The following is a 72,089-nucleotide window of genomic DNA, read 5'->3' as shown; positions in this document are numbered from 1 at the left end:
AGATGAGGGTTTAAGAAGTTCAGGACCAAAAATAAAATCAAGGCACAAGTAAATACAGGAGAAATCTAACACTGAGGCAAAGTAATGTAGCTCAAGCAGGAACTTCTTAATGGTCTTTCTGTCCAAGCCGAAAGAAAATAAAAGCAAGCCCCAGGTAATCCAGACTATAAACCTGTGGTGAGGAAAAAGAAGATAAAAGTGTTTATATTTTATCTGATTGGAAGAGGGAGAGGTAACTAAAGGCAGATTCTCCCACTTGCTTGACTATCTGCAATTTCCACTTAAAAACTCTCAAATGCTAATGGAAAAATTATAATTCAATCTGCCTTCTGAGTTTATCAGTTCTCTCTGGAAGTGAATAGCATTTTTCATCATGGGGTCCTTTGGAATTTTCTTGGATCATTGTCTTGTTCAGGGTAATTAAATCTTACACAGTTGGTCATTATAATTGTATTGCCTGGTTCTGCTATCACAACAACTTTATTTTAGGAGGGATAGAGAGGTAATCAGGATTAAGTGACTTGACCAGAGTCACATAGTCCTCATTTTGTATCAGTTCATGTAAGTATTCCCAGGATTTTTGGAAACCATCTTGCGCATCATTTCTTATAGTGTTTCATTACATAGAACACAGAATATTGGAGTTGGGCAAGACTATATTTAGAATATAGGCTCTGATAAGTGGAAGGTGATCATCGAGTGTCCCAACTCCTTCATTTTAGAGATGAAAACTGAAATCTAGTGAGTGATTTGACCTAGATAAAACTCAAAATTAGCATCAGACTTAGGGCTCCTGATTTATCCAGCACCTTTTCCACAGCCTTTCCACTAATCACAGCACTTGTTTCTTTGTTCTTTCAGATGTAAAGGTACAAACATCTTTGGAAGATTATTACAGCAAAAATCTGGGCAGGTACACTGGGTATACAAGTTCCCAAGCCTGCTACACAAGGAGGCCCTGATGGTTCTAGTTAGTGCCATCATCTGAAACTACCTAAGTTCTCAGCTGATGGTGATTTAGAAAATATATCTCCTAAGGGAGAAAAAAAATGTATTGTGATGTAAAGCAGGATTAATGAAGACCAAATCAGAAACTTCCCTAGGGGAGATGAAATGGTCCGATCCTTCCCTGCAGTATACACACACACACCAAAAAAAACCTTCCAAAACCTTACATCTGGGGCATCCTATCTCTGAGGAATAGCCACCAATTAAAGCTGTTACATGATATAAACATATCTGTGCACTCTTGGTTCTATCGCCAAATAGTGTTAATTCAGACCATAGAGATAAGCAGCTCTTTTAAAAAAAAAAAAAAAGGAAAATAATTCAGTTTTGTTTTATTACTCTCAAATCTTGTCAGTAATTAAGACTAGGCCATCAGAATCCTGCCTAAGTAAAAATCCTTACAGGATCTACTTAAAGAACAAGCAGTTGTTTTATCATTAGCTTAACTCATTAGTTGTGTATATTAACTGATCTATATCTGGCCACTGGACCCAGATGACTCTAGAGGGGAAAGTGAGGCAGGTGACTTTGCCCAGCCCTCCCTCACTTAAATCCAACTCACTTGCTTGTCCCAGCATTACCTTCCTGATATCATGGTCCTCTTTGAGAACAAAGACAACACAGCCTTTCCACCAACACTGTGTATTTGTTTATGTATGCCCTGAATTCATCTGTGACCATGTTGTTTTCCCCACAGCTAGTAAAATGTAAATTCTATGAGGGTAAGGACTATCCAGTGTCCAGCACAGTTATTGGCACTTATTAAATGAAGAATTCGGGATCAAGAACAAAATAAATTTTGGTCTTGCTATGTTGAGCGTCATTAAATCAAACTTTCTGGGAGTACAGGAGGACAGGATTACTCGGGAGAACAGGCCCCAGTAGCTCTGTTCTTATTAGAACTTCATGACTTTCAGATAGGAAGAAAAAGAAACTATTGCTAGTTGTTAAACCAGTACTCATAATTTTCAACAATGGTTTTATGGCCAAGGTTCCTGAAAATAGGTTGAAAGTGGTAAAGACCTTAGAGATCATATATCATAGATTTAGAAATGGAAGGACCTTGAAAGGTCATTGAGTCCAACACCCACATTTGAGTTGACTTGCCCAAGATCATACAGGTAGAAATTATTAGAGATGGGATCAGATTTATCACAACAACTTTATTTTAGGAGTGGTGGGGAGGCAATCAGGATTAAATGACTTGACCAGAGTCACATAGCTAGTATAGTGTCTGAGTTGACACTAGGTCACCTGGCTATCTTTAACTCCTTTATTTTTTTTTAATCCCCAAAAGATTAAATGATAAACTCACATCTTCTCAACCCAAACCCATGTGGCCAGGCGTAGTTGGATATAAAATGAAGATAGAAAGAAAATTCAACATTCTTATAAAATTAGAATATCATCTCAAAGGACTTTAAGAAATTATTTAATCTCACTTCTTGTCCCTCATTAATTCTGTTCACCCTTCCTTCAAAATATTTAAACTGGCATACTTGCTGTTCCCCATATACAACACTCCATCTTCCACTACTAGTCTTAGTCCAGGTTGTCTATCGTGCCCAAAATCCTCTCTAGACACATTACTGCTTTGTAGAATCCTTAGCTTCCTTCAAAATAGTTTATGGGCTACTTTCTTAGAGGTGTTTCTTCTTGATTCTCCTAGTAGTCATCCCTCTTTCCAGAAAATTACTTTGTACTTATTTATCTATGCACATTCCTTTTGTCCCCATTGGAATGTAACTTCTCTAAAATCAGGGAAGATTTTATTTCTAACTTTGTAATACTTGGATAACACCTGGAATATAGGTACTTGATAAGTGCATGATGAATTGACTAGGGGCAGGATCTATTTAAACTGTGTAGAAAGTTTCACAACTTCCCAATGTTCATCAACCTTTTTTGTTGAAAGGTGTCTCAAAAGATGTGTGGAAAAAAAAAAACAACTTAAGAAATAAAAAGTCATGGTTTCACAGGAGAGTTTAATAAAGAAATTCAACTTGAAAAATGATCATTTGGCCATTTAACATTTTGTCCTCATTAATAGACCTGAAACATAAATCTCTGTAGGTGACACCTGGGTCTGATCTGTTTTTTTTGCCCCTTGTACTCATCAGTAGTAATGCAGCTGTCTCTACCTTTATGAATAATTCTCTCTTTTTTGACACAAAACCCAAGATGATGTCAGCAGAATGAGTTCTCAGTGTAGCCTACTGACTGACTGACAGGGAATATGTCCCCTCCTCTGTTGCCTTGGAAACATTTCCTTTTATGTCCTAAATATGGAAGACAAAAAAAAAAAAAAATGACAACAGGAATCCCACAAATAAAGACTCCATTGGTGCTTTACAGTGTTGAGAGCATTTTTATATCCCATTCCCCCAATCCCCACAAGAGCAGGCAAGACATTATATCTACTGCACTAAAGGGAAAACTGAATTTCCAAGAGAGAAATCAACAGAGCTGGGTCTAAAGCAAAACTGATCTCTTGGTATCAGACCAGATCTCATTTTCCTATGTCAGACCTGTCCCTATACACCTGTTCCTCCAATCTTCTCACTCCAAAGAAAGTCCCTAGAGCTCCCTCAAGTCAAACTTAGCTGAAATCACCCCATCTAAGCCAAAAGCAAAATTTCTCCGTCACCTTGAGAGATAGAATTTGGATGGGTATCAAAGTAGAGAGAGAAAGGGAGAGAAAAAGAAAAGCATCCCAAATGGGGAGAAAGGCATGAACAAAGGTGCTGAGCGGAAAAACCAGTCAGCTAATGTGTTTAAGGGAGCAACAGTGGGAGATAAGCGTTCTTACGCTTTATGCTTGAATGCCAGGATGAGGAGATCACAAGAATCTGAGTTGGAAAGGATTTTAGAGATCATCCAACCCAATCCTCTTATTTTACAGGGGAGAAAATGAAATGGCATATCCAAGGTCCCCCGAGAAGTTAAGTACAGGAACCCAAATCCTTTGATCTCAGATCTAGAATTCTTTCCACTTTCCCATGCTTAGATACTATTCGATGGGCAATAGTGGGACACAGGCTGCCACCAGGTTACCCATAGGAGGCCTATGTAATTCAGAGGAAAACCCTTCAATTTAGTGTCTGGGAATAAACAAAGCAAAGATTGAGTCTTGAAGCTGAGCCCGTTCACAACTAGCGACAGAAACATTTGCAGCTTGGACCACAGTGTTCAATTTCACAGTTGGAAGAGCTATTTCAACATACTCTGCAGATAGGCAGAGGATGCCATCTGGGCTGCCGACTTCTCCTTCCCACTGGTGCTGTACCACACGGTGACGGGTGTCAAGGGCCCCTCCAGGCTGCTGCTTGAATCTGGGCTTCCCTTGGCAGCAGATTCTACACCTCGGGTCCTTCTTCCAGACCAGCACTCCGGCCTCTGCAGCCATCACCTCGCCAAGAGGGAGCAGCTCCCCGCCCCTAGGATGTGAGTCTCAATGAACTGGCAGGGGCAGGGGCCCTGCAGTGAGTCTGCATGCCCTGATGCCGCTGTAGTCTCAGGGAGCTGATTGGTTACCAACAGCCTGATGTATAATCCACCAAAGACCACCAGCATCTGCCGGGCCATCACCTGGAATGAATCAGAAAGTACCGTAAGTGTTGCTTTGGCAGACACCGGAGCAGACATCCGAGGGGGAAGGCAAGCGCAGTTGAAAAACACGCTTTCCATCTCCCCAAACCAGGGATAATTTGGAACAGCGAGATTGGCCTGTGCCAGCAGGCTACACAGAAAGGATATGCCAAGCAAATTAGTACAGTTTTGGACTTCATTTTAAGAAAACCAGTCACATGAAAATCTAAGCTGGCAGAGAAGGAAAGCTGGGGGTGTGTGCATAATAATTCAGGATTCTTTGCTTTACAAAAGGTACCACAGACACATATAATGAAATTCAATTTATAAAAATTAAATTTTCACTCAACTTTTCATGAATATGCTGTCAGAGTCAAGTATATATGCAATATAGAAAGAGTTTTGGGGGAAATATTCCATTTTCTTAATAGAGCACATTATTTTTAGGAAATTTAATAAGCCTCAAGAAGAAAATAAGTAATCGCTTCAAGAAGGGTCTCTTATTAGTGACATCAAGGGATCTGGAGTTTTAATACAAAAAGGTTCAAAAATCTCAAATATTCTATGATTCGCTAATTCAAATGAATGAATTCCTCTCCATCTAAAATGCACTGGTGGATTCAGCACCTATTAGTAGAGTGGGGGAATGGGAAGTACACAATTATATATACAGATTGCAACAACCCAATAAGAAACAGTAAGAAACTAAATAAATAAAACATAAAACCAAAAAGGATATATGTAGCAAGAGAGGCACCAAGTGCTGTGAGAACAGAGAGGAAAAGAGTATTTTTGATTGTGAGACATCCAAGAAAGTATTTTTTTGGTGGCATCCAATCTATATCTAGGAGGTAAGGGAAATAAGGGGTGTGATATATTCCCACTATTGCAAAAATCCAAAATACACTTCTAATCTATTGTAGATCGATGATGTTACCTAGTGGAATGAAGGAAACTGTAGAATGCTATCAAGTATTGTTGACATTAGTGAATTGCACATAGAATTTCAGAATTTTATAGTGAGAAGGAATCTCAGAGGCCAGATATTTTAGACACATATACAATAAGGAATTCCCCTCTTTGTAAAAAAAAAATAAAAGATATAATGCCTTTCTTTTGTTGCAGGAGTGTGTGACCATGGGTATACAACATTACATAAACTGTCTGATATATTGGGTTTTTTATTTTTAATAATTCTTAGTAATGAGATGGCTTTCTGGGTAGTAGAGAGAATGGAGGATATATCTGAAACTAAAGATGATGTAAAAAAAAAAAAAACCCCAGAAAACCCTTGTATAATATACCTGAGAACTAATCAACCAGCTTTTGCTTAACTCCCTCCAGTAAGGAACACACTATCTACCTTCTGAAGCAGTTTACTTCATTTTGGGACATTGTAATTGATAGGAAATTTTTCCTTACCTTGAACTGAAATGAGAAGAATAGTATAGTGCACAGGACACTGGACTTAAGAGTCAAGAAGACCAATATTCATTTACTGGTTGAGTATGGCCCTGTGTGAGCCACTGAATCCACCTGGACCTTAGTTAACTCATCTGTAAAATGAGGGGTTGGGACTTAATGATCCTTAAGCATCTTTGAGCTCTACAAATTTACTTACATGGAATGTGTTGAACACATATAGTGCCTACTATGTGCCAGGCATTGTGCCAGGTGCTTTTTATAAATATTCTACCTTTTACACCTCCCAAGAGCCTAAATAAAACTGCTTATGACATTAAGAATTCAAGTTACCTTGTGTTCTCAAGGTCATGACTATCAGAGGTAAATAAAACACCCACCTGCCCTTCAAGGAGGGTCTGACTCCAAATGGCTGCTCTAGGAAATTATAATTACCTCTGGTGCAGCTTCTGGAATGAGGTGGCGAAGTTCCATGCGGGTGACCACTGCCTTCCGTGGCTCCATCCCCCCAGCGGGCAGCAGAGGAGCTTCCTCAGCCAACCTCTCATTCTCTTCTCCTTCTTCCTGGGCTGGGTTCACCACCATCTCCACGACCACTTGGTATTGGTTCAGGCAGTGTTTTAGTACTGACTGCACAGAAAGTCAGAGTGTGCCTGAGCCAATTCTTGAATTAGAGAGTCTTTAAAGAACCCCCCCATCACTTCTTTGCCCCATATCTGAGTGAGGCTGGCCTAAACCCTGCCTGTCCCTGTCTACACTACCTCCAGAAAACCTGAAAGTAGAAGGATTAGGCACATACTGACTGACTGACTGACTGGCTACCTGAGTTAGGAGCAGCATGGTTCAGTGGGCAGGCCACAAGGGATTGGGAATCCTAAGATTTGGCTGGCCTGGGCCTGCCCCCTGATATTATCTATTCTCACTTCCAGAAGCTGTACATTATTTCCACTAAATCTCTTTTCCATCACCCAGGCCAGTTAAGTGGTACAATAGCCTACAGTTAGGAAAGCTGCTCTTTCTGAGTTCAAATCTGACCTCAGACACTTCCTATCTGTGTGACTCTGGGCAAGGCCCTTAACTCTGTTTGCCTTGGTCATCAGTAAAAAAGTTAGAGAAGGAAATAATAAATCATTCCAATATCTTTGCCAAGAAAACCTCAAATAGAGGGGCAGTTAGGTGGCACAGTGGATAGAGCACCAGCCCTGAAGTCAGAAGGACCCGAGTTCAAATCTGACCTAAGACACTTAGACATTTCTTAGCTGTGTGACCCTGGGCAAGTCTCTTAACCCCAATGGCCTCAGCAAAAAAGAGAGAGAGAGAGAGAGAGAGAGAGAGAGAGAGAGAGAGTCAAAGAAGAGAACCCCAAATGGGGTCAAACAACAACATTAGTGAATTAGTGAAAAGATGTATCAGCAAAGGAAATCTAAAGTTAGAAATAATAGAATTCCTAATCTGGAATGGCTCTTAGAGACCACATAATTCAATCCTTCATTTTGAATATGAAGGAACTGATCCCTAAAGTAATTGAAGGACTTAACCTAAGGTAAGACATCAAGTTGGGACAGAACTGAAACTAAAACCCAGTCCATTTTTTGGTACTAGTTGTACATGAGTCAAACATATGACTGGACCACTCCCTCTGATGTGATATTTAAGGAAGGGGACTATATATTCAATGAGCAGATTCTCAGGCAACGCCCTAGCCTTTCAATGTGAAATGAGCACAAGGACTTGCTTTGATGAAATCCAAGGTCCCTTCCAGCCCTGAATCTACAATTCTCAATTTTAAGTCTTCAGATCAAAGATTTGGAATTGGAAGGGACTTTGATGTCATCTAGTCCAATGTCATCATTTTACAACTCAAAAAACGGAGGCCTAGAGAGGGAAAGGGAAATTACCCAGAGTCACTTGGGTACCGTTTAATGGCAAAGCTGGAATTAGAATGCAGGTACCCTCTCTAATTCTAGCAACCTTCCCATAATATACAGGTATTGCCTTGACAGGTAGGGATGGCCTCCAACGCCAGCTTGATGTAGTTTCTTCTCCCACAGTCCCAAAGCAGTCAGTCATTCAGACCATTCTATAGGTCATTTACCTCTTGGTTGGTCTTCAGTTCTCGGATACAATCTGATAACGATTGGAGGCAACTCTCTAAGTGGAAGTAAACAAACCAGAGCTGGAGAAGACAGAAGAAAAGAGAAGAAAGCATTAATTTGGCTCCCAGCCATCACACCCCACTCACCATCTTCTCTTTTCTGCTGTTCTCCCCTTACATTGTCTTCAATATTGAAAGCAGACCTTCTACATGAAGTCTTTCTGTTTCACTCTGCTCTGTGTGGCGGGAACATACCATTCTGTTCTGTCTCCGTGCAATGCTCTATAATTAACTCTAATTTTTCTGGCAAGTAGAAAACTTGCTTTTCATAAAACTGAAAAATGTCCAAACTGTTGGCACAGGGTTTTTATCTCCTGCCATTAAATCACTAGGTATCCTACTAATTAAAGAGGATGAGGAACATCAATTGATGCAAAAAAAATTTATTATAATTATAATTTTAAATAAGAATTTTCATCCTATCTCTATTTTGCCTTATGGATTAAAAAATATATACTGCATCAATGGGGCATAACTTGGTCCCTCAAGATAGTCTTAAATTTGGATTTTTCTAATGTTAAAAGATTTGAGATAATTTATCTAACTTTAAGATAATGTATTATCAAGCAGTACAAGGGAAAAGATCGTGGCAGAGTGAACAGACCACTACACTTGGAGCTGGAAGTCCTAGATTCAGAGTCTGTAGTTGACACTTACCAACCATGTAACCATGGCCTGATTTCAGTTACTCTCTCTTAGTCTCAGTCTCCTCATCTCTAAAATGATGAGGATAGATTTGATGACCCATGAAGTCCCTTCTAGTTCTAGATCCTTGATCCTATGAATTAAATTGAACCATTTCATTTTACAGATGAAGAAACCAAGTTCTCTAGCCAATAAACAATTCACCCAAATAGCAAAAGTATTAAACATCAGGACCAGCAGTCAAATCCAAACCCTATAATTACAAATCCAGGAATCTTTTCTTATCTCCAAACCTCATCTTTAGATGCACTTCAGAGAAAAGAAGCAGTTCCATATCCCTTCCCCATTCTCCAGGGTGCTCATCCTTTGGATGAGAAGCCCTTTCTCATCTTCTTGGACAGAGACCTGATCTTCTGGGATGATTCATTCAGAGAAGTGATACCTGCAGTACAGTCTGGCAGCCCTCCACTTCACTAGTCACTCCCAGGAGCATGTGATACGGCATCAAAGTTTCATTTGCAGCCGCCAGACGGAGGTCTGTGTTCGTGTTTGCCTGTAAATCCAACATCCAAGTGATATAGCAAGCCATTTTTGTTCTAGGGCAGCTCTCAAATAACACAAATATCCCCATTTAAACACTGGCTGTTTTTATGCAGATTCAGAGAGATTCCATGGACCAAAAAGCAACATCCAGATAAAAGAACCATAACAACCTAACACAACATAGAGAGATCAACAGGAAAAAGAATGCCTCCCTACCATTTTCTTTCTTACTTTTGTCCTATGCTGCCCATTCCCAGGTTGTCACCTTCTCACCCCAATCTATTCTCTCCACACTGTGGTCACAATAGTCATTCTTATACATAGGTCTACTTGTGTGATTCCCTATTGCCCCTGCAGAAGCATATTTAAAATCTTCTTTTTAAATTTCCCTAGGAATGTTAAGAAATAATACTTCTCAGGGCAGCTAGGTGATGCAGTGAATGCACCATCCTTGAAGTCAGGAGGACCTGAATTCAAACTTGACCTCAGACACTTAACACTTCCTAGCTGTGTGACCCTGGCAAGTCACTTAACCCCAATTGCCTCAAAAAAAAAAAAAAAAAAAGAAAGAAAGAAAGAAAGAAAGAAAGAAATAATACTTCTCTCTAAAGCCCTTACCAGATTTCTGGGAAAAGCCTCTAGGAAAAGTAGGTTATAGGTCAAGAACAAAATTAGGCTTTTCTTAGAGAAATAGAGAAAGGATGATATTAAACTTTTTAACAAAGGGTGAGCCTAGTCTTAACCTTATTGATCCATTACTGCCCCATCTACTAAAAATGATAGGAAGGAGAAGCTACCCCTTTCTACTAAGAAAGGATTAAAATATATGGAAGGAGGAGAGGTCCTGTGATTTAGCTCCAGGAGTGAAGGGAATGATTCATAAGATCATAGAAAAATAGGATTTTGTTAATCAAAAATTTTTGATTCTTAATACAGACTGTATATTTAAAATTTTTTATGTTCTTTTCTTCCCTTAAGATTATTATAATGTTATCTGAAATCTTCTTGGGGCAAAGAGTCATGAAAGAGGGAATGGAAAACTAGGTAGTTCAGGGAATACTGTCCTCTGAAATCCCTTTCTGTTCTGAGATGTTGCACCTCATTCTCTTGATTCCCTTACAGTACCAAGTACTCTGGACCCTGTGTGTGGGGTAGGATAGGTGGGGATTGAACCTATATAAATAGATTCACTAGTCACTCCCAGGAGCATAAAATAATTTATATAAATTTATATTATATTTATATAAATATAAATAGATTGTAAATAAATTATCAAATGATCAAGCTTTCTACTCATGTAGGTCAATACCTACTCTCCAATATATACTCATAAAAAGTTCCTTAGACACTGAAACATCACAGGACTTGATTTGAAACATTGATTCATATTCTTGTGTTGTTGTTCACTTGTGTCCAACTTTCCAACTCTTTATGACTCCTTGGACCAACTGTCCATTGGCTTTTCTTGGCAAAGATACTGGAGTGATTTACCATATTCTTTTTTTGGCAGGCAAGAGCTAAGTGATTTCTCAGAATCATATAGCTGCTAAGTGTGTGAGATTGGATTTGATCAGGTCTTCCTAATTCCAGGCCCAGTGTGTCTATCCACTGAACCACTGACCTTCCCTAAAGCTTAGTTTCCTCACACACAAATGAGAGAATTGAAGCTAGATGATCTCTGAAAGTCCTTCCCAGGTCTAAATTTACAATTTCATAATTCCAAGTAGGCCGTAAACTTCCCAACAGCAGAAATCAGAGCTTACCTAAACTTGGTATCTCTACAGCTTTTAACTGGATATTTAATTAATATTTTTGACTGTTCAATAACTATCCACTGATAAACTGTTTCCCTTTACCCAGAAGAGTCATAAAAGGATTTTATTTTACTTTAGGAATATAATAAACTAAGAAAAGAAACTAAAGAATAGGTTTTAAAGAGATAAATACTAAATAAATAAATTTAAAAGAGACAGAGTTTCAAATTCAGCCTGACAGATTCAATTCAATGCTTACAAAATAACTACCTACTGTGTTAGATGGGCTCTGACAGGGAGATGGAAAAGGAGAATAAAGATCCAACTAAAAATGTCTAGAGTTGTGTTTTCCACGCTCTTCAGAGAGGAAAAGCTATAAGTCATATTCATTTTACAGCAGTGTTTCTCTTACCTTCTTTTGGTGCCTATCAAAGATGAGAATGAGAATGACAGTAGCTAATACAGTGCCTAGGGTCACAAGAACCACAGCTGCCCAGTGTCTTCCCAAAGAAAACATCTGGCTGGTGGAATACAGATTAGCCCACATTGCTATGTAGAAAACCTGGAAAAACACAAAACACCATGTACTCAAGTACCAGAAAATAAATAAAGCAGAAAAAACATCATCACCTTCTTCATCACAGTTCCTCTTTACTTTAAAGCAATAGTTCTCTAAGGACTTGCCCCAGCACTTGTGTGCTATGAGTTGCATGGAGCTCACATTTACAATTATACCTCCCTAAGCAGGCCTGCTGGCTTTCCTGGAGTATATCTCGATTCAAAGCAAAAAATAATACTATTTAGTGAGCAAAGAAATAAATGAAATTGAGAACCAGATTATAAAGTTTGCAAAGTGCTTTCCATATTTAATCTTATGTTCATAATCTAATGACAATCCTAAGAAACAGGTAATCTGAGTATTATTATTCTCATTGCACAAGTAAGGAGACTGAAGCAGGTAAAGGTCAAAGATGGGGGCCCTTCAATCAAAATGCTACATCTTCATCCTCTATATCACACTGTCCCTTTTCCAGAAAAAATTAACCCTTGGAAGAAAACCAGTCACTATTTTTACTGGCACTGTTCTACTCTCCAAGAAAGAATAAAAAGTATAAAAACTAATCATAAAATGAAATTTACATCCAATGATGCACAAGAGGGGAGGGAGCCTACAAGCACATAAGCAGAGGGGTAAGTACCTGTTGATTCCAGCTCAGTGTCTCACACACCAAAAAGCAAGTCAACTGGGACACATCCAGAGGATTACTTTGGTACCATAAGAATGATATAATAAGAAAAGTGATAGATTTGGAATCACAGCAAATCTGGGTTCAAATCTCATCTTATCTTGGCCACTCATTTCTCTGTGAATTGGGGTAAAATCATTAATTTCTCAAGATTATACAAAATGAAGAGATAAGATATGGTCCCCAGTGCCACTAAATTTATGAATCTATTGGCTTAAAATCTCATTACAATTGGTGCCATTTCCAATAAAGTAGACCGCAACTCTTCTATCACTTAATGGATAATCTTGGAGAATTTTTCTGGCCAAGAATGCATCCCTCATGGGCCAACCTGATGATTAGTCTGCAAATTTGGCTGGGCTATTCCTCAACTGACAGTATGGCAGAGTGGAGAGAGCATTACAATTAAAATCAATAATAGTCGAGTGGTTCAAATTATGCCTCTGTACACTCTGGGGGAATCACCAAATTATCTGAATCTCATTTTCCTAATACTAAAAAGATAAGACTAGATTCAAAGACTTCTTACATCACTTTCAGCTCTAAATCTGTGTGCTAAAATTGCCCAAAATTTGCACTTTTCCATCTAGATAGGATTGGCCTGAGCTTAGACTCCATTAACATAGCATTCTAGAACCCAGGATCACCTCCTTGCAGTGACAAGGCACAAAAACTAAAACTTAAATTGGAGGCTGGAATACCAATGATTCAAGTCTACAAATCTTGAAGCTGCAGGGCTGGATAGATTAGTTCAATGGAATAAAAAAGTACCTTTAGAACAATGGAGTGTAGAAGGTAAAATAATTTATTATTATATACAAACTATACAAAATAAACATATATGTTGAAGATTTTTTTTTAAAGTGTATAAATGTAGAGTCTATAATAAAAAGAACATGAAAAAAACACAGAAAGAACAGAATTTGGAGTCAGGATCACATGAGCAGCTTCCCTATCTTCTCTCAACTACTCTTCCCACTCCAACTCCAAGGCCATTTTGCCTCAAGGTTTGCCTGCTTCAAGCTCTGAAGGCTGGATCTCTCCTATGTTAGAAAGCCCCCAGCTGAGGGCAAGCATCCCCCACTAGGAAAGAGTGGGTATCTTCCAAAGGATCTTATTCACTCATAGCCTCCAACACTTACTTCAACAGATATTATGGAAGCCCTATCGAATTCAATGATGTCTACTATAAATATGCCTCCTTTTAGCATGCAGTGATGGTCTTTTCACACAGGAAGAGTAAGTCTAGAGGCATTCATGGAATAAACAGAAATCCTTACCACAGCAATGGCCAACTGAAAAGGCCTGGAGTTATAGAAGATGAATCTTCTCACTTGGGGATCTAAAATGGCATTCTCAATCAAATTCTTGTACTCTTCTGTTGGCACCTGCTCAACAACCCAAAACAGAAACCATGTTTTAATTCAGCCTCAGACATAGCTCCTTCACCTCCTGTCTGGGAAATAGAGGACAATGCTTCCATTTATTTATCTAACTACTTAAAATCAAAGGGAACAGTGAACATTGGAAAGAATAAGGGTGGGCCAGGACCCTAAGGCTTATTTAAAATGTCAAGTTGATATAAAATGCTCAATGGAACTATATCACTACTGAATTTGACTTCAAAAAGAGGAGGGACAAAATAAGAATTTAGAGAAAACCTATTATATATTCAGTCTTTTATATATCATCAAACCAAGTTCGGGATTATTAAAATTTTTAGGTATCTTTGTTCAGTGTCTCAGGAACATCAGCACCTACCTTCTCCATCACTGATCCTGGGAGAGTGAAGCAACAATTCCCACCCTTCTCCTAGGGAGAATTCTCCACTAGAGTGACTAGTACCAGGGAACGTTGAAGGAACCCTGTCCTTGGTTTCACTCTAATATTGCATGCCTTTTTTAGTTAACCGGTCAATAAACAATTTATTAAGCGCCTACCATATGCTGGCCATCATGCTAAGATTTCTTACCAACAAAGTCCCAGGGACTGGGTTTTGAAATCTGTACCTACTGGTATATATGAAGGATAGATCTCTGCCCTGCTTTGCCAAAAGCAACCCCAAACTCACCATAATCAGCTACACTTAACCTTCTCTCCTTGCCTAGGAACAGTCTCATACATCAGCACCTCTTCTAGGAGTAAGACCTCATACTAACTCAGATCCAATCAGCAGCCCCACACACAATCCAGAAGCGTGCTACCTTCTCATTGTATTCTCTCCTGTGATCTTAAGAGGAGGCAAAGACAGTAGCACTGAATGGACTCTCTGGAACCCCCATTTTATTACTAAAAGAAACTTACTTCATCATAGAAGAGTTCTTCTCACACTCCTCATCATTCCTTGCTTTCACAGGACTCTGGCTTAACCTAGACACACAGCATCAGTACTTGGATACATTTTTTTCATCTCTATGTGCTAGTGAGGCAAACATGCTGGACTTGGAAATGAGAAAATTTGGGTTCAAATCCCACCTCAGATACTTAGTTGCTTTGTGACCAAATGCAAGTCACTTAATCTCTCCAGCCTCAGCTGATTCATTTGTAAAAGACAAATGAAGGAAAGGGACTCCATAACCTCTAAGGTTATCCAACATTAACCATGACCCAGCACAATGAGCCAAAGGAAGAGTCTGTACATTCCTTTCCTCCTTGACACTTCAGACTTTCCTCTGAAGTTGATTCCAAATGTCTGCATCACCCTCTCTAATTCCATCTTGCAATCTATTTATCCCTTTTCTCAGCATAGCTAGCTTATATTACAGTCTTTCTCTATACCCTAACCTCTGACTTCCTATGTGGAACTTCACTGTACAGGTCACATCTCTTTAACCAATTTGACCTCCTGATTCATTAACTTGCTCAATGTCTCATGACCTGAACTTTTATTCCAACTAAAACTTTGGACACCAAGATGGCCAAACTCTTTATATGTATATATGTTATATATATAATAGTTTATTTATGTATATATATAACTTATTTATTTTATTAAAGCTTATTTTCAAAACACATGTATGAATACTTTTCAACACTCATCCTTGCAAAACCTTGTGTTCCATATTTTCCCTTCCCTTCCCCCCACCTCCTCCCTTAGATGGCAAGTAATTCAATATATGTTAAACATATGCAATTCTTCTATACATATTTCCTCAATTATCATGCTACACAAGGCAAAAATCAGATCAAAAAAGGAAAAAAATGAGAAAGAAAACAAAATGCAAGCAAACAATAACAAAAACAATGAAAATGTCATGTTGTGATTCATATTCAGGTCCCACAGTGCTCTCTCTGGGTGCAGCTCTCTTTATCACAAGACCCACTGGACAGGATGATTTCGGAAAGGCCTGGAGAGATTTACATGAACTGATGCTGAGTGAGATGAGCAGGACCAGGAGATCATTATATACCTCAACAACAATACTATATGATGATCAATTCTGATGGACATGACCATCTTCAACAATGAGATGAACCAAATCAGTTCCAATAGAGCAGTAATGAACTGAACCAGCTACACCCAGGGAAAGAACTCTGGGAGATGACTATGAACCATTACATAGAATTCCCAATCCCTATGTTTTTGTCTGCCTGCATTTTTGATTTCCTTCACAGGCTAATAGTACACCATTTCAAAGTCCAATTCTTTTTGTACAGCAAAATAACTGTTAGGACATGTATACTTATATTGTATTTAATTTATATTTTAACATATTTAACATGTAGTGATCAACCTGCCATCTGGGGGAGGGGATGGGGGGGAAGGAGGGGAAAAATTGGAACAAAAGGTTTGGCAATTGTCAATGCTGTAAAATTACCCATGCATATAATTTGTAAATAAAAAGCTATAATAAAAAAAAAAAAAACCCAGTAATAGGGAAGTTTGGGAGGTGGGATATTTTTAGAGAACTGTTCTACTTCAATTGATCTTAAGATAGGAGTGTATAGAAAAAAGATATTAAAGAAAATACACCTCTAAAAAAAAAAAAACAAGACCCACTGGAACTGGCTGAATCAAGATAGTCATACTGTTGCTCTCACTATCACTCACAATTATTTTATCTTGATTCAGAAAGACCTAAATTTAAATCCTACCTCACTACTGCATAATCCTAGGCAAGTCATTTAATCTGTCTGCCTCAGTTTCCTCAACTGTAAAATTGGAATAATAATAGCATCAACTTCCCAGAGTTGTGAGAAACAAATGATATAATATTTGTAAATATTTTGTTTGTTCTTTTCTCTTCTACTTCCCTTTTGTCTACCTCCTCTACAATATAAGCAACTATATTCATTCAGGTCCTCATGACTGCTTACCTGGACCGTCCTAATTAAGCTCTTTGTATCTCTCTTTTGTCCACTTTCCAACACATCTTCCATGCAACTAAACTTCCTAAGACAAAGTTCTGACCATATCAAGTTAAAATGCTTCAGTCTATAAAATAACAATAACTAACATTTATATAGGGTTTATTATATATAAGGCAATGCGCTAAGTGCTTTACAATTATTGTCTTATTTGATTCCCACAACAATCCCAGAAGGTAAGTAAGGCAAACAAAAAGTTAAGTCTAAGGCCAGTTTTGAGTTCCTGACTCCAGACCTAGTCTATCCACTAAGCCAACTAGCTATCACTCTGTCTGGCATTTAAGGCCCTTTACAATCTGGTCCCAGCTTATGTTCTAATTCTTACTTCAAATTACTTCCCTTCACTCTAGATTTCAGCCAAACCAGCCTAATGCATATACCTATATTCAGTCTTCCATTTCCCACCTCAGTGCCTCTGCCCATGTCCCACCTCCTACCTCTCATGGCTGGAATCCCTCCCTCTCTTTATTCCAAATCTCAGAATCATTATCATCCTTTAGCACTAGCACCATCTTCTCTGGGAAGCCTTTCTTTCTTCTTCTTCTTTTTTTAATTATAGCTTTTTATTGACAAAACATAAGCATGGGTAATTTTTAAATATTGACCCTTGTAAAACCTTCTTTTCCAAATTTTTCCCTCTTTCCCCCCACTCCTTTCCTTAGATGGCAGGCAGTCCAATACATGTTAAATGTTAAAATATATGTTAAATCCAATATATGTATAGATATTTATATAGTTATCTTGCTGCACAAGAAAAAATGAATCTAGAAAGAAAAAAAAAAAAAACCTGAGAAAGAAAACAAAATGCAAGCAAACAACAACAGAAAGAGTGAAAATGCTATGTTGTAGTCTACACTCAGTTCCGACGGGCCTCTCTCTGGGTATATATGGCTTTCTTCATCACTGAAAAATTGGAAGTGGTTTGAATCATCTCATTGTTGAAGAGAGTCACGTCCATCAGAATTGATAATCCTATAGTCTTCTTGTTGCTATGTATGATGATCTCCAGTTTCTGCTCATTTCACTTAGCATCATTTCATATAAATCTCTCCAAGTTTCTCTGAAATTATCCTGTTGATCATTTCTTTTTTTTTTTTTAATAACTTTTTACTGATTGAACCCATGCCAGGGTAATTTTTTACAGCATTATCCCTTGCATTCACTTCTGTTCCGATTTTTCCCCTCCCTCCCTCCACCCCCTCCCCCAGATGGCAAGCAGTCCTTTACATGTTAAATAGGTTACAGTATATCCTAGATACAATATATGTGTGCAGAACCAAACAGATCTCTTGTTGCACAGGGAGAATTGGATTCAGAAGGTATAAATAACCTGGGAAGAAAAACAAAAATACAAGCAGTTTATATTCATTTCCCAGTGTTCTTTCTTTGGGTGTAGCTGCTTCTATCCATCTTTGATCAATTGAAACTGAATTAGCTCTCTTTATCAAAGAGATCCACTTCCATCAGAATATATCCTCAAACAGTATCGTTGTTGAGGTATATAATGAGCTCCTGGTTGTGCTCATTTCACTTAGCACTGTCGATCAGTTCTTAAAAAACAATAATATTCTATAATATTTATATACCATAGTTTATTCAGCCATTCTCCAATTGATGGCCAATCAGTTTCCAGTTTCTTGCCACTACCAAAAGGGCTGCCATAAACATTTTTGCACATGTGGATCCCTTTCCCTCCTTTAAGATCTCTTTGTGATATAGGTAGAAACACTGCTGGGTCAAAGGGTATGCACAGTTTGATAACTTTTTGAGCATAGTTCCAAACTGATCTCTAGAATGGTTGGATCTGTTCACAGTTCCACCAACAATGTATCAGTGTCCTAGTTTTTCCACATCCCCTTCAACATTCATCATTACCTTTTCCTGTCATCTTAGCCAATCTGAGAGGTGTGTAGTGGTATCTCAGAGTTGTCTTAATTTGCATTTCTCTGATCAATAATGATTTGGAGCACCTTTTCATAGGACTAGAAATAGTTTCAATTTCTTCATCTGAAAATTATCTGTTCATATCTAGGAAATCTTTCTTGATTTACTGGTGCTCTCCTCCCCATTAAATAATATTTTATTGACATCTATTTCCATGTGGTATCCTATCAGATATAGTATAGAATGTATACTACTTGAAGGCAGGGACCATGGTACATTGTATACTGGACCTAATAAGTGTTTAAGAAATGCTCAGAGAGGTGATTTAAGCCAATTTCAATAAACTTGTGATGGAGAAATCTATCTGCATCCAAAGAGAGGACTGTCAGAGATGATCATGGATCACAATATAAATTTTCATCTTCTTTTGTTGTAGTTTGCTTGACTTTTGTCTTTTTTCTCATTTCCCCCCCTGTTTGATCTGTTTTTTCTAATGCAGCATGACAAAAGTGGAAGGATGTAAAGAAGAATTATCCATGTTTAACCTATATTGGATTACTTGCTGTCTTGAAGAGAGATGAGGGAAGAGAGGGAGAAAAATTTGGGACACAAGATTTTGCAAGAGTGAATGTTGAAAACTATCTTTGCATATATTTTGAAAATAAAAGGCTATTATTTAATTTTTTAAAAATAGAAATGCTCATTGAATTGAACTGAATTCAGTTAAATGCAATTCAGAACATCAGGTGTGGGGGTTAGAAAAAGAACAAAGAACATAACAATAATCAGGCCAACTGGGAAAAAATTCTGTTCCCTAAAAAGGTTCATCTATCCTAGCTGAGGGTAGAAATGCAACAATTATTTACTAGTCATTTACATACTATTTAATCATTCATTCCACAAATATATATTGAGTATCCACTAAAACAGCTGAGGGTAGAAATGCAATAATTATTTACTAGTCATTTACATGCTATTTAATCATTCATTCCACAAATATTTATTGAGTATCCACTAAAACAGCTGTGATCATATAAAGAAGTGACCTCTCTCCAGGCCCCAGTTTTCTCATTTGTAAAATGAAATGTTCTCAGATGACATCTAAGATCTGGGGTCTATCCAAAAGAAGGTTTGGACTCACCTGGATCCCCCAGGTCTTCAGTTTCTCCTGGGACACTTCTAAGTTAAAGGAGGCTGCTTCAGTACTTAGGACCATAAGGAGCTGGCCATTGGTGGGTCCTGAAATCAGAAGAGAAAGGAGAATCTGAGTCAGTGATCATGGCACATTATGCACAGGCATGATTTGCCCACCCATGACTCATGGAATCTTTGTGGAAAGCAAACAACAGTTGATATCTGGAGAAAACTAAGAATTCTTCAAATAGGTTTAAATATCATAAGATTTAGAACTAGAAAGGACCTGGGAAGCTATTTTGTCTAACTCCTTCATTGTACAAGTGAAGAAACTGAGACTCAAGGATGTTAAGTGACTCACTGAACATCATCCAGAAAATACACTTCAGAGGTATCTAGGTGACACAGTAGATAGAGCACTAGCCCTGAAACTCAGGAGCACCTGAGTTCAAATGTGGTCTCAGACACTTAACACTTCCTAGCTTTATGACCCTGGGTAAGTCACTTAACCCCAAGTGCCTCAGCAGAAAGAAAGAAAAAGAAAGAGAAAGAAAGAAAGAAAGAAAGGAAGGAAGGAAGGAAGGAAGGAAGGAAGGAGGAAGGAAGGAAGGAAGGAAGGAAGAAAACACTCTTCAGAGTCACAATCAAGGGTCATTTGGCTTCAAATCCAGTGCTTTTTCTACATTACAGACCATTTACATCTACATTTTTTATATACTATAATTCAATTTGGAACTCAAAGTCCTGAAGGAGAGGGGAAAGAGAACAAACATTTATATCAAGCATTTACTATATATGTGCCAAGCATTATCTTATTTGATCCTTTCATCATTTTGAGAGGTAGGTGCTGTTATTGTCTCCATTTTACAGTTGAGGAAATTGAGGCAGAAAGAAGTCAAAATATTTCGCTGAGGTGACACATAACTGGTGTCTGAGGTTGGATTTGAATTCAGTTATTCCTGACTCCAGATTCAATTCTTGCCTACTGTGTTATCCTAGGCACCCTGAAATGCCTTTTGACTCATCAAATAAAAATGAAATTATATTTAATAGAGTTGTATGGCCAAGGTTCATTTTAAACTTTTCTGGATGAAGTGAAGTTTATTATTTGTTGGCAAAAAGATTCAAGAAATCTAGATAGAAGAATGAGGTTGGAGAAAGAGGAAAAGAACTTTACCATAAAGAGAATATTCTCATTTCCATTTTATTTACTTCTTTCCTGGAGGGCTGGGAAGTTTCAGAGTAGAGGGAAGGACTACTGGAGATACAGATAAAAGGAAGGACATAGGGAAAACTAGGCCTTGGGCTTCAAAGTAGAATTACTTTTTACAAAGTTTACACAGTCAATGATTTATAAATGAAAGCTGACCAACAAGTCAGCAGGTTTCAAATAGTCCATTGTGAAGAACAAGAAAAGCCTGAATGTCTTTTTTATAGTTAAGAAACACAAACACAACAGCACATTTTACACTGTGAACATTCTAACCAGAAATTCCAAAAAAGGAGTTTTATTGGAAGCAATATGTTACAATGGAAAGAGCAATTTAAAGCAAATCCTGATTCTTCCTGAATAACTTTAAGCAAATTACTTAACCTTTCTAAGTCTTACTTTTCTCATCTATAAGATAAAAGGGATGGAGTGGATGACCTCCAATATCCCTTTCTAGATGATTCTAGATGATGTTATGATTTCATGAAGTCTTACCACATCACTGCCCCATCCAGTGGAAGCTCTGAGGGAGAGTGAAATGGCCAAAAGATGCCAAGAAAAAAAAGGGGGAAAAGAAGCAATCTTTAGTTATGTTGTCCCTGTAATCACAAAAACTAGACTTTTTCTTTTAGTCCCTGAATAGAATTTAATGTGTAAAGTTCCCTCCGTGATCTGGATCCAATCTATCCTTCCAGCTTTATTTCTCATTGCTCCCAAACATGTCCAAAGATGCTCCAGTCAAAGTGGATTATTCTCTAGCCTCAGGCAGAATTCAAGTTTAGAAACAAATTTAATTCTCCCTCAGCATATAAATGTCACTAAGTCTTAACAATTTGACCTTCATAATTTTCTCACATGCATCCTCTTCTCTCATCTTACATGACCCCCATCTTACCTTGGGCCCTCATCACTTCTCCATGGGAGCAAGCTAGAGTACCAAGCTCAAATCTGACTCAAGTCAGAAAGACATTTTCTTAAGCTCAAACGTGGCCTCAAACTCTTACTAGCTGGATGACCCTGGGCAAGTTACTTAACGCTGCTCACCTCAGTTTCCACATCTGTAAAATGACTTGGAGAAGGAAAAGTCAAGCCACTACTGTATTTGCCATGAAAACCTCAAATAGACCACGAGGAGTTAGAGATGATTGAAATGACTGAACAGCCTCCTCACTGAGCTACTGACATAACCTCCTAGTTGGTTTCCATGCTTTGAGTCTCTTCATACATCCTCCCTACAACTGCCAGATTGATGGTGTCAATCCCCTTCTCAAAAAAAACTACAATAGCTCCCTTTTGTCCATGGGCTAAAATGCACATTCTTCAATTTGTATTTAAAAACCTTTACAATCTGGGTTCAGTCTAACTTTCTGAAGACATTATTCCTATACATACATTCTATGTTCCAGCCAACATGGCTATGTTCTGTTTCCCATACTCAGTGTTCCATCCCACCTCCATAGCTTTTCATTTCTCAGGCCTGGAATGTACTTCTCCCTCATATTCATTTTCCAGAATCCCTACCTTCTTACTAAGTCTAGGCCAAGTGCTGCCTCTGACATGAAGCTTTTCCTGATCATTCTCCAGCTACCAGTCTCAGACATCCCACCCCACTAAAACAAAATTGGCATTATTTACTTATATGAGTACATGGATGTTTATCTTCCTTGAAAGCAGAGGTTGTTTTGGTTTTGATTTGGTATTTGTACCCCCAGCACCTAGCGCAGTACACAATACATAGCAAATAATTAGTAAAATTTTGTTGATTCATTGATTGCATTTTCCAATTAATGTACTTTTGCTCTCTCACTATCTAGCTGGGTGACCTTAGATGACTCACTTCTCAATAAACTAAATTTCTTCCCTTGTAAAAGGATTAGTCCCAAGTTAGAACTAAAAACACCCGCATCCCTAGATAGAAATTTTTGGGGAAAGACAATATAGCTCACTGACTAATTTGGACACAATCCATCCATACACAAGCCCTTAGGCTGTCTGTCTGGAGGAGTAGCAAATGTTCTTTCCAGTTGCTGCTTTCTGTTTCCCCAAAAACCATGGCAGATTTTGAAAAAAGAATCATTTAAAAAAGCAGCTCAGATCAGGGCTCTCAGTCACATTCTAAGAAAAGGTTTTTGTACTAAATAAAACAAAAGCCTTCCATAAAGAACGAGATTATAAATAAATTAGAGGAACATAGGATAGTTTACCTCTCAAACTTGTGGAAGAGGAAGGAATTTGTGACCAAAGATGAACTAGAGACCATTACTGATCACAAAATAGAAAATTTTGATTACATCAAATTAAAAAGCCTTTGTAGAAACAAAACTAATGCAAACAAGATTAGAAGGGAAGCAACAAACTGGGAAAACATCTTCACAGTTAAAGATTCTGATAAAGGCCTCATTTCCAAAATATATAGAGAATTGACTCTAATTTATAAGAAATCAAGCCATTCTCCAACTGATAAGTGGTCAAAGGATATGAACAGACAATTTTCAGACGATGAAATTGAAACTATTTTTAGCCATATGAAAAGATGCTCCAAGTCATTATTAATCAGAGAAATGCAAACCAAGACAACTCTGAGATACCTCTACACACCTGTCAGTTTGGCTAGAATGACAGGGAAAGATACTGCGGAATACTGGAGGGGATGTGGGAAAACCGGGACACTGATACATTGTTGGTGGAATTGTGCCATTCTGGAGAGCAATTTGGAACTATGCTCAAAAGTTATCAAACTGTGCATACCTTTTGACCCAGCAGTGTTTCTACTGGGCTTATACCCCAAAGAGATATTAAAAAAGGGAAAGGGACCTGTATGTGCCAAAATGTTTGTGGTAGCCCTGTTTGTAGTGGCTAGAACCTGGAAAATGAATGGATGCCCATCAATTGGAGAATGGTTGGGTAAATTATGGTATAAGATTGTTATAGAATATTATTGTTCTGTAAGAAATGACCAGCAGGATGAATACAGAGAAGACTGGCGAGATTTACATGAACTGATGCTAAGTGAAATGAGCAGAACCAGGAGATCATTATATACTTCAACAATGATACTGTATGAGGATGTATTCTGATGAAAATGGATTTCTTTGACCAAGAGAAGATGTAACTCAATTTCAATTGATCAACAAGGGACAGAAGCAGCTACACCCAAAGAAAGAACACTGGGAAATGAACGTAAACTGTTTGCATTTTGGTTCTTCTTCCTGGGTTATTTTTACCTTCTGAATCCAATTCTTCCTGTGCAACAAGAGAACTATTCAGTTCTGCACATATGTATTGTATCTAGGATATACTGCAACATACTTAACATGTATAGGACTGCTTGCCATCTGGGGGAGGGGATGGAGGGAGAGAGGGGAAAAGTTGGAACAGAAGTGAATGCAAGGGATAATGCTGTAAAAAATTACTCAGGCATGGGCTCTGTCAATAAAAAGTTATAATTATTTTTAAAAAAGATAAAAAAAATAGAAAAGAAAACAAAAGTCTTCAACATATTAACTCTTTCCAAGTAAATATATATGTACTGCTGATCACTCATTAAAGCAGTTCTTTTTTGGCCAGGCATCCAAGTTAGCCCTCAACTGGCTATGCATTAAATCAGATTCACAACTTCTACTTAGGAATACTTTTTGAGTTCTACTTTAAAGTCCTGGCTTTGACACATTAGTCTCTTTCCAGGAATGAGAGTGACCTCAAAAAGACCTACTTGCAAAAACAGAACTTAGAAACTTGCCACAAGTCACTTCCTACAAGGACTGCTCTCTCCATCCCATGAAACAATTTGCTAAATCCCCAATACTAAAGACATACTTGGGAGCTATATCTACAATCCATAATTCAGCTTAGACCTCTCTGCAGCTTCCATTCACCCAGCTGAGTGATAATACTTATCAAGGAGGAACTGAACTCTAAAAAGCTTTTTTTATTACTATGTGTTCTTGGAGACCTTATGAATGGTCAGGAAATAATGATGATTCCTGGATGACATCGAAGTGCTGACAGAAGAGGGGCAGTCTTACCTCTTCTCTCCAAGCAGGCAGTATCCTCCTGTACAAGGGTGTTCCAGTCAGAAAAGGAAGTAAGGGAGGGTCCAGGTGCCCCAGCTGAGTCTTGTGGAAGGTCATAAGCCATGATGAAGAGAAATCTCAGACTAACCTTCTTCAAACTTTACACCATCTTCAGGAGAATGTGCCTCTCTTTCTTTGCCTATCCAAAAAACAGCCAACTCAGCTCATGTTACTTTTGGTCAAGGCTGGAAAGAAAAGCACGAAAAAAAATTAAAACTTCAGCAAGTATATTGTTTTTCTGTTCCAGGAATTTTTGTTTACTGAGCTTGATAAGAATGCTAATTTCCAAAAGCATTTAAAAACATGAAGAGATACATTTTAGAGGTCTGAGGTCTGAGTTAGACCTTCAGCAGCCACTGGCAGGTAGCTCCCATATCACAACATAAATATTTGTCTCTATGCAAAAATGTAGCACACTAAAGGTGGCATCAGTAATGCAATCTATTTACATAATTTCTGCTATATAGAAACTCGTATAATATTGAAAATTGTGTTATTTTTCTTTAAGACAGCTTTACTTTTTTTTTTTGCTTAATGACATTTTCTCCCTCGTGTCAAAGACTATCATTAATGACTTGATATAAGAAAAAGTGTTTTGAAGATATTTCAATTAGATATTTTTACAAGTAAATTTATTTGTATTTTAATCAACAACAACAACTTCAACAAAATAACTTCAGCATATGGAAAGACCAGGGACACTGTTTATTCTTCCCAGATTGAGGTCAACCTATGGTCTGGATATAAATCATTCACAATAATATATTTTATTTTGGGTTGTTGCCATTGAGTTTAGTCATTCTTATAACTCTGACAGAAATACTATTTTAATCTGGAATTGAAGGGAATTTAGGGGACAGTGAATTCAAAATTCTGCAAGGACACTGAATGGTTATTGGCAGTTACTCTTCAGTGATAACTGACCACTCCCCATCAGATAGTAAGCATTACACACACATACACATACACACACACACACACACACACACACACACACACACACACACACACATATTCATTTTTTTAAAAAATAATTATAGCTTTTTGTTGACAGAACCCATGCCTGGGTAATTTTTTACAACATTATCCCTTGAGCTAACTTCTGTTCTGACTTTTTCCCTCCCTTTCTCCACTCTCTCTCCTAGATGGCTAGTAGTCCTATACATGTTAAATATGTCACAGTCTATCTTAGATACAATATATGACACACATTCATTAAAAAAAATTTTTTTTTAACTTTTCAGTTTCCAATTCTCTTCCTTACTCCAGTCCCTCTCTTATCCACTGAAAAGGCAAGAAACATCATATCAATTATACATGTGAAGGAAGGAAGGAAAAAAAAAAGGAAGGAAGGAAGGAAGGAAAAAAGAAGGAAAGAAAAAGAAAAAAAGAAAAGAGTTAAGAAAGATGGAAAGGAGGGAAAGAAGGAGGAAGAAAGGAAGACGGCAAGAAGAAAGAAGCAAGCAAGAAAGGAAAGAATAAATTAGAATAAAATAAGTGAAAAAATATACTTCAATATGTAGTTAGAATTCATCAATTATCTCATTTTTAATGAGTTCTTTAGAATTATCTTGAATAGTTATATTGATGGGGAGAGCTAAGTCTTTCACAGTTGATCATCATTACAATATTGCTGTTACTCTTTACACTGTTCTCCTGGTTCTGTTTATTTCACTTTGCATCATTTCATATACATCTCACCAGATTTTTCTAAAAACCATCCCTGCTCATCATTTCTTATAGCACAAAAATATTCTATCACAATCACATATCAAAACTTATTCAGGCATCCCTCAATTATTGAGCATTTCTTCAATTTCCAATTTTTTGCCACCACAAAAAGAACTGTTATGAATATTTTTATACATATTCTTTTCCTTTTTCTTTGATTTCTTAGGGGGTACAGACCTAATAGTAGTTTTGCTAGACATTGTTTTATAGTCCTTTGGACATTGTCCAAATTACTCTCCAGAATGGCTGAACTAATTCACAACTCTATCAACCAAAGCACTTTCTTATTTTCCTTTGGACTTGCTTCTCTGTTAGGAAAAATACATTCTGAGAGCAAGGTTCTCTTATCCTGCAAATCAAACTTTGACCTAAAATTCCAGTCCTTTCCTCCAGAGAGTCTCTACATTGGGAGGAAAATCTAGTTGCCAGCCACGGTGAATTTGTTTTTTCCCAAAATGCTTCAGTTCATCCATCCAATGCCTTCTCCCTTAGCAAAGAGGTTTGAGAATAAATTATAAGCAAAGCAAACAGTAGCTTAGACCCAGGTGATTGCATTGTTTAGCCCATCTGTTAGCAGAGGCTATACCATTGTGAAATATCAAGGAAACAAGTGATTTCCTTTCACATTTAGAGATTATGATTAACAAAACAAGTAATTAAAGTGTTTCTAAAACACCCAATGGACCATGATCATGCCCTACTCAAAAATCTTCAATGGCTCATTATTGACTTCAGGGTAAAATGCAAAGTAATGAGTCTGACATTCAAAGATCTCCACAATATGCATCCCATCTTTCTGGTACTACTCCTAATGTGAGGCCAGTCATCTCATTATCTTTCATAAATTCTCTGTCCTAGCCAAATGAATGCTCTGACTGATCTCCAGATACATCTAAATTTTCTCTATGCTTTTGTACATATGTTTCCCCCATGTTGAAAGGAACATCCTCCCTCCTCAATTCTGCTTCATAGGACCCCTAGCTACATTAAAAAGAAGCTCGGGTACTACCTCCTAAAGAAGATATTTTGGACCTCTCAGTTATTAGCATCCTTTCCCTCTTGAAATTATTTTTGTTTATGCTTTCCATTTCCCTAGATATACACGTTTTATTCCTTCAGTCTAATGGAAGCTCTCTGAAGGCAAAAGTTATTCATTCTATTCTTTGTAACCTAGATTGACATAAATGTTTAATAAATGTTTGTCGGTTGCTTGAATAAAACACACATTTCCAAATTTTTCAGCCACAGAAAACTCATGAAGAAAGTTGACTAAAGCATGCTGGAGGGTGCACCAGTTTGCAATACTGAAGGTGACATTCTATGAATTATAGACTAGGCATTAGTTATGTGGCACTGTCCCCCACTAACTCTTGGTAGAAGGAGAGAAAAAGGGAAGAAGGGAGCAAGCATTTATTAAACACATAATATATGCCAGGCCCTGTGCTAAACCCTTTATAAATATTATCTCCTTTGAGTTTCACAATAACCTTGGGCAATAGGTATCACTCTTACCTCTACTTTAGAACTAGGGAAACTGAGACAGATAGAGATTAAGTCACTTCTCCAGTCACACAGCTAGTTAAGTGTCTGAGGCTGACTATGAGCTCAGCTCTTCCTGATTCTAGCTCTATTGCTCTAGGCACTGTGCCACTTAACTGCTTAATACAGGGAAAAATGGTTGGATAACACATCTGTGGGCCTTTGATTCCAATTCCATACACATCTCCCTAAACTCATTATTTTGAGAGTATCTCAGAGAGTTATTACTCTTAATAAGTAAAGGGTACTAAACTGGGAGACAGGAACTAATTCATACCATCCCAACTTTGCCACTTACTAGGTGACTGGGCAATTGACTTAGTTTTTCTGAGCCTCAGTTTCTTCCCTATAAAATTAAATGATCTTCCAGCTAAGATCCCTTCTGGCTCTCAATCTAGGACTTCATAATCCTCAACTTATGCTTCTGTCCTGCACAGAAAGAGTTCATCATATCACAAATACTTACTATACAGATTCAAAAATTGCAAGGTAAAAGGACAAACAAACTTTAAACCCATCCTACTCACCCATCCCCCCCAAATCACAGCATCTTAGAATTTTAGAGCTGGAAGGAACCTTGGAAATCATTTATTCCAAACTCTTCAAGTGATTGCTTAATTGCCAAATTGGATTTTCCTTTTCTCAGTGCTCATTCTTTTTGACCTCTCTACAGAATTGGACCCTTTCCTCCTGGATACTGCCTTTTCTCTGCGTTTTCATAACTCTGCTTCTCTTGTTAACCTCCCACTTGTCTGCTCCTCAGTCTCCTTTGCTAACTCATTCATGTCATGCCTTCTGTGCTAATAAAATGTTTAACTACTGATTCTTCAGGGGGAAAATGTACTCATGACACTTTTAAGTTTAATCTGTATGATTAACATTTTATTTATAACTCTTTTAGGTCCAGATGAGCAACAAAACAATAAATCAAGCCCTGATTTGTAGTGGTTGTTGATTTTGCTCACAATAAGCAAATGGGCTTAGAGCCAATTATGAGCTGGCTCCAGAAAACCTCTGATCCCAAGGTTTTGTGTCCTGAGGCTTTTCTTCTTTCTCTTCACACTCTCACATGATGACCTGATCATCATTCATGAATTTAATTATTATCTCTTCAAAGATGTCTCCCAGATTGAAATGTCATACCCTAGATTCTGTTCTGAGTTCTGTTCTGTATCATTCTGGTATAAGCCCATATCACCTCACACTTGGACTATTGCAATAACCTACATTCATGAATGCTAACTGGTCTCTCTGCCTCAAATCCCTGTAAGCCATCCTTCACACAATTGCCAAAGTGATCATTCTAGGTCTAATCATGTCACCCCTCTACTTCACAAACACTATTGGCTTCCTATTATTCTTCTAGTTGGCTTCTAAAGCCCTTCACAGTATGGTTTTACTATGCTCAAAAAATTAATAAAACTGTACATACCCTTTGACCCAGCAGTGCTACTACTGGCCTTATATCCCAAAGAGATTTTAAAGAAGGGAAAGGGATCTGTATGTGCAAAAATGTTTGTGGCAGCCCTTTCTGTAATGGCTAGAAACTGGAAAATGAATGGATGCTCATCAAGTGGAGAATGGCTGAATAAGTTACAGTATATGAATGTTATGGAATATTATTGTTTTGTAAGAAATGACCAGCAGGATGATTTCAGAAAGGCCTGGAGAGACTTACATGAACTGATGCTGAGTGAAATGAGCAGGACCAGGAGATCATTATATACCTCAACAATAATACTATATGATGATCAATTCTGATGGACATGGCTCTCTTCAACAATGAGATGAACCAAATCAGTTCCAATAGAGCAGTAATGAATAGAACCAGCTATACCCAGTAAAAGAACTCTGGGAAATGAGTGTCAACCACTACATAGCATTTCCAATCCCTCTATTTTTGTCCACTTGCATTTTTGATTTCCTTCTCAGGTTAATTTTACATTATTTCAAAGTCTGATTCTTCTTGTGCAGCAAAATAACTGTATGAATATGTATATATATATATTTTGTATTTGACATATACTTTAACATATTTAACATGTATTGATTTACCTGCCATCTGGGGGAAAGGATGGGGGAAGGAGGGGAAAAGTTGGAACAGAAAGTTTTACAAGGGTCAATGCTGAAAAATTACCCATGCATATATTTTGTAAATAAAAAGCTATAATAAAATAAAATAAAATATAGTGTCCAGACTAGCTCTCTGGAAGATCTTGGGACCAGCCCAAGTCCTTGATCTTTTAGTGAAGAAATGATGAAAACAGGAGAGCCACCATGAGGCTGGTCAAGTCTTCTCTTTCTCTATATACTCTGTTACAATTACATCATTACAGTATACTGAGTATAAACCTATAATGTCCTGTTTCAGCTTTCTAGAGGTCTTTGGACCAGTCTTGGTTTCAGCAAGGTAATCACCATGAGAAAAGGCAAAAACCATGAGTCCAAAAGTCTTTATTGTTTCCTTCACAGTCTGTCTCCTTGACTGGGGCTCAGCTAGCTTTCTGGAGGCCCTTCAGACAGCCCTTGGTCTCAGTGGGGGAAGCAGGACAGGCCAGTCAGTTCCAGCCACTATCTAGTCCTCTTGTCTTCTGTCTTCTCTGAGTCTATCTCCAAGTCTGTTAGATCCCTGCTCTAAGTCTGACTCTGACTCTGACCTCTTAAATACTCTTTAATACTCTTAAATACTTAAATAATTGTAAATCTTACAATTAAATCCATTCATCATACTGAGTATAAGCCAATCATTATATCACTAGGGAACCATTATTTGTTGTAAGATTAATTCAATCATACTGAACTAGAGAACTATTAATCACCATGCTAAACTAGATAACCACTGTATTATCAATTCCACTGAGTTAACACCTTGTTGTAGGATAAATCAATCATGCTGAGTTCCTGCCCTTACTGGCTAAACTGCTTCCCCTTTGTTCCTCTAACAAGGCACTCCGACTCCATCTTTATGACTTTGTATTGGTCATTTCTCATGCTCTGTCTCTTTACCTCAACTTCATAAAATCCTTTAAATCTCCCAAGACTCAAGCTTCTACATGAAGCTTTTCCTGATCTCAATTACTAAAGGCCCCTCAAAATGACCTTATACATATATTTTGTAATTTATTCTGCATGTTCTTATATATGAATATGCGTATACACATATACACATTATCTCCCTTTATGAAGTGTGAGGTATTTGAGAGCAAAGACTGCTTCATTCTTTGTATTTGTATTTCTCACTCTAAGGTACATAGTGGGCATTTAATAAGTATTAGCCAGGTGAAGAGGAGAGGAGAGGGGAAGTGAATGAACCTTTCATCAGAATTGGTTCAAAGAGAAAATAATAACATACATACTCAATATGGATACAAAAATCTGTCATATTCTGAAGAAAAGTAGGAGGGAAAGGGCATATGGGAAGAGAGCAGATGATAGAAGAGAGGACATACTGGGGAAGGAGTGGTCAGAAGCAAAACGCTTTTGAAGAAAGACAGGGTGAAAGGAGAGAGAATAAAATAAATGGGAGGAACAGTTAACAATAGTAATTGTGAAAAGAATTTCAAAGTAATTTCTCTGATGAAAGTCTCATTTCTCAAATGTATGGAGAACTTAATCAAATTTATAAAAAATAAGAGCCCTTCCCTACTTGATAAATGATCAAAAGATATGATCTATGTTCAAAGGGCTATAAAACCATGTATACCCTTTGACCTAACAATACCACTATAATAAATTTTTTAAAAAGGAAAATAAATTTTTTAAAAAGGAAAAGGATCTATATGTACAAAAATATTTATAACAGCTCTTTTCTCAGGGCAAAGAAATGGACATTGAGGAAATGCCCATCTAATGGAAAATGGCTGAATAAATTGTGGTATATGATTATGACAGAATACTTTTGTGCTATAAGAAATGATGATCAGGATGCTCTCAGAAAAACCTAGAAACTCTTCCATGAGCTCATGAAAAGTGAAATGTACTTTGTACAAAGTAATAGCAGTGTTGTAGGATGATCAGCTGGAAATGACTTTGCTAATCTCTGCAATACGATGATCTAAGATTACTCTAAAGGATCTAGGATGAAAAAACCTATCCTAACAACTGGAAAAATATCGATTGCTCATGGATAGACTGAGAAAATATAATAAAAATGATAATTCTTCCTAAATCGGTCTACTTGTTCAATATGATATCAATCAAGCTGCCAAAAAATTATTTTATAGAGTAGAAAAAATAATAACAAAGTTCATCTGGAAAAATAAAAGGTCAAGAATTTCAAGAGAATTAATGAAAAAAATATAAAGGATGGTGGTTTAGCAGTACCAAATCTAAAATTATATTATAAAACAGTAATCATCAAAACCATTTGGTAATGGCTAAGAAATAGAGTGGTAGATCAGTGGAATAGCCTAGATATACATGACACAATAATCAAAGCCTATAGTAATCTAGTGTCTGATAAACCCCCAAAATTCATCTTCTAGAATAAGAACTCACTATTTGACAAACATTTCTGGGAAAACTGGAAATTAATGTCAGAAACTTATCATAGACTTACATCTCTTACCCCTTACTAAAATAGGTTATGAGATGTAAGTCTATGATAAGTTTCTTATTAAAATAAGGACAAAATGGGACATGATTTGGGCATAAAGAATGATACCATAAGCAAATTAGGAGATCAAGGGATAATTTACTTATCAGATCTTTGGAGAAGGAAGGAATTTATGACCAAAGAAGAACTAGAAAACATTATGAAAAGCAAAATGGACAATTTTGATTACATTAAAATAAAAAGATTTTGCACAAACAAAACCAACACAAGATTAAAAGAGAAGTATAAAGCTGGGGAAAAAAAATCTTTACACCCACTGTTTCTGATAAAGGTTTCATTTCTAAATATATAAAGAACTGTGTCAAATTTATAAGATGCAAGTCATTCCCCAATTGATAAATGGTCAAAGGATATGTATAGACAATTTTCAGATCTGTAGTCATATGCAACAATTAAGCTGTGGTATATGAAAATAATGTAATACTGTCATTTTATAAAAAAAATGATGAACAAGCTTATTTTAGAAAGGTCTGGAAAGATTTACATGAACTGATACTGAGCAAAACAAGCAAAACCAGGAATACATTGTGCACACTATCAGCAAGAGTGTGGGATGATCAATTATGAAAGACTTGGTTCTTCTCAGTGGTTCAATGATCCAAAGCAATCTCAATAGACTTTGAACAGAAAATGTCATCTGCATCCAGAGAAAGAACTACGGAGATCAAATGTAAATCAACACATGCTATGTTCATTTCTTTTTTCTGTTTTTTTTTCCCTCTCCCATGGTTTTTCTTTTATTCTGATTTTTCTCTCCCAACATGATTCCTAAAGCAATATATATTAAAAATAAATTAATCATTAAAAAAATGTATCTATACTCAGAGAAAGAAGTGATTGTGTCTGAATATGTATTGAAGCATAATTTTTTAAACTTTATTTTTCTTTTGAGTTTTTTGGGGGGAAAGGAAAAAATCCATGCTTTGTTTAGCAAAACGACTTTTGTGAAATGTTTTGCATAACTTCATATGTGACTTCTCAGTGGGGAAGAAGGAGGGAAGGCGGGAGAACGTCTGGAACTCAAAGTTTTAAAAAATAAATACAAACATTATTTTACATGTAACTGAGGGAAAATAAAATATTAAATTTTTTTTAAAAGTGCTAGTCAATTAACAAAATTTATGCCAAAAGAAGGAAAATAACAGAAAAAGGGTCATTGGGACTCTAAAACATATCAATTCACACTGAACACTATACTGCATTGCTTTATACAGTGAATTTATACAAGGGGTAGCAGTAGTAATAGCAGCAGCAGCAGTTGTAGTAGTAGTAAGAGCATCAGTAATAGTAATAGCAGTGGTGGCAGTAGTTATAGTAATAGTAGTAGCTGTAGTCGTGTAGTACTAGTAACAGCATTAGTAACAATGGTAGTAATCGTAATATTAGCAGTAGTGGCAATAGTAATAGTAGTAGCTTCTAACATTTACATAGCACCTACTCTGTACCAAGCACTGTGCTAAACATTTAACAAATATTATCTCATTCTACCCTCATAACAACCTTGAGAGGTAAATACTATTATGAAATCCATTTTATATCTGGGGAAATAGTCAAAAACTTGCCCAGGATCACACAGCCATTAAGTATCCAAGACCAAATTTGAATGCAAAACCTGCATTCTATCTACTGTACCATCTAGCAACCCTAAATTACATATATAAATCTGGCTAGCCTTTGGCAAGTGTCCTTTGACATCATAACATGTCATTGTGTCAAATGATTATCAGGTAAAAGGATCCTTAGGGATCATCTAGTTCCAACTTGTGAAGCCCTGAAAGGTAAGCATTTTGCCCCCAGGCACATGGTAAAGCTAGGATCTGAAGCTAGCTCCTTCCACTCTAAACCTACCACTGTACCATGTTGTCTTTTGGTTCGCCTCATTATAGGGAAGTGACAGTGCTGGAATTGAAACACAAGACTTTTTTATGCTTGGATTCAAGGGAGAAGGATTAGGAATGACATTTTCACTTATATCTCTCAGACACATTTTGTGCATCTCCAATACACTTTGATCATGGTATAATGGAAAGAGAAAAAACCTGGATCTAAATCCTGGCTCCCAGGTTTAATAATTGTGTGACCCTGAATAAATGACTCTTCCTCCCTGAGTTTCTTTCTATGTAAAAGAAGGATAACCATGCCTACAGCTCTCTACTTACAGGGCTGTTAGAAGCTAGTACTTCATTAACTTTGTTGCACTATAGAAATGAATTATCATCATTATACACTGTTGGACATTACAGTTATCTGTGTGCTAATATTCTGTCCTGCTACAGGACTAGATTTCAGGAAGGCAGAGGCTGTATTACCCAAATTTTGTTGCATCCCTCACTCACTTTGAACAAAGTTCTGCACATAGTTTTATGTTTAATAAACCTCTGTTAAATGAATGAGTTAGGTGATATCAATAGATAGAGCACTGGGCCTAGAGTCAGGAAGACTCATTTTAATGTGGCCTTACTAGGTGTGTGATCCTGGGCAAGTCACTTCCCCCTGTTTGCCTCAGTTTTCTCAGCTGTAAAATGAGCTGCAGAAGGAAAGAGCAAACTGCTCCAGTAACTTGCCAAGATAATCCCAGATGGTGTCACAAAGAGTAGGACTTGACTGAACAACCACAAAATGAATGAATACTTTTATACAATATATGAGAGCCACCCTACTGGAAAGGATTGCGAGTGAAAAGTCAAACTGGATTAAGCCCACCTCTTCACTCACACATCTCACCAATTACTCAAAAAGAAGTGTTTAAAAAAAAAAAAAAAAAAAGGCCTGGGTGACAAAGACAAAATGTAAAAGGAGACTGGAACTAACAATGTCCAACACCAGACTTTCTATCTGAAACATGGAAGGAGAAAAAAAAAAAAAAAACAATACAGAAATCATCTAAACCAAACTCCCTCATTTAAACACTAAACAGTTCACCTATTTCTTCATCTGTAAAAATGAGAAGTTTGTGTTAGATGATTTTAAAGATCACTTTCAGTTCTAAATTCTTATTTCTCAGATATAGACCATTCTGCCCAGAGAGGGGTGTAACTTCAATACATGTTTCCTATGTATGTTTCACACAATTAAAAACCCTGAAGATTATGGAGATTATTCTTTCAAGGGGCTCCATCACTGCCCCAAAAGCCCCACTGGGATGATCATAACATTTACTCTCAGTCTCCTTCCACAGAGATGGCAACTGAATTCCCCTGGCTTATCAACTACAGCAGCAGAAAATTGCAAGAAAGATTCAAACCTTATATTCCAGAGTCATATCATAAAAAGCACATTTTATATTCTCAAAGCACAGAGGGGAGACTTAGAGAGCATCTTGTCCCAGGGCTTTCATTTTAAAGAGAAGGAACCTGAGGTCCCAGGGAGGCAGGGGTACCTCACCTAAGGTTAGACTGTAGCAGAGTCAGCTCAGATTATGTGTGTGTGCCCATCAAACCACCTGGAAACCCAACTAAAGCAGGAGATGAATGGGGAAGCTTGTGCAATGTCTTTAATCTCAGAAACTGAGTTTGAATCCTGACTACTGCTTGTGACATTGGGGAAACTGCTCCCTCTTTCTGAAACTCAGCTTCATTCTCCCTCCCTGTGAAGGGCCAAGCTGAATACCCTGGCTGGGATTCTGTGTTGTTCTGCTTATTCCAAAGCCCTGCCTTTGGTTAGCTGACCCTGGGAAATCTACAGAGGCCGTGGCTGGTAGCTTCACTCAAGTCTCTGCGTCTCTGGATCTCAGCCCCTTGGGGGTAGGAGGATGTCACAAGGCTGCCTTAAGTAGTTATCCCAAGGTGGGTCAGAACAAGCCCTTCCTCCCCGAACTTCCTACATCTGCTGCCTTGTCTCCTCCCCAACAGATGTGCGCTGGGAACCACAGCCCTCAGCAACCCTCGGCCAAAAGGCAGAGCCTCTTGCCTGTTCGAGAACATCCCATTTGCCCCTCCCGGTACCAGGGCACAGGCCCTTAGGACCCTGCAACCGGGAGAGGAGGTGCTCTAAGGAGTGCGGGGCCACGGGGAGGCTCTGCTCGGCGCAGGCCTCAGTGCCGGGAGCTGTCCCGGCGCTCCTGGCGCGCGAGCACACACTCACCCTAGAATCTGCCGCTGCAGTAACCCTCGGCGGCGCTGGAGAGGGCTTCCTCGGAGGCGGGAGGAGAAAGGGGAGGAGGACGAGGAAGAGGAGGAGGAGAGGGGAAGAGGAGGAAGAGGAGGAGGAAAGGCCACCGCAGGGAAGCCGAGGGCCGGTCCTGCTGAAGGTACAAACTCGTGCGCGCGCGCCCGCCCTACCTCGCCAACACAGCAGGAAAAGCTGACTTCCTATCAGCGCAGCGCTGGTCTCTAGTTACTGTTACCTTGCGAGTCATCCGGCATGTGACTCCCCTGCGTACTCCCCAAAGCATTGCTAGCACCGTCTCTTGCTTTTTCGATCCCAGAGGCCGGATTCACGGCCAGGTCATCTTGCTGCAACACAGGCACTCACTTGTGCAATCTCACGGGCATTGACCACGCGGGTCCCGCCCCCGACAAGGACACGATACAAAACACCTAAGTAGGATACTAGAAATCATGGGACTTCAAGATCCCTTCAAGGTCATGGAATCAAACCCCATTTACCCCTTCATTTCTCGGAAATGGACATTGAGGTACCAAGAATGACAGTGGCTTAATTCAAACAAATATTTAATAAAGCACTTATTAGGTACTGAGTCCACTGTGCAAAAGCACTACGTATACAAAGACAAATAAAAATAATAACTAGCATTCATAAGATGTTTTAATGTTTTACAAACCCTATGCCATTTTATCTTCAAAACACCCCTAGGAAGTAAGTGCTATCAATATTTCCATTTTACAGATGAGGAAATTGAGGTTAGATAACTTGCTCACTTCCCAATAATGACAAGAGTACTTCACAGGAAGTCTAGACCTGTGTCTTCACTTGACTCTTCCTCACTGCATAATCATTAACACCTTCACTATAGATAGGTCTTTTTCTTCATAATTATGAAACTCTCTCCAGCTCAACATTTCTATATTCTTAACCTTCTTCCAGAAAAGAGAGAGAAAGAGAGAGAGAGAGAGAGAGAGAGAGAGGAGAGAGAGAGAGAGAGAGAGAGAGAGAGAGAAAGAAAGAAAGAAAGAAAGAAAGAAAGAAAGAAAGAAAGAAAGAAAGAAAGAAAGAAAGAAAGAAAGAAAGAAAGAAAGAAAGAAGCTTAATAATAATAATTCTGATATTAGAGGAATAGTTCTTAGTGACTAAATTTCAGACATCAATTCCATTCAATTCAATAAATATTTACTGGGATCACTCATTAAATAATGACTGGAGCATGAAGAGGGGAGTAGAGGCATGAACTCCTGGGGTACAGACCTCTATAGTTCTCACATCACACTTTTATCCAAGAGTGTACTGGTAAATGTACAAATGAAATGTTTTTCAGTCTAATTTACATTATTAACATTTTCCCTATCACTTTATTAAATTCAGACAATCAACAAATAATGAATCAAGTCCTGATTTGTAGAGTTTGCTGATTTCCAAGAAGTAAAAGAAAATTTTACAATTGGCTCTCCTGAACTAGTTGTGGTTGGCTCCAGCAGCCTCTGTCTTATCCTCAAAAGGTTTCCACCTATTCTGTTTACATGACATATAGCTTTACTTTTCAGTTGCAGAGGTGAATAACAATCTTCAAGAAGATTAAGTAACTGTTAGGGACTGGAAATCGAGTAGTGATTCAAGAGATTTCACATATGATGCAAAAACATTTAGCCAGGATGAACAATAGGTTGAACAGAGAGATAAACCTACTTGTATCAAAATAGAAGAGGGGAGGGGGGAAGGGGGGGGAAGGAGCTACAATGTTAACATTTATGCAGCTATTTTTTTAAAAGACATATTTTGACATAATTATCCCTTCAAATCCCTTCTATCCAAATAATCTTACTCACCTCAATCTTGCCTTCTTCATAAAGGCTTATCTGATCTTTATTAATCTCCCTGTCCTCCAAACTTTTGCAAGGCATATACTGCACCAATACTGAGTTTATGACAATAGACTAATCTTCTCCTTAATCAGAACATCCTTAAGAGCCAGGGCAGACTACAAAACAGGCACTCAATATGTATTTATTAGGTAATTATATTACTTCCCATTGAGTGAAGGTGGTGTGGGGAAGAGCATGGAGGAGCAGAGAAGTGGATAACATTTGACTAAATCTGATGATTAGTTCCCTTATCAATGGACTTGGTGAAGATCACTTTGGTTGAAAAATTTTTTCATTCTAACCTGGTCCAAAACTCAGTCAGTTGTAGGGCTTTCCTACTGCAGTCTCCTATAAAGTGGGTATTCTGCAAAGATCTAAAATCTAGCTTCAGAATATAACCAGCCTCTATTACCAATAAACTAGTTAATGACTTTAACAGAGAGGCCTAATGAACATGAGCTGGACAAACTTTGGGAGATAGTGAAAGATAGAAGGGTATATGGTATGTCATGATCCATATGGTCATAATTGAACAAAAACAATAAAAGATAGGCCTAAGGCCTACATGAACTTTATTCTGAAATAGTCAGGCCCCAGAGAACAATAGGAGATGCAGTCTGAGAGGTGATTATACAGAGTGGATTCTCATGTTTTTGGCAGAATGAAAAAAAAATCTTATTAAGATTCCAGACCTATCAATTTCACACTCATTAAAAAAAAAAGAAAGTTGAATATTCTATAACTGATCTTATTACTGATCAAATAATCTTTTAACTATACATATCTATTTTTCTTTCTACTTTAAAATCCCGAAAAAACAGTAATAAATGATGAGGCACCCTTCCAAAAAATATCCTTAAATCAGGGTCAATTCATATTGACCTTCTTAGGTTTGTCCCCTGCAATCATTCTTCCTACTCCCCAAAACAAAAACAAAACAGGGAGACCTAGGAGCCCTGGTTCTGATTTCTAACAACCTAGAATTGGAAACATGGTTGTTGACATTTTTTTTTAAAGTTAAAGTAGCAGTTAACAACAGTAACCATGCTAATGTCTTACAGGTCTCCCCTCCACACAACCAGCTTTGTCAAATCCTTCTAACCAGTTGCCTTCCAGGATTTCAAAGGCTAAGTGAGGTCAGCTCACTGGAAAAAGAAAAAATAATACTCTTGAATATGCCAATTTCTATTAAACAGAAAGATTTAAAATAATAACATGCGAAATTTATCAAACAGTACTTTTATCAGCTATAGTGGAATGTTTCCAGTGTAATTATGGTTAATGCAATAATAACTAATACAAGGTCATATATGAGTAATGGCTAATACAAAAGTATGTGTAGTTTTCAGTTTTTATTAAATTCAGAAGCATAAATGCTAAAAAAATTACAAAAATTATTTAAATGATTATTTACAATTTTTAAAATATTGCTGCTACTGAGATTAAATAAATATAATTACTGACTTGTGCTATCCATTGTCATAATCGATTTGCAGATTTTGTCAGTTTTCATTAGCTGCTGCTCAGTTTCTAAAAGGTTTGAAGTTGTAATTCTAGCCTTAAGATCATCCAAAGATAGATTATGAGTTTAATGCATGTATAATAGTTTTGACAAGACCTCAGAAGAAAAAGCTTGATAGACTAGGTAACCAAAGTGGTCAAGCAATATTCATGAAACTTATCACACATTCAATGTATGATGGCAAGTTGCCCCATCATCATAGATTTAAAATTAAATATTTATAATGCAAAATTCATAAAATCAAATAAGTAAAAAAAAAAATTAAAATAATGTATTTTGTAAGTCTGCAGCATTTACGCTCCTGAAGGTACTAAAATTTAAAATTGCATCAAGACTCTGGGTGTATAATAGGACCTTGAACATTAAGGAGGACCTGAGTTCAAATTTGATCTCATTTAACACTTCCTAGATGTGTGACCCTGGGCAAGTCACTTAACCCCAAATGCCTCAGCTAAAAAAAAAAGGAAAAAATTAGATTTCTGATGTGTGAGGGTAGTAAGGTCCTTACTTTCCTCCTTCAGAGATCCTATGATATCATCACTTGGATTTGTGTAGGACCTTCTCCCATATCTGGAATGGACTGCTTTCATATCTCCAACTACTGAAAATTTTTCCTTTCTTCTTCCCTGAGCCCAACTTAGACGTCATCATTCCCTAATATCCCCAACTAGTATTCGTTCCTTCCCTTTTCAATCACTGTGTGGAACTTCAAGGCACTTATTACACTGATGTGGTGCAGCTTTCAGGAATCATATAATAGAAATCCCAATAGGAGTAGAGACCTCAGTACTTTTCAGGAAAAATAAAGGCCTCGAGAATGATGTAGTCACCTTAGGAATACAAGTATTAGGAGTGATATGGCAGACACTTGGAGACTGTGTGTGAAATAAAAGGAGTTGGGCCTGGTATCTTTACTCCACTAAGCTATTTTTTAAGGATGGCTGGTTTGTCATCCAAAAGTCTGGGCTACTATCTTGCACTTGGACTCAATGAGCACTTCTTAGTTTCATGAAAAAACAAAGGGGGTTGTTGCTAGTCCCCATTACCAAACCAACCACCAATCACTGAACTCCAATCTCATGTTACCATACCCACTCTATTCCTTATTCCACATTCCCAAGTCCCTCTAAATTTACCTGCTTGCTCCTTGTTCTTTACCATCTTTCCCTTTGGCATTTAGCCCTCTTTAATTGGCATTACAATTATAATAGTCTGCCTTTTGACTTAGACATCTCAGCCAAATCCTTTTGGGACACCTGTATTACCAGCCCAGAATACCACTATCTTGGGACTATCTTGAAGCCCAACATTCTTTCTTGAATATCATTTGTGTGTTTTATGTGCAGTCTATAAGCTACTTGAGAGTATGGACCATTATTGATTTCTCAAGTGCCCATTTGCTACAAATATTTGGTGACTTGTGTGATAAAATCCTTTGCTTTCACTGAAGGAGTTACCAGGGTTGAGAAGCAGGGGTTTCCAAGTTTATAGAAGCAACTGTTATAAATTTTATCATTCTTAACAACAAAAATATAATTTTAAATCCAGGTTCTCCAACTTCAAGTTAAAAGAAATAGCATCTTAGATAGAATTCCTGTAGTGTGTTGAATTTAGATTTGGCATGCAAAAAAAAGAATAAGATACATAGTGGGTATATTACAAAGGAATCATGATGAAACATATTCACTTCCTGATAAGAGATAAGTCTTAAAACATAAAATTACAAATGGAGACAAAATTTTTGGACATGGTTTTGACTAGAAATGTTTCAAGCTTTTCCCCCTCAGATTATTTTTGTTGGGAGGGAGAAAATAGTTACTTTTATTAAAATATGTGTATATATCATGCATATTCACTGTTTACATGTCTATGTATGTATAATATACACATTTGTGTATACATGTACATATATGTATGTCTTGCAATTGCCTAAATTTCCACCAGGATGACGCATTAGTACTTCAATTTTAAAATTTACAAATCTGAGCTTATCTTTTCCCAAAACCTTTCCTCACCAAATGCCAATAGCATCACCATTATCCAATTTTCTATACTTATAACCTGGGAGTTTAATTTTCTGTCATTAATTACCTGTTAATTCCACCAAAAAACACCCATCATGTCTTCTATTCCCAAAGTTGCAACCCTTGTTCTGTACTTCATCCCATTTCTACTCTATCATTACTCCCAATTTGTCTTTCAGGCCTCCTTTAATCCTAGATCTCTGCTCAAGTACTACTTTAATTATTAATTTTTGCTGGCATGAGAAAGTAACCATGGATTCTTGAAGCATTTCATCTGTTTGTCAAGTTCTCACAAATTCTACCAATTTGGAAAGAGTGATTTGGATCTAATAACAATATAGGTTGCCCACCACATAGCCTACTTGTGTCTGGAATTCATCATCTGGTAGTCAACCACCAAATAAATTATTATTTTGCCCATAACTCATAACTCACTAAATAAAAAGGAAACCTACCACTTAGCTCCAAATGAACTTAACAATGTAGAGACAGGCATTTTTAGAAATAGCTAATGTGGAATTTTCTTTAATTTGCACAATTGTGAGAGGCCAAATCAATTTTTTTTCAAAGCTTCCTTGAAAAATGTTTAACACTTGTGACATAAAAATGGAAAAAATAAATTGAGGCACAAACTGTTATCATCTGGTTTAAAATGCTTGCTACAAGTTTAAAACTTTAACCTTCCAATCATTTTCTCCCATTGAACTCTCTTCCAGCTTTCACCCAAATATTTTACACCTCCCAGAAAATTCAATGAACTTTTTATTTAGCATGGTACTTGCTTTCTACCTCCATATTCCTTGACTGATTTTTAAGATTCCTTCAGCTCTAGAATGGTGTCTTGAGTTACTACTAGGTTGATTTTTATTTCCCACGGATCCACTTAGGGATTTAAGCTCCTCTGATTTTTTTCTTTTCTCTACTAAGCCAAAACAACTTACTTCCCAAGCTACTCAAGAATATTATAGTATCTTAAATGAGAGGGCCTTTAAGGACCATTCAGCCTTTTGATGATGAAATGACTTGCCCAAGTTCATATAACTAGCTCCCTGACCATCCTTGGCATCCTGCCTGAACTAAAGAGAACAAAGCTTCTCCTTGGATAAAGGTGAACTGAAGACATGTCTATTCTTGTCAATGGAATAAAATATATAAGAAATACCCTGGAGTATACTTTCCCTTTACCTGACACAGAAAACTGTATATTTAAAGAAACTTTTCCCCCTATAATTGAAGAATATACCTTGATGATACCTCCTCCCTCTCCAAAAGACAAAAACTAGGCATAGATTCAGAAAGCCTTTATTAATCAATTACTATTTTTGTAGATGTCAGGCATCTTACAAAAAGAATGGTTAGCCAAAAGTATGGTAACCACTATTCAAATTAGATTGTTGAAAAGGATTAACCACTCATTCCCCATTTACCTTCTCTGAGCCTTAGTTCCCTCAACCAGGAATATTCATAATTCTATTACCTACACAAGATTTCAAAGTAAGAGCTATATAAAAGTGAATATATTATAGTTAACTCATCCATGTCAATGTACAATATTGATGTGCATATATAAAAATGGAGAATAATCTACCCAGAAGGGCATCATGACTCTACCCACTAAGAAGCAAGATTGGGCTTATTTTTAGGCAGAGAATTAAAACACAAACCCCAGTGCAGTACCTCCACTCAGCTACAGTTGAGAAAAAAGTTTTGATAGACAAATTTTCCTGTTCTATCCACAACAGCACAGTTTCCCTGCTGTAAAACTGTTTTGGAGTTTAGGACACTGGAAGTTAGGCAACCAAAAACTTAGAAGAGGATTTAGACCCTAAGCTGAATGACACCCAAGATGATCAGATGATTAACCTGTTTCCTGAATATTTGGGCTTAGGATCACAGGTTTTTTCAATTATGTTTGAGGCATTTGATAAGTGAAATATAAATTAATTAGGATGGCCAAGATTTGGAAGCAAATGAATAAATTTTGTGTCATTATTTATTTGAATTGATATAAAGACAGAATTATGGCATTTAGCAGATGTCAAAGAAATTGAATATGATGACTCTCCTTTATATTTTTTGGAGGGGGGGGTGTATTAAGAATAAGTGGTCTTTAAGGGGAATGAGAAGTAAAAGTTATTGAATGTCAATAGGTAGACATCTGAGATGGACCAATGCAAATTCCACAGGCAAACAATTCTCACAGGGCTATTTAGGGGGAAGGGGGGGAAACTATTGGCAAATAGATATCAGACAAATGCTGACTTGCATCTGTAAGAGTCTCTTCATCAGAAATTCCTTACATTAATTAAGAAGGTCTAGCCTCTATCCCTATCCTACTGGCCAAACTATAGCACTACTACCTTCAAATGATTCATGGACCTATCTATACAATACTCATTTGAGACAGTGTGATCCTTTTTAGAGAATCATAAAGCTAGAAGAGGTTATCTAGTGAGTTCTCTCCAGAGGAATTAGAAAATTAAAGCTATGAACAGATCCAAAGCTTTCAAGTATTAAAAACTCTGAGATCCCAAGTTCAAAGTTACACCAGTGACAGTTCTAAAACTCCTGAGATTTGTGAAGATGTTATTACTATAACAGAAGATTCTTCTAATGTTATAGCCTTCTCCTAGCAGGGTGGTCAGCATAAAATGAGATTTTCTTTAAGAAACCCCAAAGAATTCCAGTGTGTTCTCCATCAATGAAAAAATTTAGCAATTGCAAAATAATTCCTTGAGGACTGGCCAGTACCTATAACCTTAGTGCCTGCCTCACTGCACCCGACACAATGCTGAAAGAGTGGAAGCTCAATAAATACTTGATTAACTCCAGTGACCTATACATGATACACTTACATGCCTATAGATGGCATGAGGCTCCTACAGGCTTTAAACATTTAGAACACTAGAAACCACTTTGCAAATTAAACAAGACATCAAAAGTCAGTAATATGGAGGATCTATGAGAATGTCAATAGATTAACATGAGCTAGAAAAATTATTTCCCTTCCCCCCCAAACAATGCCTACAATGCACATTTTCTAAAGGTTTTGGGGACTATTAATTTTCCAAATAACATATTATAGGGCAACTGGCTTCTTTGAACTATTTCTTTAAAAACACGAGCCAAAGGAAAAGATGCAAGGTAAGGAATGTTAAATAGTCTTTACTTTCAAGTGACCATCCCCATTCTAAATGTAACAAGTTATTCATAAGCACCCAAGTTCCATCAGCTGGTACTCTTTCATCAAGGGTAACTGAAAGGATTCTAAATGGCTATATCAGCAACATTATTATGCTAAACCCATCTAGATAGGGCTATTTGAAGAATGCCCATTGCTTCCCAATGCTTCATTGATGTTTAATATAATGAAGCTCTAGAGAATGCTACATAAAATTGTATAAAATTTTTAACTCCTTTCTTTAAGGAATTTTCTTCATCACTAAAACCATCCAGGGATGGTAGCATTCTCCAGCTTACCAACTAAAAAGCACAAAAAAAGCTGTACTCACAAAATGAGTTTGTATGAAATAAAAGATAAGAATATTCACTCTTTGGATGAGCTTCCAGTCTGTATGAAGTCAGATTCTTCAGACTCCAAAAAGATTAAAGTACCATACTAAATACTATACAGAAATAATTTAAAATCTTTATACAAGAATGGAATTGCAGGACGACTAAAGCTTCACATTCTACAGTAGGACAACTGAACTGCCAACCTATCTATCGAATATGAGCTTATTTCTTTTATCCTATCCATTTATACGGTAGTTTTCATGGATTTCTGGATGGATGTCACACACAAAAGCCAACAGGTTTTCCAGGACTTCCTCCCTATTCTTCTGGAAGTGGTTCTGGAGGACAGACATCTTCTCCAAGGTTTCTTTCTCTACTTCAGAGCTGCAACTGCCATGGCTACCAAGAGCCTGTTGGAGAGGAAGAGAAAACAATTGTCAAGCTTATAAGAAATAAATCTAAAAAGTGTCTTGCTTAATCTAAAGAAAAACTCAGTTTTACCAATAATATAAATAATTCAGCAATAAGCACTTTTAACAAACACTTTCTTTCTACTTTCTAGTTAATATCTTGGTATCAAATGCTAGAGGACTTGAGACAGCTAAAATACCAAATACACATAGCAATATAAATTTGTACTGAAGGGAGTTTCAGTTTCTACAGTTAAGTCTTTCTATCCTAAGTGAAAATACTCAAGAAATAATAAATAAAATTTTTAGGTACACACCTCAATCCATCCAATCACAAAAATATCCCTCTCATCATCTGCCAATTTCAAAACATCATTCTAAGTAAGGTCCTTAAATCATAATCCCAGCAAATGTCATTATGAATCAAATTTATATGAATTTAATTATCAATTCTGGGGGGACAAAAATAATTCCTACATAGGAACAACCCTGCTTTTGACAACCTGGATATAGGCAATGTTAAATAAAAGAATAAAAACATCCATGAACTTAGTATGAGAACAACAATTAGGCTAGTAGCTTACAATACTATTAAGGGTTTATATTTTCCACACAAGAAAAAATCCTAAATTCAACAGCTCTCAACCATACCAATAACTCCAACAGTCTCAAAATATATCCTAGTCACAAGGCCAAGCACAGTAGGGGATAGGGGCTGCCTGATGATGGATCATAAACTTATTACATGTCCTACAGAAATGGTATCAACAAAAAAGCCTTCATGTAATTAAGGAAAACGTTCTAGAATCTAATATTATAATATCTTAGAGTTTGAAATTTTATAAGTCATGCTCTCAAATTTTAATATCAACTTTTTTTTTTTTTTTTAAATAGCTGAGGCAATTGGGGTCAAGTGACTTGCCCAGGATCACACAGCTAGGAAGTATTAAGTATCTTGAGGTGAGATTTGACCACAGGTCCTTCTGACTTCAGAGCTGGTGCTCTATCCACTGCACCACCTAGGCGCTCCCAATACCAACATTTTTAAAAGAAGACAATTCTGTCAATTTTATGAGTAGTATAATCTTACTAAATCTTTTTAACCTATTCAGTTCCAGTGATGGTCTCACCTCCAGAACTAAACTTTCTTATAGTTGTGGCTTAAAACAAATAACTCTGACACTGACTAAGCTCATCTGATTTTCATTAGCAGGCCGGGCAAGCATCCTTCTAAATGGAAGGACAGTGTGATATGATTTCCACATCAGAAGGTTAAGGGAGGCAAGATCAAAATGGGAACCAACCGCAGCTTCTTTGGCTTTAAACTCTCTCTCCCTCTGCAGTCGATACTGCTCAATCTCAGCCTGTGCTTCTTCTTTTGCTTGCTTCAGTCTCCGGTTCTTTCCTGTTTTCAAAGTAAATAATTGCATAAGAAAGACATTACAAGATAGAAAGAAGATTTTTAAATATTTTGGTGATTTTTAACAGGAAGCAAAAAAGTACTAGAATAAGACCATGGGACATGCAAAGACCAAAGGGAAGGCTCATAAATTTAGTAGCAAGGAACTTGAGATACCTTCAAATCTAATTCCCTCATTTCCTGAATAGGGAAACTGAGGCAAATAGAAGCTTGATGACTTGTCCAGGAAAACAATGCTAATGTCTGAGGCAGTACCCAAACTGAGATCTTCCTGACTCTAAGTCTAGTCTTTTATCTACCATATAATGCTGCCTCTCAAGGAGACAAGACTCATACAATTAGGCCCTAGCCTGGCTGGGGCCTTATTTTCATGGGGACAAACATTAAGCTTCATGCATAGGAAAGATTATGTACCAAACCCTTTTGGGAAGGTCACCAATTTTTCTTCAATTGTACTGTCCAACTGCTCTTCCTATTATTAAAGATGATTCTTATCAGAGCAAATTTCATAATTCAGGCAATTTGTCTTCCAAAGTTCTTTTCAAGGCACATTGAAGACGAGGTAATAAACATTCCTATCTGTACTAATTCTATTCAGTTTCTCAATGGATGGAGAACTATGTTCAATCATTCCCAAATGCTTGTGTGGCACAAGTTAAGATATCATTATTGCTTTACAGGAACACGCCCTCAAATTAATCTCCAGATATTTAAAAAAAAAAACAAATAATTAGAAAATGAAAACAGAAAGTTTTCTTAGACCTAACTTTCTATCATGTCAAACTTATATGGAATAATACTTCTACAGTTGTCCTTTCCCTTGGGAATCCTGGAATCTCCTCCAATCTTTGTCAACTTGTCTCTCCCTTATTTCTGGGGTCCCTATACGTTTCAGAGACTAACACACTTACTGTTTCTCTCTCATCCTTGTGTGTTTCTTTTTCCATTGTTTCTCTCTGGCACAATCCTTTTGTCTCCAGGTTTTTCACTTCTTTGTTTCCTGGCTTGCTTTTTTCCTTGTGGTGGGCCCTCCTCAACTGCCTGAGTTTTTCTGTCCTTAGTCCCTTCCAGCTTATCTATGAAATTCTCAAGTCTTCTCTCTTTGCTTGTCTCTAGGTATCACAAAACAAAAACCTTTGCCCCTCCCACTCAGTTGATTTCCCCATTTCTATTATTGGCACCACCATCCTCTTCTTAGTCATTCTAGCTCAAAACTCTAAGTCATGATAGCCTTTCTTTCCCTAACATGCCACAATCATCTGCTCACTAAGTTCCATCTATTCCACTTCAGCAGCATCTCTTCTCACTATCCCTTCCTTTCCATTCCCACCAGGTTCAGGCCCCTCTTTATCAATCATATTAGAAATATCTTTTTAAATGGCTTTCTCATTCTCAATCCATCCTAACATTGCTACTAGAATAATCTGCCTAAAGTATATACCTCACTCCCCAACTCAAAAAGTCTGAATGGCTTCCATTTTTCAAGGGGATATAAATACAAACCCCTTTAGCCCAATATTCGATGCTTCTCACAATCTACATCTTATGTCTTATCCATGAATCCTCTGGATTTGAGCCAAATGCACTGTATATTCTGATCTCTGAAATATGCCTGTGGCAATTCCTTAATGTCCTTATTTCCCAACTGCAAATCCTCCACAGATCTCTCTTAGCTCCTGTTCTGGAATAGCAAATCCCTCAGTACCTTTCCAGTGGGCAGCTAGGTGTCAAAGCGGATAGACATCTTCCTGAGTTCAAATCTAGCCTCAGACACACTCACTAGCTGTGTGATCCTGGGCAAATCACTTAACCCCCTTTGCTTCACTTCCTCATCTGTAAACGATCTGGAGAAGGAAATGGCAAACCACTCCCAGAATCCAGATGGAGTCCTAAAGTCTGACATGACTGAATAATAACGACACCTTTCTGAAACACTAAGGAATGTATCAATTCCACTTTATTAATTATTTGAGTTTCTTACCTCTTCCATAAAAAATCCTTAAGATCTAAGGGAGAAAATATCTTGCCATTCTCTTTTTTTGTATATCAGAAAGCCTCACTGTAGGCCCTCAGGAACTAAGATTAAGATGCGAAGAAATCTCAATGACCAAGTACTAGTGAAAGGACAACAATCAGCAGTTGTTTAGTTTTCAACCCACGGGGATGATCCAGTAATTTTAGGGCTGTATGTAAAGAGTGATTAAAGGTCTGAAAAATGAGCCGAGAGGCAAATTTGCTCTCTCCAGTATTCAATCATTGCACTCACAATTCTGAACTACAAGTAGTTAGGGACTGGAAACCAGAATTCTATCATTCAACAAGGGAGTAGAACAGTGGCAATTGTTTCTGCTTAAAGTCATGTACAAAGACTCCAAAATACTTTCATTTAGGTTAACTGACTAATTGAGACTTGTGGATTCTTTCTCTCCCAGAACTATTGAAAGAAAAATTTTGGGGAAAACACTGATGCGGAGTTTTAAAGTTTGGAAAGCACTTTCCTATTTTTGAGTCCTTCCAAAACTCTGGGTAACACTGACATCATTCTTACTTTGCTGAATTAGAAATATAGGCTCAGAAAGGTTAAGTAACTTGAACATGATCACACAGAACAATAAGCTGAATTTAACTTCCGGGAAGGCGCCCAGCTTCCCAGTGGAGAAGGTCCCTCCCTAAGCACAGTTTCGGTCCTCTTCTCCCATTCCACCTACCACCCTTCACCCCGGCCCCTCCCTACTCTTTCCCTAGGAGGCCAGGCAAAGGGTGGTTAATGAGCGGGCAAGGTGAGAGGGAAGAAGGTATCCCTGCACAAGCCAAGGGGACTAAAAGAAGGCCTCCATTACAGCTTTGGCCCCGAGCACCACACCTCCCAGCAGCCTCGACCTCCCTGACCTAAGCCGCCCTCCCGACCTCACCCTCCTACGCTCACAGCCTCTAGTCCCCTCCCCGCATATCAACCCGGAGCCACGGCCAGCTCCGATGGAGCACTGACTCCCCCTCTGCCCTCCAGGCCCCACGATCCCCAGGGCCCCGGGCGCCGCCGCGGCCGCTCACGTTTGCGGGCTTCAGAAACCTTCTCCGCGGCGCGCTTCTCCGCCTGCAACAGCTGCTGGATACCCTGCGACTGACTGGCCATGGCGACGCCAAAACTGCTAGGCCCCAACAGCTCTCAGCTGGGCTTCCTCCACTTCTCCTCCACCGCTGGTCAGCTGACCCGTCCCACCCACAGGAGAGCCACGTGAGTGCCGGCAATGACGCGCCGTGCGTCCCGCCCCGCCCACTCTCGTTTTGGGTTCAATGATTGGCTGTTGAATGAGGAGAGTAGAAAGACCTTCCTTCCCTCACGCCCTCCTATCTTGGGCTTTTCTGGACCTGCGCGAGCACTTCTCTTCCTCTCCCACAGATCCCACCCCTATCTCCCTTGGCCACTGGAGAGAGACGGGGGCTGTTCCCTAGTGCAATCGCACTACTTGCAAGAGTTGGGAGGGAGCTTAGAGAGCATCGAATCCAAACAGCCCTTTAAAAAATTATTTATACCTTTTGTCTCTACCTCAGTAATTTTTTTCTATTTTTGAAGTTACAGTCTTTTACTGATCTTTATTTATGAATCCTTCCTTATACTCCCTTAGCCAGGGAGCCATCTCAAGTAACAAATAATTTTTTTTAAGCCGAGGGAGGAAGGGGGAAGAAGGGAGGAAGCAGTTCACAAGCAATAGAGTCTGGTAATATATATAATCATTTGAAAGGAAAAACTTAAAAGGGATGGGGAATGTTTAATAGTGTATGTTCCGTACATAATCCTTCATTTCTGCAAAGAAGGGAAGGTTGCATCACAGTACAGGAGGGGCGCTTAGAACAAAGAAAAATAAGGGAAAATATTCAGTAAATATAGGAGGGATCACACCTGCACTATACAGCCCCCTACCCTCTGCCTTTTTTCTCAGACACCGTCATTATGGAGTCACCATTTAGAAATAAAGAAAAGAATGGATTCATGGATTTAACGTTGTAAAGACCTTACGTTCCCAAGCTTCCTTCCAGATCCAGCTCAGATTTTAACTGCTGAGGTCTTTCCTGTTGCTGGTGCCCTCCCCCTGTCCTCAAATTACTTGGTACTTGTTTATCTGTTCTTGTAATGTGTTAGCATGTGGCAAACATCTCGTGGGCACACATATGTGTATATGAACATATATTGCACTGTATAGATGGATTGATGTGCCTGTAATGTGTGTATAGAGATGTGTGTAATGTGTGTATATGTATGTATATGCACGCATGTATGTTATACACATCACACACATAGATTTAGCATTGTTTATAAACATGCTTCTAGACAGAGAGGTAGCACAGAAGATAAAGATCTCAGCCTTGACTCAAGTAGACTTGAGTTCAAATATGCCCGAAGATACTAACAATATAATTTTGGGCAAGTCATTTAACTTCTACTTGCCTCAATTTCCTCAACTGTAAATGAAGAAAATAATAGAACTTGCCTTCCAGGATTGTTGTGAGGATCAAAAAAGAAAATATTTGTAAAGAGCACAATATATAGAACATAATCGTTGCTATTGAGTCATTTTCCAGTTGTGTCTGATTCTTTGTGACCCCATTTGGTGTTTTCTTGGCAGAGATATTGATGGGTTTGCCATTTCCTTTTCCACTTCATTTTACAGATGAGAAAATTGAGGCACACCACATTGCCCAGAGACTCAGAGCTAGTATTTACTGCTACATAAATGCTTATTCCCCTAGGAGCTATCAGCTCATATTCACAGGTTGAATCTCCTGGGGGAAGCATTTTCTATGTTCTAGGCACTGTGCTAAGCAACGAAGATATAAATTTTACTCTTGTTTTGCTTTCCAAACATTTATTCCCACTAGCTGTCCATCATGCTTAGAATTCATTCCTTTCTCATCTCTGCCTCTAAAATCCCTCTCTTCCTACAAGGTTCAGATCAAGTGCTACTTGCAGCATGTCTTCAAAAGCCTCCCCTGTGCCTCTCAATAGTTAATGCTCTTACTCTGCCCCTTGTCCTTATACTGTGGTTGTTTGTCCTTCCTTCTCAAAGATGACCATGACATCAGGGGGAGAATGCCATGACATGTAAGTGAATTAGATTTAAGTAAGGGAGGGCTGGGCAAAGTCACCTGCTTCACTTTCTCCTCCAGAACCATCTGACTTTAGTGACTAGATTATAGATCTAGATGACTGGAAATGGTCCTGGATGCCTTGACTTTTTAAAGTTAAGGTCTTTAACAGGTCTCAGTTTGAGTGTGGCAATGCCCAATCAGTGATTAAGGATAGGTGAGAGAGATACTCACAAAAGTAAGGTAAGGGGCCGTAACAGCATCTATTATATTTCAGCTGAAGTAAAAAAAAATAATAATATAGGAGCAGCAAACATGATCTTAGGCAAAGCAAAAGCAAAAATAGATCTAATTAAAAGAAATAAGGAAACTACATTTTACTAAAAAGTTTTAGTATTAATATTTACTTCATTGTCCTTGTACTAAATTTATTTAAGTTATATCCCTGCAGTAGAGTATAAACTTTTTGAGGGCTGGGACTGTTCCATTTGTATATTTGTAACTTTTGTAGCAGGAGACATTTGCTTGTGAAGAACAACTCTGGGCTTTGAGTCAGAAAGACAGGATTTCAAATCCAAACACTTAAAATAAAGTCATTTAACCTTCCTCTGTTTGCCTCAATTTCCTCAAATATAAAAGGGGATAAAAATAGTAGCTACATCCCAGGGTTGTTGTAAAGAATGAAGCAAGATAATAATTGTAAAAAAAAAAAATGCAAAAAAACCCCCAGTGTCTAGCATATATTTGGCATTAGATAAATGTTTATGCCTTTCCCTTTCTCCTTCTCCAGTATGTAGCTCAAACTATTTTGCTTAATAACTTAATATTTGTTGACCTAAACAGAATTGAACTTCCCAAGGGTACAACTTTTGTATAAAGTTAGGTACCTGGCACAGTTCAGAGTTTTTTTCTGCAACTTTCTAACTAGTTATCATTTCTTTATTATCTCTGTGGACTCTTAATTACTAACATTCTTTGGCTTATAATGAAGGTATTTGGAGACTGGGATTAGATCCCTGAGTAAATTATATTGTTAATGCTTATCAACCACAGTCTCCCATTATGCCTTGTCCTCTCCTGAACCCAACCAGATGTAGTTGTGATGCTGTTTGTCTATTTTCATTCTTTTTCAGGGATAAGCAGATTTCCGCATATCATTATTGTGACTTCTTCCTCAATACTTCCAAGGATTGAAAACTATATGAACAAATACATCCATAGATGTAAATTGCAGAAATTATGAAGTATTTCACAGTTATAAGACTAGAAGTTCATCTAATCAAATATCTTTCATTTTACAAAAGAGAAAACTAAAGACTGTGACTTTTTAAAGGCCATACATGTAGTCAAGTAGCATAAAAAGGGTTCAAGCCCAATCCTTCTTATTCATGTGTACTTTCTACTACATTAACTTTTTACACATTTATTTCAAATAGATAGCATTTAGAAAAGGTCAAGATAGAAGTACAATTTTTAAAAATTGAATTTAAATATATGTCTTATCCCCACTAACAAATGGTAAGTTCCTTGAAGTAATTGTAAGCTTATATGTACAATTGTAAACTTATATATGCCCCCTCTGAGTAAGAGAGCTGTCATTCATCTTCAAATGTCTGTATTCCTTCTCTCAAATCTAGCCCAATTTACAGATAAAAAGGACAACAATTTTTTTAAAATAGCTTTTTATTTACACGCTATATGTATGGGTAATTTTACAGCATTGACAATTGCCAAACCTTTTGTTCCAATTTTTCCCCTCCTTCCCCCATCCCCTCCCCTAGATGGCAGGATGACCAATACATGTTAAATTATGTTAAAGTATAAATTAAATACAAAATAAGTATACATGTCCAAACCGTCATTTTGCTGTACAAAAAGAATTGGACTCTGAAATATTGTACAATTAGCCTGTGAAGGAAATCAAAAATGCAGGTGGGCAAAAATATAGGGATTAGGAATTCAATGTAATGGTTCTTAGTCATCTCCCAGAGTTCTTTCTTTGAGTGTAGCTGGTTCAGGTCATTACTGCTCCATTGGAACTGATTTGGTTCATCTCATTGCTGAAGATGGCCAGGTACATCAGAATTGATCATCATATAGTATTGTTGTTAAAGTATATAATGATCTCCTTGAGGGTCAATTTTTAAACAATGTCCCATTATTTTTTATAATTCCTTTTATCATTGGAAGGATGAAATCCATTCAAGATCCTTACAAGTGCTGAGCCTTTGTTTAGATGACCTTACTAGCTTTTCAAGCCCTGAAACTTGGAAAAAATAGACATCAATTAGGATCACATCTTGAGTTTAACTTCAGAAACATCCTATTCTTATATATGGAGGATCTACTCAATTTTCTGAGATAGGATTATACCGTTTAGAAGGAAATTGAGCTACCATTTTATCTAATCCTATTGTTTAACAGATGAGTAAACTGAGACCCAGAGAATTTACATGACTTGAGATAAGATTTGAACCCAGTCCCTCGGACTTCAAATTTAGTGCTTAGTATAAGTTTGAGTTGGATGTCACTTCGGTTACACTGATTGAAGAAAGAGGTGGGATATGGGGCAGGGAAAAGTGTGATCTGGATAGTCAGGGGGGAAAACCATGATAACATGTAGCTATCTGGAGGCCTGACCTTTGCCTAGCACTGAAGTATCCTTTGAGATACTGTTGCTATGACCACCAAATCCCCAAAGTTGGATACATTGGCATTTACTCTGCTTTCCTGGTGATCTTCTTAAAGTGCTCATGCTTAAGAACAACATTGACCTTTTTATCACAGTGGTGTCTCACTGTCTCATTTATGAATTTCCCCCCAGAGAAGTACCTGCGTTATTGTCACTCATTGTGACTTGGAAAGATTTAAAACTCCTAGAGGAATTACATTTTAGACTCTGAACATTCCTAATCCACCTAATCCCCTTTGAAGTGGAAAAAACCAAACATGGAAAAATGTAGAATGAGCTTAGTTCTATTTTCTCTGAGTCAGAAGTTAACATTATCCTCTCTCTCTCTCTCAGGAACCAAGTGGAGCTACACTAAAGTGAACTGGGGCTGATTGAGCATAGGTAGTGGCAATCAGGATGGGTCAGTCTTAGGCTTGGCAGATGACTGTCCATTGTGATTTGAAGGATCTCCAGAAAAAGTGTCTTACATAAAGAATTATTCCCATTGCTTAGTTAGCTGTTAAACAAACATTTAAGGCATTTCTTGTCAGTTACTAGTTAGCACCTTAACAGGAACTAAAAATTGTAAAAATACAAATAAAGGAGAAAGAAAAAAAAGGAAGAGAAAAAAAGATTTTGGGGAATATGCATGAGAAAGAAACTTCCTAGAAAGGTAGAAAAGTCATAAAAATGAGGTGGGTGAGCTAAAAGCAAACTTTCCCCACCAAATAAGTCATTAAATAAGTCTCAGAAAAAAATGTGGAACTAAATATAGTCTAAATATAAAGGTCTCTAAAGGAGATTCATACCTGACCAAGAGTTTATCTACAAAGTATCTGATAAACGATCTTTTGTGTAAAAACCTCCAGTAATGGAGACCTCATTTCTTCCAGGAGTAATCCATTCCACTTATGAACAATTCTAATTGTTAGGAACCTTTTCTTTCTGTACAGGTGAAATCTTCATCTCAGGATCTTCCATACATTGTCCCCAGATCTGCCCTATTGGGCCAAGCACAACAAGATTACTTCTTCAAATAAATACTTCGAGACAGTGATTTCATCTCCTCTATCCTAAGACTTCTCTTTTTTACATGTTTAGTACCAATTTTCATGACTTTCATACCCTTTCCTACCTGTTTCCCTCTCCTGAAAGCTTTCCAGCTTATCAATGGGTTCCTAAAATATGGCATTCAGAACTGAAGAAAAGAATCAATCAATTAATCAATAAATATTTGTTAAGTTTTAATCTCGTACCAGGCATTGTGTGCTAAGCATTAGCTATACAAAACAAAAATGAAATAATAACTACCTCAAAGTACTTACATTCAATTGGGATTGACACTTGTGGATGAATATGTGTGGAAACACACACATATATATATGTATACATGTATATGTACAAATATATATTTGTAATATGCATATAATATATATGTGTAATATATATTATATGCATAACATAATACAAACACAAAGTAATTAAGGAAGAGGAAGATAGGCACTAGCAGGTAAGGGTATCAGGAAAGGCTTCAAATAGAATGTTTATGCTGAGCTTTAAAGAAAACTGATGATTCCTAAAGATAAAGGTAAGAAAACAAGGCATCCCAATCCTAGGCAAAAATTTATGAAAAGACATAAAGAAAAAAGATAGCATGTCTTTTTTTTTATAACTTTTTTATTGACAGAGCCCATGCCTGGGTAATTTTTTTACAACATTATCCCTTGCATTTATTTCTGTTCTGACTTTTCCCCTCCTTCTCTTCACCTCCTCCCCCAGATGGCAAGCAGTCCTATACAAGTTAAATATGTCACAGTGTATCCTAGATACAATATATGTGTGCAGAACTGAACAGTTCTCTTGTTGCACAGGAAGAATTGGATTCAGAAGGTAAAAATAACCTGGGAAGAAAAACAAATATGCAAACAGATATTCATTTCCCAGTGTTCTTTCTTTGGGTGTAGCTACTTCTGTCCATCCTTGATCATTGAAACTGAGTTAGATCTCTTTGTCGAAGATCTCCACTTCCATCAGAATACATCCTTATACAGTATCGTTGTTGAGGTATATAATAATCTCCTGGTTCTGCTCATTTCACTTAACATCAGTTCATATAAATCTCTCCAAGCCTCTCTGTATTCATCCTGCTGGTCATTTCTTACAGAGCAATAATATTCCATAATATTCATATACCATAGTTTACTCAACTATTCTCCAATTTATGGCATCCATTCATTTTCCAGTTTCTAGCCACTACAAACAGGACTGCCACAAACATTTTGGCACATACAGGTCCCTTTCCCTTCTTTAGTATCTCTTTGGGATATAAGCCCAGTAATAACACTGTTGGATCAAAGGGTATGCACAGTTTGATAACTTTTTGAGCATAGTTCCAAATTGCTCTCCAGAATGGCTGGATGTGTTCACAATTCCATCAACAATGTATCAGGGTCCCTGTTTTCCCACATCCCCTCCAACATTCCACATTATCTTTCCTTGTCATTCTAGCCAGTCTGACAGGTGTGTAGTGGTATCTCAGAGTTGTCTTAATTTGCATTTCTCTGATTAATAATGACTTGGAGCATATTTTCATATGGCTAGAAATAGTTTCAATTTCTTTGTCTGAGAATTGTCTGTTCATCTCCTTTGACCATTTATCAATTAGAGAATGGTTTGATTTCTTATAAATTAGAGTCAGTTCTCTGTATATTTTGGAAATGAGGCCTTTATCAGAACCTTTGACTATAAAAATGTTTTCCCAGTTTATTGTTTCCCTTCTAATCTTGTCTGCATTTGTTTTATTTGTACAAAAACTTTTCAATTTGATATAATCAAAATTTTCTATTTTGTAGTCAATAGTGATCTCTAGTTCTTCTTTGGTCATCAATTCCTTCCTCTTCCACAGGTCTGAGAGGTAAACTATCCTATGCTCTTCCAATTTATTTATAATCTCATTCTTTATGCCTAAGTCATGAACCCATTTTGACCTTATCTTGGTGTATGGTGTTAAGTGTGGATCAATGCCTAGTTTCTGCCATATTAATTTTCAATTTTCCCAGCAATTTTTGTCAAATAATGTGTTCTTATCCCCAAAACTGGGGTCTTTGGGCTTGTCAAACACTAGATTATTAAAGTTATGGGCTGTTTTGTCCTTTGAACCTAACCTATTCCATTGATCAACTAGTCTATTTCTTAGCCAATACCAGATGGTTTTAGTAACTGCTGCTTTATAATATAATTTTAGATGTGGTACAGCTAGGCCACCTTCATTTGATTTTTTTTTCATTAATTCTCTTGAAATTCTTGACCTTTTGTTTTTCCATATGAACTTTGTTGTTATTTTTTCTAGATCATTAAAATAGTTTTTTGGGAGTCTGATTAATATAGCGCTAAATAAATAGATTAGTTTAGGTAGTATTGTCATCTTTATTATATTTGCTCGCCCAATCCAAGAGCATTTAATATTTTTCCAATTGGTTAGATCCGACTTAATTTGTGTGGAAAGTGTTTTGTAATTTTGCTCATAAAGTTTCTGATTTTCCCTTGGCAGATAGATTCCTAAATATTTTATACAATCAGTAGTTACTTTAAATGGAATTTCTCTTTGTAACTCTAACTGTTGGGTTTTGTTAGTGATATATAAGAATACTGATGACTTATGTGGGTTTATTTTGTATCCTGCAACTTTGCTAAAGGTGTGGATTGTTTCTAATAACTTTTTAGTAGAATCTCTGGGGTTCTCTAAGTATACCAGAAGATAGTATGTCTTAAATGAGGAATAGCAGGAAGAGAAGATCAGTTTGGCTTGATATAGAGTTCTGGAGAGGAAGAGAAGCTGTCTATAGTGTAGTAGAGATTGCTATTCCCGAGACAGAAGACTAGGTTTTGATTCCAGCTCTAATATATACTTGCTGTGTGACTTGGGGCAAATCATTTAACCTCTCTGAACTACAAGTAACTCTCTAAATTGTAGAGCTGTTGGTGATCTGTATTGAAAGAGAGGGAGTTTTCTTATAGCCATGAAAATCATAGGTTCAGTTTTATTGTTTTTTTAATCTGGAAAGATAGTTTGGAGCTGGATTACAGTGGATTTTAAATACCACACTGAGGAATTTGTATTTGGTCTAAAACATAAAAAGGAAAAATTGGAGTAGGGGAAGGTACATGGTGAGACTTGTGTTTTAGGAATAACATATTGGCTGGCAGCAATGTGGGGAAGGAATTGGAGAGAGGAGAAACAGAGGCAGAGAATTAATTTAGGAGGGTAATTCCAGGCTCTTGCTTCTAGGCAGTTACATATATTGCAATTTCAAACATAACCCAGAGAATCTAGCTGAAACACTTCCAAGTCCTTAATAGAGGAAATAGCAAATAAAATAAAAAACCATTAGAACACATAGTGTTGATATGGGTCTTTCTAAGTCAAGATGCAGCTTTCAGAGATTCTTATATACAATTTAGTGTCCTCCCCTTTTCCTTTGTATTTGAGTTTGACATCAAAAATGTGGTAGAGTAGTTGCAAGGCCTGACGTCAGGCCTGAGTTAAAATCCTGCCTCTAACACTAACTAAACTGTGTGACTCTGAGATATTTACTTAACCTTGGTTTCCTCAATTATAAAATGAGAATCATAATAACCTCTACTTTTCTGGGTTGTTCTGAGGATCAAACAAGATAATACTGGTAAAGTGCTAGCCTGATGTCTGGCACATAGTTGGTTCTTAATAGATGTAAATAAAGGTAAACATTTCCTGCATAGAAATAGATGTGAATAGAGCCAAACTGTTTTTGCTGAAAATCATTACAGGAGGGATTTTAATAAAAAAAGAAAATTTCTCAAAGGTTATATGGATCTAAGACTTTTGGGGTTTTGCTCAGCCTAAGATTCTTTGGTTCTCCAAAATAAATTAAAGGGAAAGACAAAAACAAGTACAAAAAAATCCCATATGGAGCACTTAAACATAGCTCTTCATTTCACATTCTTACCTTTAGGAGATATAACTGACCATCAACAAACCTCCCAAGCTTTTTGTTATCCTGTGTGTGAACTATATCCCTCTAGCATCATGATCTCCTAGTCTAAGACCACCTCTCTTTTTTCACTCCTTTCTTTTTACGATTGAGAGACATCCTGTTTTCCAAAGCTAAGGTCCAGCAAGCAAGCTGTGCCTTGAGTTTGGCATAACAATAATCCTTTGTGCTCACACTCTGGGTGAACTCTGCTGCAGCTCCATAACAGAATTGACTCATGCCAGTCCCAGGTGTTCTCTAAGTATTACAGGAACTTTATTCTGGTCATGAAGATCTATTATGGACAGACTTTTTTCACTAGGCAAACTTGCCTCATTATTGCTGTTACCCATCATTACCATGACTATAATTCTCTGCTTGGTCCTTTGTCTAGCTATAACTCTATGTATCAAGGCTTAGTTTTGCTGCCTTGGGTCTCTTTCTAGAGAAAACCCTGGACCATGTATCTGATTTTCCTCCTTCAGTGGAATAAAGATAATTTTTTGCTTATAATCTCTGAGAACTCTTTAGTTTTATTTTATTTTATTTTCCAGAGTTTTACAACTGATGTACAATCTCTGTGAACTTGTTAGTATTTTCAGTTTAGCAACTGATAGATAATCTCTCTGACTCTTTGGTCATTTATTTTCAGTTTCATACTAGTTAGAATGTAAATTCCTTAAGATCAGGAACTATTTTATTCTTGTCTTTTTTTTGTACATAGTAGGCATGTAATAAGGATTTGGTATTTTGATTGGAATTGAACAATTGATTATCCCTCTTGATTTATTGAGAATGGATCAAGGGAACTAAAAAGGTTTTTGGAGGTTAAAAAAAATTATTTCGGTAGCTTATAATAATGACTAAAATTTATGTTGTGCTTCCTATGTGTTAGGCACTGTTCTAAGCGCTTTACAATTAGTTTCTTATTTGATTCTCATGACAATCTTCAAAGATAATTATGATCCCCATTTTACAGATGGGGAAGCCGAGGTAAACTAAGATTAAATGACTTGTCCAAACTCTTAAAGCCAGCCAGGAAGAAGATGGAGAGTCTCTTTTTGCTCCTTTCACTGAATGATTTATACTTCATTCTGTTTGCCATTAAACTAGGCTGCCTCTATTTTTCCTTATAAATAGCGTTCTTTAGAGGCTCAGAAAACATTGTTTGTCTTCAGCTCAGTCATTAAATAAATGGCAGAAGTCTTTCAGTTGGTAGGGAGGAAAAATTCTTGCTAATGATTCATCTTCCTTATTTCCATGAGAAGGTGATCTGCTGATGCTATTGCTCATTTTCACATGATGGATCCCAACCATATTTTCAGAAAGGAGAATGATATAGGAAAGGGGAGGAGGAGCTTGTAGAGAAACAGGTGGGGAGAGGGAGAACTTCTATTTTACAAATTCCTCTAACCTCTGCTAGGTTTTGTGTGTAGATGGTTTTCACTTCCACTTAAAATTCTTATAATTTTATTGATTTACTGAGATAGAACAAAAAAAAATCCACACTGACCAAGTAGCCCATGTAGTTCAAAAGAGGATCTAGAAAAGAGATTCTTTGTATATGTTTTATTTTCATTTAACATGTAAGCTAGAGAAGTCTTGTTTAACATATTCCTTAGCAACTCACAGTTTAATTTATGACACTGGATCCTAAATTATCACTTTTCTATTCAAGTCTGTCTTTATATTCCTGGAATTTATTGAGTGGAGGAGAGTTATACAGCCAAACCTGTGTTTTAGGAAGTGATTTGGACAGATGAGTTAAGAGGAGATTAGAGTGGGGAGAAATGTGACACAGGGAGACCAACAAGCAAGCTACTGCAACAGCTAACAAACATTTATAAAGTATCTCAATATGAAAGAAGTTGTTCAAAATACTGAGAATATAAAAACAAAAGGGAAATGGACCTTTTTCTCCATGAGCTTAAATCCTGATAAGAAGACAAGTTGCACATATGTACGAATATAAATATATACTAAACATACAGAAAACAAATAAGTATAAATGGTGAGGAAGTTACTATTAGCTTCAGAATAAGAAAGGTATTGTGAAGGATAAAAGGTATCTTGAGGGAAACCAGGAATTATCTGATCTAGAGATGAGACTAAACATGAGGCACATAAAGAGATAGAATGTTGTATAGAAAACAACTTGGGGACCATTTTGTCTGGACCAGAAAGTTCATGAAGTGGAAAAATGTATGATAAATCAGAAAAGGTGGGATAAAGTCAGGCTATGAAAGCTTCAAATGTCAAGCATAAGAGTTTAGTTTTGAGGGAGCCACTGGAATTTGTTTGTGCATATATATGATACCTATATGTGTGTTTAAGTGGAGAGAGGGTGAAATGGTCAGGGATGAACTTTAGAAATATCACTTTGCTGGCTGTATGAAATATAGAAGAGGAAAGGAAATGTGAGTTTTGTATCCTTTGTTTTCCTTTCTTCTACTTCCCTCACATTACCTGACTGCCCCATGTGGAATGGCCTCTTTACCAAGACACAGTGCAGCCTCTAGACCCAGTTCTGCTATTCACTTACTGTATGACCTTGAACAGGTGACTTCCCCACTTTGAGCCTCTGTTTGGTCATCTGTAAAATAGCAAGGCAAAAATGAGAGAAGAGGTTAGTCTCAATTTTTAATGGTCCTTCTAGACCTAACATCCCATTATTCTTTGGTCTCAAAACATAGGAGATGGAAGAGAGGTCAAAAGCATTGAGCATATTCTCAAGCATATATAGTTCTATCAAGGATGAAAGAGATTACATTCATACCATTTGAGCCCAGAAAAGTGGCCTAAAAGTAACAGGCAAAAAGTGCTATGAGACAATATGTTAGGGAGAGTAACCTGCTGAGGGTCACACACATTTATATTCAGGCCATGGACTCCAATCAATCAATCAATCAATCAGTAAACATTTGTTAAAGGCTTGCCACTATTAGACAGACACTGGGGATAGGTGCAAAGAACCTGCCACTAAATTGAATATCTCAAAAGGAATCTGGGATTTGAGTGGATATCATAAACAAGTGTAGGGAAGCTGAGCATAGGTACCATTTCTCTTTTTTGTCTACAAGTATATTGTAGTTATTACCCAATTCCTTTAGGATAGAACTGTGGAGGTGAAGAAGTTTGCATCTTCCTTAATCCCTTTCCTCACAGAGTGATAAAATTTGCCATTCTGAAATTTTCACCCATTCCTTCTAATTCACAACAATCCGAACTTGGTTATATTCTGTCCTAACATATCATGTACTTGTACATGCACCCATTGAAGTATGTACCTACTTCTGGATTGATTATGGGATACTGAAGGACACCTCTACTTGAAATGATAGAACAATCCCCTTAGCCATATAGTAGAGGCAAGGGAAGGGCTGAATCAATTTAGAATGGAGAGGTAACTTCTGTCTTTCTCTCTGCTTTCTACTCTCCTATGTAACATGCAGTTCTATTTTACCATCCTTCCCATTAGAGGAAGGATAATATGTTTTCCTTTACCCTGGCAGCATGATATCAGCTCAAGTAGAGGCTTGGCTGTGGGAGCTGAGGCTTGGACCTTGAAACTCCTGACTGCCTTTTTCGCTTGGAGTTATCTTCCCTAAATGTATCCTGTTTTATTTACATACCTTGTCTATTTGTACATCTTTTCTTTGAGGGGGAGAGGGGATTCTATCTGGATATAAACCAAAAATATTTTGTTGGTAGTGATTCTAGTGTTTGGTAGTCCTAGAAGGGTCTAGGATAACCAGAATCCAAAAGAAGGCTAAAAAGGAAAAAACAAAACAATAAAAAACTCAGATACCCAGGAACTGATGCTTATTGACCTGAGCTCATTCAGCATTCTTTCCTTCCCTTCCAAGGCACCAGAAAAAAGACTACACCAGCAGACTCAAGGACACTGCACCCCAGCATTTCAATTGCCTCAAATGTCTCTTTCCAGTGCCTTGTGAACCCCAGCTCATGACTGCAGAAGTATGTTTAGGGTTCAACAGACAATTTGACCAGAGTTCTTCAGGAGCAAAAGCCTGACAGGTTCTATAACTCAGAAGCATTAACACTGCTGGTTCTGGGAAAAACATATTCGAAAGTTCTAGGTCCAGACCAGAGAACTGAGAAACAGAGGGACTGGGGCAGGCCATCGGGATAGAATCTCACGAATGTGTGGGGCTGTGCAGCACTCCACCACCATTCCTCCAACGAGAATCAGTTTTGACTCCTGGAAATCCAATGTGGGAAGAAACTGAGATGCTTTGAATTGCTCAGAGAAACCACAATCACAGGAGAGGGAGTTAGGAAGTGAGTAATAAGAAAAAAAAGGGGGTGGGGTGGGGGTGGGGGGGAGAAGGAGGATACAAAAATTGAAAGCACCAAAGATTTCAGAAAGACCTTGAACATAAACAGAAAAATCAACAGAGAAAAAAAAAAGTAACAGCATATGGCTTCCAGTTCTAGTAAACAAGTTCAGTCATTTATGAATAAATACTGCAAAATAAAGGGAAATTATCAAACATTTGAGGAGATAGAGGACCCTGTGGATTTTAAAGAGAACAGGGAACCAAGATACACTATTCCTGAGTGGTTTAAAAGAGAAATGGGAATTATAAGAGCAGAATATTGTTCTACACAGCAAAAAATAATGAGTAGAATAGAAAATTTTGAAACTGCATAGTAAGCTCCACCAAAAGAGAGAACAATATAGATGGCTTTTGCTTCACATTATGCAAGTCTGACTGCATGAAAAGAATTCTAAAACAAATTCACATTCCAAAAAAATCCCTTTGTTAACTGTACAGTTCCCTCTGCTTCTGTCCCTCAGCTCCATATTATGTGACCTCTTACCTCTGCCCCAATGTTTCCTCAACTCCATATGTTGTCTGTCTGCTCTTTGTGTCCTGTCTGCCCTCCAAGTGTCATCATGGTCCTTTCACTCCTTTCCTTGGTTTCTGGCCAGACTCCCACATGGCTGAACTTAACCCCCGAAAGTTCTTCCCTTTGCTCTAACTTTTCTGTCCCCTGGTTCCCATGAGTCCCTGAATAGGCCACTTCCATTCTGGCCCCACACTCCCTTCCTGTTTCCTTCCCTTCATAAGTTCACTGGCAAATTCACATTATATAAAAAATCATTCTACATAAAGGTCTGCAGAACTGTTCACTTATATAAAGTAGAATTGTATAGATTAGGGAATGCAAATATACAGAAGTGAAGGACAATCTATTGGAGAAGAGAAGCAAAAAATATTAACATTTAAAAATACTATTTCAACAATCTTATGGAGAGATGATAAAGGTCTGAGGGAGGGAACGGGCTGTGTAAGTGAAATGAAACGTGCAAGATGTGTTGTGGAATTAGAGAATGACAAGATTTGGCAAGTGAATGAATATACAGAGGGAGTTAAAGTGAACACATGAGGATACCAGGATTATGAACCTGGCTGACTGGAAAGCTGGTTGTGCCCTTGACAGAAAAGGGATGTCAGAATAAAGATAGTTTGGGGAGCAAAAATGCTATAATGAGATGAAGCATATAGATTATAACCCATTCATGCCTGCTCATTCAAAAAGCCTCATTCTGCTCTATTGGAAATTTAAAAAAAAAAAAAAAAAAAAGGAAAGTGAGAATCTTTAGTATTCAATGTTCTTCATAATTCAGCAGCCCTTCCTTTCTTTCCAGACTTTTTACATGCTTTATTTTCTTCCATACTATGATCCAGACATACCAGCCTACTTCAGCTCCCATCTTGAAGCCTTTTTTTTCATTATACCCTCTACCTTGAAACTCTTTCTTCACCTTTGCCTCTTAGAATTTCTGGCTTCCTTCTAAATATCTTGAAAGACAGCTGCTGCAGGAGGACTTTTCTGGCCTTCACCCAGTTATTCCCTGATGTCATGGTCTTCTTCCAGAACAAAGGACCACAACAACAGAGCCTTTCTAAGGTTATCTTTGTTTCACTCTTTATCTTATATATACCTGTTTATTACATATTATCTTTCTCATTGGAATATAAGCTCCTTGAAGATAAACATTAGTTTTGCCTTTCTTTTGTACCATCAGATCTTAAAACAATATCTGGCACACAGTAAGCCCTTAATAGATACTTGTTGATTTATTGATTCAACTCTTCTCCCAGAAGATTAAGCCTACTCTTCACCCTTTTTTAGGAAAAAGGGCTAAATGTTCTGACTTCTGGTCAAGCTGAAAAGGATAGTTTTCCTAAGGCAACTTTGCCAATGCGGCAGTTAGTATCCAGGTAGTGACTAGGTTATAAGTGCCTCAAGGAATCCATGGAATTTAGAAGTGGGGGGAGAATTAGGATTTATAACTGAGGGATTTGGGGGGAATAATGGTAGGTGTGAGGCAAGTTCCACAACTGGCTTTTCAAGGAGGGAAGGATGTGCCTGCATTCTTTTCTTATGGTTGATTGGTCATATACCACGTGAGGTCAGGCCTTAGTCCTCAGGAAGCCCCAGATCCTACTTGAGAGATTATAACTTTAAAAGACAACTCTAATGCCATGTTTATTATTCAGCTTACTCTGACTAATAATGAACTTTCCCCTCAGACTTCACAGTGTACTTTTGGTTTTGCCTGTCTAATACTTACCATATAGTATTATGTATTATAGTTACATATTTGTATTTTATCTCCCTACTAAACTCTATTATAGAATTCTTATCGAATTATCACATCTTCCCCCTGCCTTTTCAGTTCACTGCTCACAGTAAGTACTGCATCAGTGTTTTTAAATGAATAAAATAATTGTGCCATCTTATGCAAATTACTTCTCTCTGGTTTTTGTTTTGTTATCTATAGCGAGGGATTATACCAGATGATTCCTAAAATGCTATCTAGCTCTCCCTCAATAAACTCAATATGTCCAAAGGATAATTCATTATTTCCCACCTTCCTTCTCTTTCTAACTTTCCTATTACTATCTAGGACCATCACCCCAGTTACCCAGGCTCCAAACTTAAGAATCATCCTTAACTCCTCACTCTTTCACTCTCCTTCTACTAATCCAATCAGTTATCAAATCCTATGGTTTCAGTCTAGAATATGCCCCCTTCTATACTGACATTGCAACCAGTTCAGTGTTGCCCCTCATCATTTTACACCTAGATTACTTCAATAGCCTGCTAGTTGGTCTTCTGGCCTCTTAGTCTCTTCCCACTTCAATCCAACCTTCACTTAGCTGTCAAATTAATCTGACCAAGTCACCCCTGCCTCTACTTAACTCCAATGACTTCCTGTGATCTCGAGGACCTCAGTTTGGCTTTTAAAAACCTTCATTACCTGGAACCTTCTAATCTGTCTCTCACGACTCCATGTATTCTTTCATTCAGTGACAATGGACATTCCATCTGTGTATTTTTACTCTTTTCTTACATGCCTTGAATTCCATTCCCCTTTTTCATTGTCTTCTGACTTCTTTCAGGTCTCATGTTAAAGACTTTAGCTTAAAAAGGCCAAGGCCTCCCACTATATTCAGAGCCATCTACAGTCACCCAGATCTATATCTTACCAATGGACCTAGATAGTTCTGGAAGAGAAAGTAAGGCTGTTGACTTTACACAATCCTCCTTTAAATTCATTTCACCTGCTTGTGGGGAATAGCTAGATAAGGTGAAGAACTTAAAGGAATGTATGAATTCTTTTTTTGTATTTTATTTTCATTAGTTCTGTGTCTTTAACCTGTGTAATATGTGCAGGCTCATATTTACTTGAGCCTTGGCCAGCTAGAAACATATTTACTTAACCTGAGCTGATGACATTTATTGGTATTTGACATTTATCGATATTTAGTCTATTACCTGGCCTGCTTGATTAAGCCTGAAGGCCTGATTTTCTGTTTCCTAGAAATCAGTAGATTTCGGGGAAACAGAAACCTTCCATTCCAATCTCTCCGGATAGCAATAACCAATTAGATGCCTCCCCCTCCCCTTCTCAATGCTCTCTTACTTGTGATGTAATTTCTTATGTAAGAGCTGTGTATCTTTACTACTTCTTTAGCCTTTGGAACACAAGGCTATGCAAGGGTCGGTGTTGAAAAATTATCCATCCATATGTTTTGAAAATTAAAATGCTTTAATTAAAAAAAATAAAATTAAAAAAAATTTTAAATACAAAACATAGTGTGCCTTCATTGGCACATAATGAGCACTCAGTAAATGCTAATAGATTGGTTCATCTCTGAGGATCTTGTTAGTCAAAAGAGCCAAGGTTCTTTCCAGGTCTGACAAAGCTTAAGTTTTTTTTCAGTTCTAGGATTCTGTGAATGCCCTAGTATAGCAACCTAGGGAAAATGAAGATAGGGTTAAGCAACTTCAAAAGAAAGCTTTAAAGAGAACCACTAAATCAGAAATTTAATATATGGAATTAATAGAGAAAAGAGTAGTTTAGCTTCCCTAAAGAAATTCATGTATTTGCATTTCAAAGCCCTACTTTGAATAACTCAGGTAATGGCTTGAAATCAAGGAAGTGGGTGGTCCAGAATTTTCTTTACTGTATTAGCAGACATTGTAGGAATTATTGACAAAGCAATTCCCTTGGAGAATTCTGAAACCCTTGAGTCAAATAATTGTTTGGTTTTAAAGGGTTTCTATTCTGATGACAAAAAGATGTAGAGAGTAAATCAATAAGGAAGAAAACCAAGGCTAAGCTTATTAGTTTGCCAGTCTCTTATGGACAACTTTGATACATATAATCCTCTTCCACCAATATATGCAATCCTCTTTGGGTTGCTGCTGCTTCTGCCCTCTCAGAAAGTTGAGGTGGTGATATAAAAAGCAATGGCTATGGACCTACATTTGAAGATTTTCCACTTAAGATCAATGTGGCCTGGGATCTGTATTAAATCAGATTACTCGGCTTTTCCCTGACCTGAGTTGGCCTGTTGGATGATATTCTGGGCTTTTTATAAGTTTGAAAGCTCATTCTCAGACTTCATTATCAGACCCCCTTTAGCTGCTCTATAGCAATAGAAAAAATTCACAATAAATTTATTATTAACTGAAATAATCTATCCAGAAGTTGCAGAGATATCAGAAGAAAAGAGGGTGAGGAGTCCCAAGTTACTTTGTCTTATGCAAGCAACTATCCCGCTTTTTTTCTATAATAATAAATATGACATATTTATCTGAATGTGTTACCCATATATGCACACATAGATATATGTATATATGTACATATATATACACACAGAGGGCTATTCCAAAGATCAAACTTTAATAGCACACTAGGACTTTGGGGACACCCTATAAAGCAGGTTTATAATCCATACAGGATTCTACTGATTACAATCCAAAAGGATTCTACTGTCTACCCTGGGAAATAAATAGTAGAAATTATGGTCTTTTTTTCATCTACCAAAGTCACAAAATCAGAATTAAGATTCAAATCCAGTCATCTCTTTACTCTAAATACAATGGTTTCTCATATTTTGTGATGTAGTAGAAGGAGCATTGGATTTGGAGTCTGAGGCTCCATGTTCAAATCCTACCTTTATCACTTACTACTTGTATGACCATGGACAAACAAACCACTTTCTCTCTCTGGGCCTGTTTCTTCATCTGTAACAGAGAGATGCCAATGTTCTGTAGGAACTCCTAGAAACTTGGGTACTATACCAATGCTTGCTTTCTATGCCCAAACTTTTAGTACTGATTCAGGTTCTTTGCTAAAGAAATTTGAGCTCTAATTAGGAGATTAGGATCCCTATTCTCACACTTACTGGTTTAATAACAAATCTTTATTTCACCATCCCAGAGGCAATGCTAATTATAGTAAAAAGTATGACTCATGCCTTTTTCTTCCTACAGAATAAAGTAAAAGAGATAGTGGATGTATAAGATGAATCAGGTATGGGACATTTATTCCTATGTAGAAAGCAAAGCTTAAAAAAAGAAAGAAAGAAAGAAAAGAAAGCAATGCTTGAAGAATCAGAGTACTTTAACAGAATGAATTAAATAAGATTTAGTAACAACTAATAACTATGATTACAATTTACTGGAAGGCCAAGGATGGTTAAAAGTAATAATGATAAGGATGATACTAACATTTATGGGATAGGCACTGTGCTAAATGCTTTGTAGGCATGATCTCATTTGATCATCACAAGAAAAATAAAACACAACCCCTAGAGATAGATGCTATTATTATTATTCCCATTTAACCAATCACCAAACTGAGACAAAGACTGGTTAAATGACTTGCTCAAAGTCACACAGTTAGCAATTATGTAAAGCTAGATTTGAACTCAAGTCTTCTTAAATTTAGCATTATACCAACTGCATGTTCCAAAGTTTGCTGTCCCAAAGATTGCTAATTAAGCATTCCATTTTTCACTTCAACAATGGAGACAGTCTTTTCACTGATCTCTCTGATTGCTACATAGGAGGTCATGCAGATTCTCTGAGGCTACCTCCCTCCTTGGAGGACTGTCTTTGTCTCTTTTTTCTCTCTACCTAAAGCAGACATTTTTGTTTTCAGCTATTATCCATATAACATCTGATGAATGTTACTGTGAATTCAATTCAATTTGATAAGCATTTATTAAGCTCCTACCATGTACCAGGCACTGACACTGAGAATACAAATAAGAAAAAGATAGTCTCTGGCCTTAAAGAGGATACAATTGAATTCGGGGTGAGCACACAGAAAAGGAAGCTTCTGGAGCAGGAGAATCTTGTATCTTAGAGTTGAACCCCAAAAGAGCTAAAGATGGAGAGTGGGAGTGAGCTAGAAGTTTCACTTTGGCTTTCTACAAAAGAAAAGTTTGGGAGGACTGTAGTACTCCACCCTACATCTCCAGCCACAGACTTATAGACCTTTTGAAACTCTCATAGTTAATACTAGTTATAGAATCTTTCATGTAAGATCAGGAAAGAATGAACATAAAAAAGAAAGATGTTCATGGCTTGCAGAAAGTCCACATGATGGACAGAGCAGCTGACTCATCTCCCTTACCTGACTTCCTGGACTAGCTCAGAAAAGTCTACAGCCAAAAGTAAAATATTTAGATAAAATGTTGGGCTACCCATTTTGTTCAGCCACTAAGTTTTGGATATGCAGCCAATTAGGTAACTTCCTCTAAGACAAGAAGAACTAGAAATAAGCTCACTTCCCTTTACAAGAATGGTGACTAAGCATGCTCCAGGGTAGGGAAGGGCATCTATCACACATAATAACAATAATATCTAACATTTATATATAAGACTTACTATTGAATGGGATCAGTGAAGATTTCTCAGAACATTGTGGTGTAGAGTAGGTCAGACCTTAGGCCTAAGTTTAAGGAAGATTGTAGGGCAGAAAAGGTCAACCCCTAGGTCTAAGCTTCAGGAAGTCACTTGACCCCCAGGAAGTAGGCAGTGTTGTTGACCATTGGTCACTGGTTACTTCCTTTTCAGTCCACCCAATGAATTCAAAAATCAAGGGGACAGCTAGGTGGCATAATGGATAGAGCACCAGCCCTGAAGTCAGGAGGACCTGAGGTCAAATCTGTCCTCAAACACTTAATACTTCCTAGCTGGGTG

General features: G+C 37.4%; 2 protein-coding genes and 1 long non-coding RNA gene across 3 annotated transcripts in view; 1 reads left to right on the top strand and 2 right to left on the bottom strand.

Moving 5' to 3' along the window:
* LOC127550509 (uncharacterized) overlaps window positions 1-1,236 on the top strand; it is a 21,713-nt gene extending 20,477 nt beyond the window's left edge. The window contains exon 6 of the long non-coding RNA XR_007950875.1: window positions 862-1,236. This is a non-coding gene — a long non-coding RNA (uncharacterized LOC127550509). The remainder of the gene's footprint in view (window positions 1-861) is intronic.
* A 1,737-nt stretch (window positions 1,237-2,973) lies between these two features.
* TMEM268 (transmembrane protein 268) lies at window positions 2,974-37,973 on the bottom strand. The gene is made up of 9 exons (XM_051979498.1): window positions 37,000-37,973; window positions 24,984-25,216; window positions 19,756-19,853; window positions 13,643-13,750; window positions 11,528-11,677; window positions 9,261-9,371; window positions 8,114-8,194; window positions 6,454-6,648; window positions 2,974-4,596 (listed from the first exon to the last, which is right to left on the bottom strand). Exons 2-9 carry the CDS (start codon window positions 25,093-25,095, stop codon window positions 4,414-4,416), a joined length of 1,038 nt encoding a protein of 345 aa, XP_051835458.1. The 5' UTR covers window positions 25,096-25,216; window positions 37,000-37,973; the 3' UTR covers window positions 2,974-4,413.
* Window positions 37,974-43,726: 5,753 nt separating this feature from the next.
* On the bottom strand, window positions 43,727-51,024 carry ATP6V1G1 (ATPase H+ transporting V1 subunit G1). Its single transcript, XM_051979510.1, has 3 exons — window positions 50,838-51,024; window positions 47,671-47,771; window positions 43,727-46,366 (listed from the first exon to the last, which is right to left on the bottom strand). Exons 1-3 carry the CDS (start codon window positions 50,917-50,919, stop codon window positions 46,193-46,195), a joined length of 357 nt encoding a protein of 118 aa, XP_051835470.1. The 5' UTR covers window positions 50,920-51,024; the 3' UTR covers window positions 43,727-46,192.
* Between the last annotated feature and the right edge of the window lie 21,065 nt (window positions 51,025-72,089).

Source organism: Antechinus flavipes, chromosome 2 (genome assembly GCF_016432865.1).
Source record: "Antechinus flavipes isolate AdamAnt ecotype Samford, QLD, Australia chromosome 2, AdamAnt_v2, whole genome shotgun sequence".
In the NCBI taxonomy this organism is placed as follows: domain Eukaryota; kingdom Metazoa; phylum Chordata; class Mammalia; order Dasyuromorphia; family Dasyuridae; genus Antechinus; species Antechinus flavipes.
This window is presented reverse-complemented; position numbering and strand designations above follow the sequence as displayed.

Bases quoted from the DNA above. Each gene is read 5' to 3' on its own strand.
- TMEM268 (XM_051979498.1), bottom strand. From the start codon at position 25,095: ATGGCTTATGACCTTCCACAAGACTCAGCTGGGGCACCTGGACCCTCC. The intron at 19,854-24,983 runs GTAAGACTGCCC...TTCTGATTTCAG, and splicing joins TGCCTGCTTGGAGAGAAGAG to GACCCACCAATGGCCAGCTC. The intron at 13,751-19,755 runs GTGAGTCCAAAC...GTTGTTGAGCAG, and splicing joins TGAAGACCTGGGGGATCCAG to GTGCCAACAGAAGAGTACAA.
- ATP6V1G1 (XM_051979510.1), bottom strand. From the start codon at position 50,919: ATGGCCAGTCAGTCGCAGGGTATCCAGCAGCTGTTGCAGGCGGAGAAG. The intron at 47,772-50,837 runs GTGAGCGGCCGC...CTTTGAAAACAG, and splicing joins GGTTTCTGAAGCCCGCAAAC to GAAAGAACCGGAGACTGAAG. The intron at 46,367-47,670 runs GTTGGTTCCCAT...CCTCTCCAACAG, and splicing joins TTAAAGCCAAAGAAGCTGCG to GCTCTTGGTAGCCATGGCAG.